Source organism: Terrapene carolina, unplaced genomic scaffold (assembly GCF_002925995.2).
Source record: "Terrapene carolina triunguis isolate 2854851 unplaced genomic scaffold, T_m_triunguis-2.0 Scaffold67, whole genome shotgun sequence".
Lineage (NCBI taxonomy): Eukaryota > Metazoa > Chordata > Testudines > Emydidae > Terrapene > Terrapene triunguis.
The window spans coordinates 13,028,951-13,100,730 of NW_020664418.1; the positions used below are offsets into that span (position 1 = coordinate 13,028,951).

Here is a 71,780-nt window from a genome sequence, read left to right on the forward strand (position 1 = left end):
TTGGGAAGAGCAGCAGGGGACAAAAGTATTGCTGAGTGATCATTATGGTCCCTGTGCTACACCAGTGACTCCTGAGAGGCGGTACCCTAGGCAGCCACTTGCAGTTCTGACACCTGAAAATTCCCCCAGTCCTGCTGGTGTCCTGCAGGTGAATTCCATTGAATTACACTGAGATCCTACTAAAAAAAACCCACCACTTCTGCAGGGCAAGTGGAAATTTAAAGGCCTGGACTATACTTCCCCTCTGCTCTTTGCTCAGGGGCTTTGTTTGGTAAAATCAGAGTTATAGGAATGCTAGTGAAACCACCATCTCAGTTTGGATGACTAGATGGATGGATATGTATGGGGATGAACAGATCAGCTGATGGATCAATCAATCTTAAGCACATTTTTCCCATTATAGTTCTCAGGGGAAGGACATATTTCTTATTTTAAAAGGAAATTAACCAAAAACAGTCACTCCAGAGTATGAATTATGCTGCAATATTCCACAGCTGATGCAATTTAAACTCATGTGATTGAAACAATTTACTGCACACAAACTAGCTCTGCCCAGTAATTCACAATCCCAGATGTGTGATGTAAGAACATAGCAATTGCCTGCCTGAAACCCACCAATGATTAATCTAATCCAATCCTCTGCATGCTGGATGCTTTCAAGGAAGGAGAAAACCTCTTCAGGCACCTAGTTATGCAGAGCTATATCCAACAGGGAAATTTCTTCCTGACTGCAAGTGGTGATCAATTTCTGGCCTGAAGCATGAGGATGAACAGCCCTTGTTTTGTCTTACCTAGTGTGACTGCGGATGCTATTTGTCTGACTGTGAGTGTCTGATCCATTTTTAAATGTATTAAACAAGTTGATCCAGTAACACACAGCAGCAGGGAGTTCCAGTTGTAACGTATTGCTTAAGAAAAGGATCTGACCTGCTATGTAAGTATTTCTTTCTGTCCTTCCATCCATCCAACTAAACTGTACTTATATATGAAAGATTCCTTGCAAATCTTCCCAACAAGCAAGTTTTCCGCACCCCTCAACCACAGATGATTCCACTCGATTCCCACAGGATCCCTCCCATCCCAAGCTCTTTTAAAACTGAACTTACATCCCACTATCTATGGAGTGGATCCCTCGCAAGGGGCTCATGGACCTGGCTCTTTCGATGTGCTTGGGCCTAAAAAAGCGCCTGCTGGACTCTCTCCATGCGCTGTTTGAGTGGCCGGGCTCCCAGGGTCCTGGCGTCCCGTTCAGAGGGTTCTGAATGAGGTGAGGAAGAGAAGACTGATGCAGAGGACAGGGATGTGCCACTTCCATCTTGATCCCCCCTTGATACACACGCTCACACTCTCTCCTTTTCACTCTACCCGTCCCACACTGGAATCACTCCCCATCAATGTCAGGCATGTTGCCTGAACAAAGGCAGTGAAACATGGGAGCAGTCACTAACAACCCCTGCTACCTGGCCACCCCATGAACGGTCATGGCAGTGCAGTTCAGCTTGTGAGGGAGAGGGGCTCTGGGGTGTGGCAGAGGTAATGCCAGAGGTGAGATCACGGGGGATTGCTGCCATATTGCCCTCTGAGCAGTTTGAGTGTGTCAAGGAACCCAGTCCCAGACCCATCACCGGCAGGACATCAGCCTGCTTTATCTTAGGAGCCACATGGTATGATAAGCAGAAGCCCAGGGGTGGAACATGACCCCTTTGCAGGGATCCTGTGAAGCCCCAGAGAGATGCCTGGTCCCCCAGCATGAAGGTCAGGCTGGTCCCATTACCTCTCCTTGCAAGGGGACCCCTGACAAGGGGTAGCTGTTTGTGTAGCTCCTCTCCAGCTCCGACACGGAACAGGGTCGAGATGCCCGTGGGCTTCTTTTATAGCTCTCAGGATCCTGGCCAGCCCAGCCTGAGGCCCCCATGTCAGTGCCATGCTGGAAGCATCCATCACCGCTGTACCGGGACGGCAGGCCAGGAAAGCTGCTCTGCTTCTGGTGGGACATTTATGGCCCGGTGGTATGAGGGGGGGGGGTGCCCTCCTTTGAAGGGTCATCAGTGCAGCTTAGTCTCAGGTACTGATGTTTGCTTCACATACTGCACTTTCCAAGGGGAATCTCACAGATCCAGATCTATGGCACACGGAGGAGGTGCAATCCAGCTGTGGCGTGGAGTGCCAGAGGCCTGTCACCAAGGGCAGCAAAAGGAAGAATCAGTGGATACTCAAGGAATCCAAGGATGGAATTCGTATGGGATACCTCACCCTGCAATGTCACTCACTACTGCGCCACCTCCAAGCACATCCCAGAATCCTCCGTTCCATTTCCCAGGGTGCCGTGCGAATCGGCACACTGTGCTATGGGGAAGATCCTCTGGCTGCAATCGGCAGGGCAGATCTGTATGGTCAGGACACTGGAGAGAGGGAACGGGAGGAGGCTTGCAACCCCATCCTCTCCCCTGGACTGTGCTGGTAGCCCCACTGGAGGTGAAGGCCAATAAGAACCCTTAGTGTTTTCTCTCAGATGTCACAGCACTGAGCACAGCATAAACCCACAGACAGATGACTGCGTCTCCTCTCGCGGAGGTGACTCCCCGAACGAGCTCAAAACCAGGAACGCCCATATCCCACCTCACTCGCAAGGCTGAAGGCCACTCTCCCCTACCAGTCACAGAGCTCACCTGGTCAACCCCACAGCAAACATCCCTGTAGACATGTGTGACACAGGCGACGATGCTGCAGAGGGAGGTGGGAGGCTCTGACCATGGACTTGGAGGTAGAACAGGAGTGGGCAGATAAGGATCGGTGGTGCCTTGGCAACGTCAGCTCCCAGCATGGGGAGAGTCCGAAGGAGGAACCTTTGCCCCCAGGTGGCCCTAGAACTCCAAACTGGACCCCATCTCTATTCACAACGCCCTGCATTTGCCAACACAGGGTGTGATATAGGAAAAGACCAAGCCCTGGTGAACATGAAGTGGCTGCACCCTCTGCTGCAAGCTCTGGCCAGGAGAAACGCAGGCGCTGGTGAGAGGGCAAGCAGAGCGCTGGTAAGTGACTTACCCATCCACGAGTCTCCCCACAGGCCCTCGGGGACCCCGACCGATTGAATCTCCTGGGCGTCTCTTCGTTCAGCTCAGCTGCTGTACTCACCACCACTCCCCATGTCAGGAAACACAGGACTGCTGCTGCCACGGCAACCGAGATGGCAACAAGCTTCAAAGTGCCTGTTCCCCCTCTCCTGATAAACTGGCTCCGATTGTGAAGCGTAGGCGGCTGTCAGCTGGGGGAGCGGCAGGGGCGCCTGGCAGAGTTACTCACCAGCCGCAGCGGGCCCACGCTTCCCCACACATCCTGGGCCCCTCTCCTGCCACTGTCCCTCTCACTCTATGCTCAGCACTTCCCTGGGAATGAAAGTAGAACTGCCCCAATCCTGCCTCCCCCACTTCCATCCTGGGCCTCAGGGATAGTGGAATTGTGGTGGCGCAGCTGAGCTCTGAACGTGAGGGAGCTGGGCTATTCAGGGTCTCCATCCATGGTAGTAGTGGGCGGTCAGGGTCGCCACAGCCAGTGAATTTGCAACTAACCAGATCCCCCAGCCAAAATCCTCCTCCACAGCTAAACTCTGCTTTCAGAACAAAATGCAAACCTCATTTCTCTGGCTCAGCCTTCCTGCAGTAATTGTCTTATTAAAACAAAGAAATCTGATCTACCCTTGAACATATGAGCGGAAAAGTGCTCAGATGTAAAAAAAAAAAAAAAAGATACTGCCCCAAAGAACTTCCAATCTAACTAGAGGGAAAACAGGCACAGAGACATAAAGTGACTTGCCCAAGGCCACACGACAGGACAGTGGCGAAGCAGGGAAAGATGGCAACTTCCTATTTGGTTTTTAATTATTTTAAAGATTCGATTTAAGTAGCTTAAAATCTACATTGAGTAATTTACTCTTCTTGATAACGAAATGCAACAGGTAGAAAATTGTGTCTGTTATGTGGCAATTTTCTTTCAATCCCCTCTTAGTTCATTTGCAGCTATAGGTGCGCTGCCTTTCCACCTGCCGCTCATTCTATACATCCCTTTACAGACACCATTTACCTAGCACTCCACATTCCCCACCGCCTGCACAAGCCTTCCGACAACAATTACCTCCCAAAACGCCCATCAAGTCTCTTTTACATACCGTACGTGACTCACCGGCTATTAATAGCAGCAACCACTGATCCCTTTATTAGCTTTTCATTGACACTCATGTTTGCACTCAAAGGGGAAAAAGGGGCTGGGAATCCAACCCCTCTCTGAATGCTGGCAAACCAGCCATGCCAGGGATTGCCGGATCCAGGGATAAAAGCTGCCAACCCTCTATGTTCAAAACTCATGAGTCGGACCGCAAAAATATGAGATTTTTTTAAAAATACATGTTGGGTTCTTTTCATTTTTCTTCGAGACTTTTCACGCTTTTCTCTGCAACCATGAGGGCGAGAAGCTTTTTATAAAAACGAAAGCTGAGTGTCTCACATACTCACATGACTCCAGGAGCTGGGGCTTTAAGGAAAACACCAAATATTGTGAGACTCATGATCAGATCACAAGGGTTGGCAACACTGAGTAACCAGAGGTAAGTGAGCACAGAGGCTGTAAGCCCCTGCCCAAGGCATACTCATGGCACAGGAGGCCCTCTGACGGAGCTGCAGAGCTGGCTCTCCCGCCCCTTCTTCTCCCCCACGCTGCAGGAAGCTCCAGCGCAGGAGGCATTTTGAGGGCAGTGGGGGCTGGGGCATTTTAGAGCAGGTGAGGGAGGCAGTTCACCTACATGCACCGCAGAGGGCCCCAGTGAAGGGAGCATTTTAGGATGTGGGGGAGTGTACTGGAGCATTTCATAGCAGGTGGGGGGGGGGCAGTGCTGCCCCAACAATTTTGCAACCGTGCAGCAGGCAAGTTCGAGCAGAGCTACCCTAGCCTGCACCAAGAGCCAAACCTGCCCTCAGCAGGTCCTGAATACGGGAGACACTAGGCCCTTCTCTGTCCCTGGACCAGGGATGAATCTGGCTCAATGACCACACATGCACATACACACACACGCTCCCCATAACAGCCCGATCACAGGAAAAAGCAAACTGTGACTGTTTTTAGACAATTCAGCAGAACAACTCCCAGGGAATGACAACATGTCTTCACTGAACAGCTCTTCATTGCAGACTTGCTAGGACAGAGAACACAGCCCAGCTAACACTGGCAGTATCCCTGGGGGTACGCTGAGATCTTCCGGGGATACATCAAATCATCTAGAGATTTGCCTAGTTTTACAATAGGCTATATAAAAAGCACTAGCAAAGTCTGCACAAACTAAAATTTCATACAACCAATGACTTGTTTATACTGCTGTATTCACTGAAATGTGAGTATAATATTTATATTCCAATTGATGTATTTTATAATTATATGGCAAAAATGAGAAAGGAAGCAATTTTTCAATAATAGTGTGCTGCGACACTTTTAGACTCATAGACTCATAGACTCTAAGGTCAGAAGGGACCATTATGATCATCTAGTCTGACCTCCTGCACAACGCAGGCCACAGAATCTGACCCACCCACTCCTGTAACAAACCCCTAACCTATGCCTGAGTTATTGAAGTCCTCAAATCGTGGTTTAAAGACCTCAAGGTGCAGAGAATCCTCCAGCAAGTGACCCGTGCCCCACGCTGCAGAGGAAGGCGAAAAACCTCCAGGGCCTCTGCCAATCTGCCCTGGAGGAAAATTCCTTCCCGACCCCAAATATGGCGATCGGTTAAACCCTGAGCATGTGGGCAAGACTCACCAGCCAGCACCCAGGAAAGAATTCTCTGTAGTAACTCAGATCTCACCCCATCTAACATCCCATCACAGACCATTGGGCATATTTACCTGCTAATAATCAAAGATCAGTTAATTGCCAAAATTAGGCTATCCCATCATACCATCCCCTCCATAAACTTATCAAGCTTAGTACTTTTGTATTTTTATGTCTAATTTTGTAAGCAAGTAGTTTTTAAGTAAGGTGAAACTTGGGGGTACACAAGCCAAATCAGACTCCCGAAAGGGGTACAGTAGTCTGGAAAGGTTGAGAGCCATTGATTTAACTGACTTATACAGAATTACACCAAGGATTAATTTGGCCAATGATCCCTATGTTTCCGATTCGGACACTTAGGTTAACCAACTTGCCCAAGGTCACACAATGAGTTAAGGGCAGAACTGGAATCCAAATTTATTTAAGAGTTCTTGTCTCTCTTCTATCTCCGCACTTAGCCAAATTCTGGCTCTGTTTCTCCCTAAGAGCCTTTGAATAGGATCTAGATGAATTAACAGAATCTGGAAGTCATAAACATGCTTCTGAAGCCATTTTAAATGGTTAACATGAATGAATTGTTAAGAATATATGCAGAAGTGTGCAAATAGAAGTGCACATGACTAAAAGGAACACTACTCTTGGACTGCATAATCAGCTAGTACCAAATAGTGTGTGGTTAAAACCCCAAAGCAGGACACCCCCAAACCTGCTACAAGTGCTGTAGTCCTCTCCATCGACTTCCAACATGCACACAACCCTCACTAATTGCAGCACTCCACCAAACACACACACGCTGACTGGCACTGACCTATGTGGTTCTCAATGTTGTTGCAGAGACAGATTCTCCGCCCTTATACTCCTAGGATACTGACCTCCCATGCTTTCCAATGCCCTGCAGCAAGCAAAGAAGGAACACTCCTCTTTCAATACTGAGCAATAACCAACCTAGAGGCCAGGAAGAGACAATTCCAACTCAAATTTAGTTATTTTTCCATAGAGGGGTCTTGTCAGGTCACAAATTACCCCAAATTTAGTTCTTTGTAAACACAAGCTTTTACAAAACAAAAGGTCAATAGCAACATTTCCATGATCTTATCAATTCCCTTGGAAAAGCAAACAAAGCAATCACTCTCCAGCACTGTTTGTGACCCAAACATTGCCACCCTGGGCTAGCAGGGTGGATAAAAATCAATATTTTTTTTTAAAAAATCGGATTTTTTTTATTTAAATCAGATTTTTTTTGATAAAATGCTTTTTGAGGGAAAAACCTATCTAAAGATAGTTTTAATTAAGATACATTACACGTCAAAGATATCTCATCATGGAAAAGGGATTATAAATTCCAGTTCGATAGTATGAGACAATATATTCATGTAATGTTTAAGAAAAGTTTTGTAAATGAGTTCCAATAGTTCATGGATTAGGGACTCAATCTTATAGGGTTCCAGGGGCTTCTGTATAGATTATTTAGGTTAATCTTTCTATCTACCCAATGGGACTCAGCAGAGGCGTAGCGAGCGCCCTCCGTACCCTCCGACCAGAGGGGGCCCCACAAGGAAGGGGGCCCCTAAAAGTGGCAAAATAAATACCGCATTCCAGTTTCTGCATTGTAAGGGACATATGTTCGGAGGGGGCCACGTTCTTTGTTGCTACGGCCCTGGGACTCAGTGCTCAGTCTAGAAGATACCATCAGAGATGCTTAGTTTTGCAGTTCTCAAGCTGTGGATTTGTGACTGTGGAGGTAACATGCTTGTTAACAGCAAAAATGTTTTTAAATAAATAAATAATATATAGAGGTGAGAAATAACAGACCTCAACCCTATTGTTCCTCTGCAAATTTGTGTACACACAGTCAATCCCTTACCTCTCTCTAAAAGTGCAAAGTTTCTAAAAGTTCAATTAATAGAAGATTGTTGGGGGCGGAATAGATCTGGACGGGGAGAAGAAGTCTGGAGATAAATGTGAGAAGCGAGAGACATGCTTGTTTTGTTAAAATATTATACGTTTGCTGTTGAAGAAAAAAATCCAGAATACTTAACGTTGTTGTTTTAGCTAAATAAAACAATTTAAATGTCTGTCTGGTGATGGTCTCCTCCTAATACAGCATGGCAAGCAAATCCTCCAAATATTAATGATTAACCTGATGAATTGGAGATAGTTCATCTCCCAATGACTTCATAAATATCTGCTTCAATTACCTTTGGTAAATGAAATAACCAACCATTCATTTTCTGATATAGCTGTAAAACTAATCTGAAGTTTTCAAAATAAATCAGTTAAAAAATGTATAGTGTGTATCTTTTAAAAATGAAACCTACATCTATCTCTGAGTTGTGAAGAATATGTATTAAGGTTATAACAACCAACAAGAATGCACTTTTATGTAGAAAACCATGATTAAATCAAGTCTTTCTGACTTAAATCAAATCCGCACTGTGGCCTAGCATATAACATTCCTTCACTGATTTCAATTTATAGAAAAGAAGTTCCTGTCTCAAGCATTAGATACTGTAATATACACGCTTAGGGTTCTTTACTGATCCCACTCACGGATCAGGGGAGTTCTGGGTGAACAACTGCTAGGAGAAGGTCTTGGCAAAAGCAGAGGTTGTGGGACATAGAAGTTGTCAAGAGTGACTGACACCCAGTAGCCTGCAGATGCTTTGAATCCTGGGGACCCACCATCCTTGCCTGTATATAGGGGAAGGGGGACCCTGACCCACTTGACAGGACAAGGAGAGGGAATCCTGCTTCTTGAATCCCTTGAGAGGAGAAGATCTAGGTCAAAAATTGGCAGGGGTACTCAGGGCCAAGTGTAGCAACTGAAATTTCTTGTTTTGTTTTTTCAATAGGCTAGATGGGGTTAATAGATTCCCTTTAGTATAGATGAGATCCTTTGCATGGAATTTTAAACCACCCTACAGCGTTTAAGAGAGAATTCCATCCCTGATACACAATTCTAGAGGGTCTCTTAAAAATTCCACAGAGAGATGATCCACCTCCTCAAGGTGAAACCCTTAAGGGCCGAAGTGCTACATATCTTTTCCCTAAGAGGTGCCACTCCTGGGCGGTGCAGTTAAAACCCGCAGCAGGGTTGTGGCTAAAGGCAAGTGGAGCGCTCCCGAAGGCGGGGTGCGACTGTAGGGGAGCGTGGCAGAGGCTGGGCTTGTGCCAAGCGACCCCCTGGCAACAAATACAATTCATTAATGGCTGTTATCCGAGGAAACCAAATGCGCGGGCGGGCACGCTACAGACGTGCCCTGTTGTACGCCAAGCCCCTGCCTGCCCCCTCCCGGCCGCCACGTGCCCCGGAAAGAGGGGGGTTTTCGCAACGGAGTCCTCCAAGAGCATAGAGCGGGTGGCTAGAGGAGCCAGGAGCGTAGGTAGGGCTCTGAGGAGCCGCTCTTGCCGGCGTAACGGGTTATCAGCAGGAAGGCGCTGCGCGCGCAGCTCGTGTCGTGCTTGGAGGAGGTGGCTGCGGGGTGCCCGCTCGCGCCGCAGGTCTAGCCGGAAGCGGAAGCAGCGGCGGGGGCGCAGGGCCTGAGCGGACCCGCCGAGCGCAGCTCTGAGGGGGTGCGGGACGGTGAGTGCGAGGCGCTCGGCCGCGACAGCCCCCGGAGCCGGGGAGCGCGAGCGGGGCCACAACATCCGGGAACTCGGAGTGGGGGAGGGGGAGAGACCCGGATGGGGCACGGGACGGGCCTGAGGGCCGAGACGCGCGTCCCCAGCGCCAGGTCTGAGCGCCTCCCTCCGCGGGCTTCCCCGCCTCTGCTCCCCGGTCCCGGGGCGCCCCCCTCCCTGCCCCCCGCCTCTGGGGCTGATCCCCCATAAACTGAGGGTCCCCGGGCGCCCCCCTTCCCTGTCCCCCGCCTCTCGGGCTGTCCCCCTCACCCCCCGAGGGTCCCCGGGCGCCCCCCCTTCCCTGTCCCCCGCCACTCGGGCTAACCCCTTCTCCCTCCGACGGTCCGGGGGCGCCCTCCTTTCCCTGCCCCCCGCCTCTGGGCCTGCTTTGTTTATGCGGTAGGGTGTGCGTCTGGAGCCAATTCCTCTGCTAGTTCCTTTGAGATGGGAGGGGGTTTGACATTTACAAGGGTTTTCACAGCTGAGCCCCGGTTTTGGAAAGTCTGCTGATGAAGATGTTGTAGAAATAATATAATTGGATTGGGTGAGATAGGAGGCTTTTAATTTTGGATTGTCAGCTATGTCCATTTAAAAGTCTTCATTACTATGATCAAATGAAGGATGCAAAGAGACCAAAGTCCTTTTTTGCAACTCTCAGATAATGACCAAATAATATTTATACTGCATTGAAGAACACTGTGCTTCCAGCTGGGTTCTGTTAAAGCAGAAACCACAGAGTGGTTTGGGAGATGTTTTGTTTCTGTGTCTAGCTGGACTGGCAGAATGAGAAGTGGATACACAGATTGGGGAGTCAAGTGGATGAAGGGAGGGGAAATGTTCCCCTGTGGTCTTAGAGGCTGAACACTGTGGGCTCTACTTTAGTCCCTCAATCACGAGGCCGACACTCACCTTGAGGGAAGTAGTGTTTTGCATTGTTCCCTAGTCACCATTTTCACTGTCTGAAGAAACAGCTGATGAGTCCAGAAGTTTTATCTAGATCTCTTCAGGTAGATGTGAGATCACCATGATGGGATGGTAGAATATGGTAGGAGGAACCACTGACACCCCTGGTTAAGGCTCTGCACCTCAAAAGAATGGCACTTAGAGTGTCTCAGACAGAAGGTGGAGATAAAGTAGAAATAAGGCAGCAGAAGAGATCTAGAAAATCCATACAAGATGAGGGAGAAACCAAGAATGACTGCTTTGTGTGGTTTTTTTAACTTGATTTTTTTTTAACCAGACTTGAGGGCTTTCAAAATCTGACAGGTTTTCCACATTTATACTGTCTACATTTTGCATTTCTCTACCAAAGAAAATAGACTTAATTTTATTTTCTAGCTCTCATGAATTCGTCCAGTTTTGTGGGGTTTGAGTTGTGAATATTGCAAGGGATACTGAGAGGATAAAAATAAATTATTTTTAATTTTTAAAAAAATTTATTTAAATCAGATTTGATTTAAAATACATTTTCTTTTAAAAATATGTTTAAAATTACATTAGAAATTATGACACATGGTAATGCTTAAAATTATTATAATCTATTAAAATAATGTAAATAAACCCAAAATGTGGCATCAATGAGCCCTCCTCAAATTTTAATGCATTAAATGGTGATTTTTTAAAAATTATATACAGAATCAGGAGGAAAGTGTAGAAATTAAGAATCTGAATAAATGTATGCTAAACTATATAATTGCTTTAATAAATGTGAAAAGGTATGGCATATCTCCCTGGATAGCAAAAAATAGTATTGCCTTTACACTAAATTTTATATTTGGTTGCAAATCAGCTTATTTTCATGGTTTTACCAATTGATCTGAATGAACCTTTCTTTAGGAAAATAAATTAAAACGATGACTTAAATCACCCTGATTAAATCAGTCTACCCATAGGGTTTAAATCCAAATAAGCTGTATCACTGGAATTTTTCTTTAAAAAAAACAACAACAAAAAACCATGGAAATGGTTGATCTTGTTTTTTTTTAAAAAACAGTAAAATGTTATAACTTACACTTTGGCCCTAAATTGATCTGATGGCCTTTTAAGAGGCTTATAGTTTGTTCCAGCTCCCAGTGTAACATTGATAGTTAATTTCTTAAAAGAAGATCTGGACCATGTTCTCTAAACTGGCCAAGCTGTCCTCAGATGCTCCCTGATCCTGGCGCTGGCACCCAGGCTGATCCAAGCTAGAGTAGCCTTCAGGCTACTGTCTTACATGAAGTACCAACAAGGATTTTTGAGGAGCTGGGCGTCATTGTGCAGGTTGTCTGGGCCTCTTTCTGAGACACGTAGGAACTGCTATGACTGCTTTATGCCACTAGAGGCTTTCCTTATGCCAGGGAATCCTCCTGAGGCCATTTAAACCAGGATTTATGGCTGCTTTGCACTGGAGCAGGGCAAAGCAGTGACGGAGGATGCTGGATAATCAATCTCTACTCTGGCCACTGCATTCTTAAATCTTGCTTGTCTTTCGAATATGTGTGTGTGGAAGATTCCCTAACAGATACAGTTGAAATCTATTTTTTTCTGCAAATAAGGACTCCAGTCCACAAGAACACCATTTTGCATGTCAGTGAAAAGCTGTTAGGAAGTACTGATTTTTTTCACACCATATTAATATAGACTGGATTCTAACTACGATCAAGAAGTGAAGTATCTACTTACAGATACTCTGAGCCATCCACATCCCTTTTGTGTCTGATTATTTAGGTGTCATTTATCTTTTTTAACAGAGCAGCAGTGCTCTTTTGTATTAAAGGGACACTTTATTTAATTTAGTCAGTTTTTAAAAAGTTAAAATAGTGTCAAGTCCTACATCTGCTCCTGAGTCTCCCTGCCAATTTCTGTAGTTTTACAATCACTTTTTCTGTTTAACAATGTGTTCTCATCCCTATTGCTTTTGTGAAACAGGGTAAACTAACTGGTATACAGAGGAAACAGATTACAGTTTATTGTAAAGCAAATAAACTTGAAAAAAAATACAGGGAAAAGTTTTTCCTAGCCGCTTTCAGTTACAGTAATTTTAGGTGTTTGTAACAAAAGAGGGTATAAAACTTTTTAGAAAAAAGGTGATTTTTATGTTGATGATGTCCCTGTAATGTTTTTTGGGTTTGGGTACATGCATTGCTTGCTTTGTGAAGCCTTTTTAAAATTATAACTTATTATTATTAATATTGCTGGTGATGGCTTTTATGGGACTTTCCTCCAACTCTTCAGGCATGGTTTCTATTTTCATGCTTTTCGCTTACTATGCAGTGAGCTGTAAGAGGCTATCAAAAAGTTGGTAAAATGTAAACAGTTAGTTCCAGAGAATGTTGGATCTCCTGAACTCTGTGTAGAAGTTGGTGGGGACCTGGGTGTAGGAAACTAGAAATGTTTGCCCATAGAGGAAATGACGACAGTTTTTACTTGAAGTGCCTTTCTTATGTCCCTAGATGCATCACTGCAAGAGATATCAATCCCCTGAGCAGGAGACCTACATGAGTCACAAATGGAAGAGGAGGAGGTCTCACAGCAGAGAATATGAAGGAAGATTGCGATACCAGCCTCAAAGGGATCTTCCAAGGAGATCACGGTCTAGAAGGTGAGAGCTGGTTTAATCGGAGGCTGGGATTCTCCTCTAAGCACCTATTCTGGAATGGGAGGGTATATATGGCTGGGTGACATATTCTCTAATGTACTTGTCTTAGGGTATGTCTACACCCAGCCGCTAGTTCGGCGGCTGGGAATCGAAGTTCTGGGTTCGACTTATCGCGTCTTGTCTGGACGCGATAAGTCGAACCAGGAAGTGATCGCCGTCGACTGCGGTACTCCAGCTATACGAGAGGAGTACCGCGGCGTCGATGGGGGAGCCTGCCTGCCGCGTGTGGGCCGAGGTAAGTTCGAACTAAGGTACTTCGAACTTCAGCTATGTTATTCACGTAGCTGAAGTTGCGTACCTTAGTTCGAATTGGGGGGTAAGTGTAGACCAGGCCTTAGATTCTAATCAGATTTCAGGGATAGAATTGGGAGATGACAACATGCATTTCCTGATCGTGGCTAATAGCTTCAAAATTATAAGTCCTTGATATGGAAGTAAATGGGTTTATTTGCTTCCGAGCCTCTTGTTAAATCTTTGATTCCATATCTAACTAAACTAAACCCTTTCTAAAATACTGAGATACCTTAAGTATTGATGAAAGAGAACTCTCTGCCCTGGAGTCAGTGTTTCTCAGTACAGATACCAAGGAGTGAATTAATGTCAAACCAGGTTGTCTTCTGAAATTGCTGCCCATATTTAGTTACTTGGGGTAGAGTGAAAGTGTTACCCTAAAGTTTAAAAAAAATTGAGCTGTTTTAGTAAAGCTATATGTGTTCTTTCCTAATTTGGCCCTGCTTCAATTCCAGCCTTGTTCAGAGTGTCCATTGGAACAAACCAAAAATAATGCATAGGTGCAAATAGATACAGCATAGGCACTAAGCATCTGCTGCAGGGAACTGTGCTGGGAACTGTGGGGATGGGAACTGTAATGTTTGCAAGTAGTGCTGCATGCCGATGTGGTACACTGTGTGCATCTGAAACAGGATAGCTAGTCAGCATAGCAGCTTGCACAGGTGTAGTCTGCCTGGTTCAACTTGCAACTGCAGTTTGCTAGTGCAAAGGCAATGAAAAGTGTATCCAGCTGACCCTTAAATCCTTTAAGCTTTCCATTGTTGATTTTATATTTTGTTGTTCTTGAAGTCTTTATATCAAGATTTGAAGACTTGAGTAATTCAGCCAGAGGTAATGGGCCTACTGGCCTGCAATGTGCAGGAGGTCAGACTAGATCAAGGGTCTCAAACACGCGGCCCACGGAGTTATTTCCTGCAGCCCGCCATAGCTTCCCTCATCCCCCGCCTCCACCCCCGCGCCCCCCCCCCCAGCGCGCCGTGTTCCTGCTCCTCCGCCTACCTCCCAGCGCTTCCCGCTGCCAAACAGCTGTTTGGCGGTGCTTAGGACTTTCCAGGAGGGAGGAATGGGGACGCGGTGCGCTCGGGAGGAGGCAGAGAAGAGGCGGGGCAGGGATTTGGGGAAGGGGTTGGAATGGGGCAGGGGTGGGGCCTCATGGAAGGGGTGGAGTGGGGGCAGGGCCGGGGACAGAGGTGGGGGGCTTTTGTATCTTTGTATGAAAAGGTGTCAGTGATGCGGCCCTCGGGCCAATGTACTGTCCTCATGTGGCCCTCATGGTGATTTGGGTTTGAGATCCCTGGACTAGATGAACGTGATGGTCTCTTCTGGCCTTAAAGTCTAGGAGTCTGAGATCTATATTTCAGTTTCAACCAAGGTCAGTAGTGACCTAAAATTGGTGCCATCTGTTTGGCAGCCTGTGTTAAATTAGTTGGTCTTGGTCCAGTATCTAATGAATCAAGTGAAATCACTATCCTACTTGGCAACAATTGGCCCCTTGGTTGGCAAAGAGGGAGAAAAATGAAGAAAATGAGTAGCCCCCAAAATTATGATTAAAGATATGATTGGTTGCTCTTATGTAAATATTGAATGGCATCAAGTTGTGGTTAACTGCACATCAAGAATACATGTATAAAGTAAACTTCAGACAATCTTAAAATATAGGACATGCTCACTTTGAATGTGAAAGGGCAATAAACTGATCTTTGTCTTTATGAACTACAAGCTTTCCTACATAAACACTGACTTCTCATTCAGTATCATACACCACTATGACCATATGGGGAATCTGTACGTACAACTTATGAATTCTGGTTGATATGAAATTATCATGGAATGCCTCTGTGTGGATATGGAAGCAAACATTTGCTGACACTACTATAGCATGTCTTTCCTAGACCTAATAAATGGAGTTGTTAACCTTCACGACTGTGCTCTAACCTGACAATGGGTGTGCTAAGGAGGTTGCCTGAGCAGGAAAACCAGTTTGACTAAATTTCTCTTCAGGGGGCTGATGAAATGGAGTGTGCAAAATCACCAGCAGAACAAAGAATCCAGGTGTTGGTAGAGGACATAACTCAGGACTCAGACACAAGGGCCAGAAAGGGGAAGAGATGGGCTTGCTTTTGTTGTGGGAGTAGCGGGTAGCAGGCATTTAGATCATGGCATTGCCTCTGCCAAGAGGGATATCAGACATGAGGTCTCCATCCTAGAGCCTGGGACAGGGCCTAAACTCTGCCCAGCCCCAGCAAGCTAAGGGAATGTGGGTGTGACTGGGGTCCCAGGGGAGGCACACTGAGATTGCTCAGTTAGGGCAAACTGTAAAGAATGGGGCAGAGAATCCCCAAAACTGGTGGTTATTCTGATATTTAGATTTACCAAGCCAGCAACAAAACAGCTTCTATAATGCTGTACTGGTTACCCAGGCGCCAAAAACACAGTTCCCTTAAACTTTAAGGCTTAAAGCAACCCAGCCTTAGGCTCCCACCCAGACAACCAAGTCAAATATGATGGGGCTTACTGAAAATCTTGTTCATCATATAAAAAGTTCTACCAGTCCCAACAGATGGGACACATTACCTACCAGGTTAATGAATATTTCAGATGTTACCCAAATACATGCGTACAGCCAATTCTTATCAACTAAACTAAAATTTATTTAAAAAGAAAACAGAGATAGTATTGGTTAAAAGATCATTATACATACAGCTATAAATAGAGTTTTTAGGTCAGTTGTATAGTAGAGATGGTGAGCTTCAGAGTTCCAAAGAGTCCTTTCCAAAATCAGTTCGTCAGGTTATAGTTCAGTGTCCAAATATTCAATATCTGGGCAGTCCAGATGAGACTGGAGAGCTCCGTCTTACGCCTCAAACTTCCCTGAATCAAGCTTAAGTAGATCTGAGATGAAAGACTCTTGATCTAATCGTGTATAGAGATTTTTTTTGCAGCATCTTGACAGCACCCGTCCTTGGGTGAACAACAGGCTTTTGAAGTAACCTATTTTCTCACTGGTAATTAGCTACATGAATTATCATAAGGCAATTGCCTATCTCCCACCATTTGCAGGTGATTTGCTACATACTTCAAAGAGAAATTGAGACAGTGATATCGCTATATTTACAGTTCATTTAAATGTTAATATCTTTTTCTTCAAGTGATTGCTCATGTCAATTCCAAGCAGGTGTGTGCACGCCGCATCCACAGTCATCAAAAGGTTTTTCCCCTAGCAGTACCCATCAGGTTGGCTGTGTAGCCCCCTGGCGTGGCGCCTTTATGGCGGTGTATATAGGTCCCTGCCAACCTGTCGCCTCTTCAGTTCCTTCTTACTGCCAGTGACGGTTGTTGGAGCTTCTCTTTCTCTCTTGCCTCGGGCAAACGATTCCCTAGCATTCCCTTTCTTTGTTTTGTAAATAGTTTTTATTAGCATAGTATTGTTAGTTTTTAGTTTAGTTAGTAGTAAAGTCTTTGTAGGGGGCTTCTGCCCCCCCCACTCTCACCTTTGGGAACCGTGGCATGCCTTGGTCTCAAGGCTTCAGACCCCATGGGTTTTGTCAAAAGCCTATGTCCAGGGGAGATCCTCACGACTCCTGCTTAAAGTGCTTGGGAGAAGCCCATCAGAGTGTAGAATCTGCAGGAGCTTCCACCCAAGAACAAAAAAGGAGAGGGACTTAAACTTCTTCTTATGGCGTCGGCCCTTCGCCCGCAGCTGGCACAGCCTGTGTCGGCGCTAAAATCCAGCATTTCAAGCGGAGCACACCGGCCTCAGTAAGGGATGCCGTGGTGCTGGCAAAGGACCCGGCACCCAGAGACTCGCAGAACCAACATTCTCCGGCACTGAAGACCACTTCAGTGGCCTCTCAGCACCGGTCACACTTGCCGGTGCCGCAGAAGAAGCAAAGAGCTGAGAGGGGGCGTTTGCCAACAGTTAGAGCAGTGGAGCACGATGGAGCTCGCGGAGTGTGTCCTGTGCTGGGACACTCAGCTCCTGCTCAAGCGAAACTGGCACCGTTGACGCTGGTCGAACAGGCGGAACGGTTGAGTCTGGTCCCATTGGACTCCCCGGTTCGGGAGAGCCAGATGCGGGAGTTGGACATGCCATGTACCCTGGACGCATTTGAGGCCACAAGGGACCTTATAGAGATGATGGCCCAGCAGTTTCCGGAACTGGCACTGCACAAGGGGCCAGTTCTCTCCAAGGGCAAACCGGCCATGCTTCGGCAGCAGTCCCTCTCACCGGGGCACCGCTCTCCGGCACCCTCGTGGTCCCTAAGGTCAGACTCAACCTTGTAGCCGGAGTCATATATCTCCAGGCGGAGCCGGCACCATTCTTATTGTTCCTGGCAGGAGGAGGCACACCAAGTCCCTATGATGCCCTGGCCTCCTCAATGGCAATCTCCAATGCAATGGCCGTTCTGGACCCCCTGGGCATACCATCAAGCCCAGGGGCTGAGCTCCAGGTCCCTGTCCATTGCCTCAGACAGGTGGAGCCCCCCATCTGCCTCAATGGTAAGGGAACCTCCAAAAGGATCGGAGCCCGACACCCAACCCGGCACCATGCCAGCCACCGCGCAGACAGCATCACTGGGGGAGGAACCTCATGAACTGGCGGGTCAGGAGGAACCTGTGCCCATGGGGACTTCTTCATCTTCCTCTCCAGACAAGGCAATAGCGTCTGCCTCTTTGCCGGCCATGGACAATAGGGCCCATCAAGAGCTGCTTAGAAGAGTAGCTCAAAACCTAGGTCTTCAGGCAGCAGAAGTGTCAGAAGACATCCCATGGATATTCTGATGCCAGAAGGGTTGTCAAGAGTGGCCTTTCCCTTGATCAAGACCATTCATAATACCACGAAGATCCTCTGGCAAACTCCTGCCTCCATTCTTCCCATGGCAAAGGGGGTGGAAAGGAAATACTTTGTACCCTCCAAGCGATACAAATACCTCTTCACCTGCCCTCAACTGGGCATGTTGGTAGTGGATGTGGCCAACGCCAAGGAAGGGCAAGGGCAGTAATGCCCTATGCCAAAATCCAAAGAAGTTGGACTTCTTCGGCCATAAGGTCTATTCCACCGGGGGGCTCCAGCTTCGAATTGCTAACCTGCAAGCGGTGCTCAGCTTCTCCCTCTGTCCAAGTTTAAGGAGCTCCTTCCAACAGACTCCCTTTCTGACTTTGGAGTTGTTATTGAGGAGGATAAGGCGATTGCAAGGACTTCCTTCAAGGGTGTGTTGGACACGGCGGACTTGGCCACCCGCACAATATCCAGTGTCATTGTTATGCTCTGAAGTTGGTGGCTGCAGGTCTTGGGCCTCCCACCAGAGGTACAGCAGACCATTCAAGACTTGCCCTTTGATGGCTCGGTTCTGTTCGCAGAACAGATGGACTCTAGGCTTCATAGCCTAAAAGTCTCTAGGAAAACCTTAAAGTCACTGGGCTTCCACATGCCAGCCCCACAGAGGAAGCATTTTAAGCCTCAGCCCATGTCTCGCTTCTACCCCTCTGAGCAGAGACAGGACTATAGCAGGAAACGGGGTAGGAGTAATAGGCAAAGGCCTCCGCAGTCCTTCTCAAATCAGGGACAGGGCTCAAAGACGCAGTCTCCAGCTTCTAAGAAGGCTTTTTAAAAGGCACGCCTGAGGGGCGGCGCACCAGTCCACATCCCGGATCCTTTCCCACCTTTTGTGAACCGTCTATCCCATTTCTACCGTGCTTGGGCCCAAATAACCTCAGACCGGTAGGTCCTGAGCGCGATAGAATTGGGATATTCTTTTCCCTCCCACCTTCCCTCCCTGTCCCTCTTTAGGGACCCTTCTCACGAGCAACTTCTGGTGCAAGAGGTGCAAACGTTCCTACTTCTCGGGGCGGTAGAGGAGGTCCCTCTGAAGTTTAGGGGTAAGGGTATCAACTCATGATATTTCCTAATTCCCAAGGCCAAGGGTGGGCTCAGGCCTATTTTAGACCTGGAAAACTTCAACAGATTCATTAAGAAGTTGAAGTTCTGCATGGTCTCCCTGGCTTCCATCATCCCCTCTCTGGATCTGGGGGACTGGTATGCCGCCCTCGACTTGAAGGACGTGTCCTTCAAGTCTCCATAATTCTGTCCCACATAAGATTTCAATTTGTGGTAAACAACATCCACCATCAGTTCAGTTTTCCCCTTCAGCCTCTTGGTGGCCCCTCAGGTGTTCACCAAGTGCATGGCAGTCGTGGCGGCCTTCCTATGGAAGCAGCAGGTGCAGGTGTTTCCCTGCCTGGACGACTGGCTAATCAAGGGACAATCTCGGGCCCAAATGGAGAACCATATGAGCCTGGTGCGCATGACTTTCCTCAAGCTTGGCCTCATTCTGAACGTAGCAAAGTCAACTATAACCCCACTCAGAGGATAGTTTATCGGCGCCCTAAACTCCATCCAGGCCAGGGCTTTTCTTCTGGAAGCTTGGTTCCTTGCCATGAGTGCCATCGTAAACGATCTCAGCAGATTCCCAACCATGACGGTGCGGAATTGCCTAAAATGACTTGGACCTATGGCTGCTTGTGCGTAAGTGGTACAGCATGCCAGACTGCGGCTTCGTCCCCTGCAGGCTTGGCTGGCCCTGGTCTACAGGCCGAACCGAGACCACCTGGACAGACTGGTCATTCTTACCCTTCAGGTTCTCGAGTCCCTCCAGTGGTGGCTCGACCCACAAACAGTATGTGCGGGAATACCCTTCTCCAAACCTCAAATGATGCTGTCACTGGTGTCAGATACATTGGTGATGGGATGGAGAGCACACTTAGGCGACCTCAGGACTCAAGGTCTATGGTCCTAGGCAGAACTTTTGCTGCACATCAACATCAAGGAGCTGTGTGCAGTGCGCCTTGCTTGCCAGATATTTCAAACCCATCTTCAGGGCAGATGTGTGTCAGTATCGACAGACAACACCACAGCCATGTTTTATATAAACAAACAGGGTGGTGCTTGCTCCTCTCCCACAGGTCAGAAAGCCCTCAACCTGTGGGAATTTTGCATTGCTCACTCAATACAATTGGAGGCCTCGTACCTTACAGGTTCACAGAAAGAACTGGCCAACCACCTGTGCAGGTCCTTTCACAGCCACGAGTGGTCTCTTTGCCCGGATTTCCACATCAGTATTTTCCAAAGATGGGGCTCTCCCCAGGTAGACTTGTTTGCGACACAACAGGAAATGTCAGCAGTTCTGCTCCTTCCTGAATTACTGCCAGGGCTCGCTTGCAGACGCCTTCCTCCTTTCCCTGAAAGGGTGCCTGCTGTATGCATTCCCACCATTCCCTCTCATCCATAAAGCCCTTCTCAAGGGCCGACAGGACAAAGCGTAGTTAATCTTGATAGCTCCAGTGTGGTCACGTCAACACTAGTTCACCACGCTGCTGGATCTGTCCGTGGACACACCTCTAACGCTGCCCCTGGTTCCGGACTTGATCACCCAGGACCATAGCCGCCTCTGTTGGAGCTTGCATGCTCAGACTTGGTTAGGGAGGTTCTCCTTGGCAGCAGAAAGCCTTCCACTCTTGCTACTTACCTGGCTAAGTGGAAGAGGTTTACAATTTGGTCACTTCAGAAGGGCACTCCTCCATTGCAGACCTCGATTCCCTTCATCCTGGACTGTTTACGCCATCACTTGCCAAAGATTCCGGCTTCACCGTTGACGATGCGCTCCACAAGAGCGCAAGCTTCCTCTGCAGCGTTTCTGGCTCAGGTCCCCATTCAGGACATCTGCAGGGTGGTGACGTGGTCATTGGTTCACACCTTTGTTGCACTATGCCATCACTCAGCAGGCTAGAGACGATGCTGCATTTGGTAGAGCAGTTTTTCAGTCTGCAACTCCGTGAACTCCGACTCCGACCCCTCCTCTGGGGACTGCTTGGGAGTCACCTACTTGGAATTGACATGAGCAGTCACTCGAAGAAAAATCTTTTGTCACTGTTGTTCTTCGAGATGTGCTTTCATGTCCATTGCAAGAGCCACCCGGGAGTATCCAGCCAGAAGGAACTGAAGAGGCAGTGGGTGGGCAGGGACCTATATACACCACCATAAAGGCGCCACTCCAGGGGGCTCCACAGCTGACCCAACGGGTACCGCTAGGGGAAAAACCTTCCGATGACTGTGCGTGCGGCGCGCACACACCTACTTGGAGTGGACATGAGCAACACATCTCAAAGAACAACAGTTATGAAAGGTAGGTAACCGTTTTTTATTTCTGAATTAAGAGAATCCAGTGATAGACAGAAACTGTTTGATTACATTCTAACAGCAAATATGTAAACACTACGGCTGTCAAGCGATTAAAAAATTTAATCGCGATTAATTGCGCTGTTAATAATAAAATACCATTTATTTAAATATTTTTGCATGTTTTCTACATTTTCACATATATTAATTTCAATTACAAAACAGAATACAAAGTGTACAGAGCTCACTTTATATTTTTGATTAAAAATATTTGCACTGTAAAAAACAAAAAAAAGTACATTTCAATTCATCTAATGCAAGTACTGTAGTGCAATCTCTTTATAATGAAAGTTGAACGTACAAATGTAGAATTTTGTACAAAAAAGAACCGAATTCAAAAATAAACAATGTAAAACTTTAGAACCTACAAGTCCACTCAGTCCTACTTCAGCCAATCGCTCAGACAAACAACTTTGGTTACAATTTGCAGGAGATAATGCTGCCTGCTTCTTGTTTACAATGTCACCTGAAAGTGGGAACAAGTGTTTGCATGGCACTGTTGTAGCCAGCATCGCAAGATATTTACATGCCAGAGGCGTTAAAGATTCATTTGTCCCTTCATGCTTCAACCACCATTTCAGAAGATATGCGTCCATGGTGATGATGGGTTCTGCTCGATAATGGTCCAAAGCAGACCGGACCGACGCATGTTCATTTTCATCATCTGAGTCAGATGACACCAGCAGAAGGTTGATTTTCTTTTTTGGTGGTTTGGGTTCTGTAGTTTCCGTATCAGAGTGTTGCTCTTTTAAGACATCTGAAAGCATGCTCCACACCTCATCCTTCTCAGATTTTGGAAGGCACTTCAGATTCTTAAAACTTGGGTCGAGTGCTGTAGCTATCCTTGGAAATCTCACATTCATACCTTCTTTGCGTTTTGTCAAATCTGCTGTGAAAGTGTTTTTAAAACAAACTTGTGCTGGGTCATCATCCGAGACTGCTATAACATTAAATATATTGCAGAATGCGGGTAAAATGGACAGAAGACGTACAGTTCTCCCCCAAGGAGTTCAGTAACAGATTTAATTAACGCATTTATTTTTTTAACGAGCATCATCAGCATGGAAGCATGAAGGGGCATGTGAACGTTTAGCATATCTGGCACGTAAATACCTTGCAACGCCAGCTACAAAAGTGCCATGCGAATGCCTGTTCTCACTTTCAGGTGACATTGTAAATAAGGAGGAGTCAGCAGTATCTCCTGTAAATGTAAACAAACTTATTTGTCTTAGCAATTGGCTGAACAAGAAGTAGGACTGAGTGGACTTGTAGGCTCTAAAGTAAATATTTGTAATATAAAGTGAGCACTCTACACTTTGTATTCTGCGTTGTAATAGAAATCAATATATTTGAAAATGTAGAAAAACATCCAAAAATAATTAATACATTTCAGTTGGTATTCTATTATTTCAGTGTGATTAACGATTAATTTTGTTGTTGTTAATTGTGAGAGTTAACTGCGATTAATCGACAGCCCTAGTAAACACACACACAAACACAAATATTATCTATCAGTATGTTTCTAAAGGTTGAATCTGGGTCAATTAGCCTGCAAGTTCCTTACTGGCCTCGGGTCACAGTGGGATTCACTGTTTGGATCACAGCAGTCTGGTCTGTCAGGAGAAGCTCGACCAGATTTGTGGACCCCCCACCCCCTTTTTTTTTTTTTTTTTTTTTAAGTAGTAATATCATTATATTATTGTGCTATTTAAAAACGGAAGCACTTGGTACTGAGGTTGAGGCTTCAGTTTATAAATAATTGTGGAAGAGAAGTTTGTAGCTGATAAAGGTAGAAGGTCTAGCATCCTTTGGCACTTAGTATAAAAATCTGCTTGTGTTACTATCTTGGTCTAAAATTTACTCTAAACATTGTATAACTTGATGCAATGTTATAGCTGGTCAGTCCCAGACTAGAGAGACAAGGTAGGTGAGATAATCTCTCTTGTTGGACCAACTTCTGTTGGTAAGAGAGAAAAGCTTTCGAGCCACACACAGCTCTTCTTTAGGTATAACTTTTGTGTTATTGACCAGTCATAGAATCATAGAATATTAGGGTTGGAAGGGCCATCAGGAGGTCATCTAGTCCAACCCCCTGCTCAAAGCAGGACCAACCCCAACTAAATCATCCCAGCCAGGGCTTTGTCAAGCCTGACCTTAAAAACCTCTAAGGAAGGCGATTCCACCACTTCCCTAGGTAACTCATTCCAGTGCTTCACCACCCTCCTAGTGAAAAAGTTTTTCCTAATATCCAACCTAAACCTCCCCCACTGCAACTTGAGACCATTGCTCCTTGTTCTGTCATCTGGTACCACTGAGAACAGTCTAGATCCATCCTCTTTGGAACCCCCTTTCAGGTAGTTGAAAGCAGCTATCAAATCCTCCCTCATTCTTCTCTTCTGCAGACTAAACAATCCCAGTTCCCTCAGCCTCTCCTCATAAGTCATGTGCTCCAGCCCCCTAATCATTTTTGTTGCCCTCTGCTGGACTCTTTCCAATTTTTCCACATCCTTCTTGTAGTGTGGGGCCCAAAACTGGACACAGTACTCCAGATGAGGCCTCACCAATGTTGAATAGAGGGGAATGATCACGTCCCTCAATCTGCTGGCAATGCCCCTACTTATACAGCCCAAAATGCCATTAGCCTTCTTGGCAACAAAGGCACACTGTTGACTTATATCCAGCTTCTCGTCCACTGTAACCCCTAGGTTCTTTTCTGCAGAACTGCTACCTAGCCATTCGGTCCCTAGTCTGTAGCAGTGCATGGGATTCTTCCGTCCTAAGTGCAGGACTCTGCACTTGTCCTTGTTGAACCTCATCTGATTTCTTTTGGCCCAATCCTCTAATTTGTCTAGGTCCCTCTGTTATCCTATTCCTACCCTCCAGCATATCTACCACTCCTCCCAGTTTAGTGTCATCTGCAAACTTGCTGAGCCATCCTCCACATCATTAATGAAGATATTGAACAAAACCGGCCCCAGGACCAACCCTTGGGGCACTCCACTTGATACCGGCTGCCAAGTAGACATGGAGCCATTGATCACTACTCATTGAGCCCAACGATCTAGCCAGCTTTCTATCCACCTTATAGTCCATTCATCCAGCCCATACTTCTTTAACTTGCAGGCAAGAATACTGTGGGAGACTGTATCAAAAGCTTTGTTAAAGTCAAGGAATAACACATCCACTGCTTTCCCCTCATCCACAGAGCCAGTTATCACGTCATCAGAGACCAGGGTGGATTTGATTTAAATCAAATTGATTTAAATCATTATTTAAATCACTAGCCAGGAAGACTCGATTTAATCATGGATTTCTACATAAAAGTGCATTCTTGTTGGTTGTTATAACCTTAATACATATTCCTCACAACTCAGAGATAGATGTAGGAAGGTACGCACTATATATTTTTTTAAGTGATTTATTTTGAAAACTTTTCAGATTAGTTTTACAGCTATATCGGAAAATGAATGATTGTTTGGTTATTTCATTTACCAAAGGTAATTGAAGCAGATATTTATGAAGTCATTGGGAGGAGAACTATCTCCAATTCAACAGGTTAATCATTAATATTTGGAGGATTTGCTTGCCATGCTGTATTAGGAGGAGAACATCACCAGACAGACATTTAAATTGTTTTATTTAACTAAAACAACAACGTTGTGTATTCTGGATTTTTTTTCTTTAACAGCAAACATAATATTTTAACAAAACAAGCATATGAATTTTTGAATTTAGTTAAATATTCAAGTTTTTTAAAATCAGATTTGGTTTTGTTAGAATTGTTTTTAACTAAAATAGTTAAATGAAATATTTAAAAAAAAATTAAATCGACTGGGTCAACATGAGAAACTTAAAATATTGGCTTTTGCAGCTAACTCAGTCGTCTTCACCTTCATTTTCCTGTTTGTTCATAATCTGGAAAAGAAAAACAAGCTTTCCTGCTTTTTTAGGTCCCAAATGATTTCTCAGTTTGGAATGAATTAGTCCAAAGGAAGAAAATATTCTTCTTACACCGGCAGAAGAAGCTACTGCTGTTAAAAGTGAGATTATCACTTCAACAGTCTATGAATCCAAGTTGCTTAAGTGACTTCCACCAGTTCACTGGTGTGACTTTCTTTAAAACATCATCAGCAAACATATATTTCTTGAATGGTTCTTATTCCCAAACTGGGTCTCTCTTACGGCCTGCTGCCATTATAGGTTCTCCCTTCTAGTGAGAGAATGGTATGGTAGATCTCAAATCAGTGAAGGCTACACTCAGAAGGACCTCAAGACTTCTTGAATATGCTGCTCAAACAGTTTCACTTTTGTTTCTACTGCCTGTCCCTCCCTTCTCACATTTATCTCCAGACTACTTCTTGTCCAGAACTATTCCGCCACCCAACAATCTTCTATTCATTGAACTTTTTGAAACTTTGCACCTTTAGAGAGAGGTAAGGGATTGACTCTGTGTACACAAATTTTCAGAGGAACAGTAGGGTTGAGGTCTGTTATTTCTGACCTCTATATATTATTTATTTATTTAAAAACATTTTTGCTGTTAACAAGCATGTTATCTCTGGAGAGACAAATCCACAGTTTGAGAACAGCAAAAGTAAACATCTGATTGTATCTTCTAGACCAGAGGTGGGCAAACTATGGCCCGCGGGACACTCCTGCCCGGCCCCTGAGCTCCTGGCCCGGGAGGGTAGCCCCTGGCCCCTCCCCCACTGTTCCCCCTTCCCCGCAGCCTCAGCTCGCCCCGCCGCCGGTGCAGTGCTTTGGGTGCTGGGGCTGCAAGCTCCTGGGGCAGTGCAGCTGCAGAGCCCTGCCTGACCCGGTGCTCCAGGCAGCACGGTAAGGGGGGGTTGGATAGAGGGCAGGAGAGTTTGGGGGGGGGGGGGGGGGGGGGGGGGGGGGTGGGTAGGAGTTGGGGCGGTCAGAGGGTGGGGAACAGGGGGGTTGAATGGGGGCAGGGGCCCCAGGGGACAGTCAGGAAGGAGGGGAGGGTTGGATGGGGGAGCGGGGGGCAGTCGGGGCAGGGGTTCCGGGGGCGATGGGGATAGGGAGAAGGGGTGGCAGGGCTCCCGGGGGACAGTCAGGAAGGAGAGGAGGGGTTAGATGGAGGGGCGGGGGTTTTGGGGGCTGTCAGGGGACAGGGGGGGGTGGGGGGGGGGGGGGGGGGGGGCGGGGGGGGGGGGCTGGGGGGGGGAGAGGGGGGGGGGGTCGGATAGGGGCCAGAGGAGGCACAGCCTCCCCTAACCGGCCTCCATACAATTTCCAAAACCCGATGTGGCCCTCAGGCCAAAAAGTTTGCCCACCCCTGTTCTAGACTGAGCACTGAGTCCCATTGGGTAGATAGAAAGATTAACCTAAATAATCTGTACAGAAGCCCCTGGAACCCATAAGATTGGGTCCCTAATCCATGAACTATTGGAACTCATTTACAAAATTTTTCTTAAACATTACATGAATATATTGTCTCATACTATAGAATTAGAATTTATTATCCTTATTCCATGATGAGATACATTATAACTCAAAGATATCTTAATTAAAACTATCTGTAGATAGGTTTTTCCTCAAAAAGGATTTTATAAAAAAATCCAATTTAAATAAAAAAAATCAATTTGTTATTTTTATTTTTTAAATAAAAATCATTTTTTTTATCCACCCTGTCAGAGACCAGGGACTGACTATAGAGACTGAATGGTCCTTTTGGCCCACAGAGGTAATCCTTTCTGGTCAAGATGTGCAGTAACATGGGAGATGCTTGTGTTGAGCATTCAGCACCTGCTCTGTAATTAAATAAAGGACTCTAGTCTTTAGGGTTGTCAATGAGAGGAAGGATGGTGTGGTGGTTAAGGCAATGGTGGGGTTAAGTTCCCATTGTGCTACCCTGGGATTCTCTGTCTGCCTGAGCAAATCACTGTCTCTGGGCCTTAATTCCCCATCTGTTTAAAAACACAAAACAAAAAAACTTCCCTGCTGCATAGGGGAAGGGAGGGGTTGTGAGGAAAGTACTCTCAGGGCTGGTCTATACTTAGCCGCTAGTTCGGCGGCTGGAAATCGAACTTCCTGGTTCGATTTATCGCGTCTGGTCTGGACGCGATAAATCGAACCAGGAAGTGCTCGCCGTCGACTGCGGAACTCCAGCTCAACGAGAGGAGTACCGCGGAGTCGACGGGGAGCCTGCCTGCCGCGTGTGGACCGCGTCTGAACCGCGGTAAGTTCGAAGTAAGGTATGTCGAATTCAGCTACGTTATTCACGTAGCTGAATTTGCGTACCTTACTTCGACTTGGGGGGTAAGTGTAGACCAAGCCTAAGACTGTGTTGATCAGGGCCGCCTCCAGGTTTTTTGCCACCCCAAGCAAAAAAACAAACAAACAAACAAAAAAAAGCGGAGTGCCGCCGCCGAAACAAAACAAAAAAAGGGCCGGAGTGCTGCCCCAAAGGGCAGGAGTGCCTCCCCTTGAAAAGTGCTGCCCCACGCACATGCTTGGGACGCTGGTGCCTAGAGCCGGCCCTGGTGGTGATAAGGCACATAGATGTAGATCTGGGAAGGACTAGATTCTATGTGCACATTAAGCCGTTTTTCCCCACAAAGGAGAGAATACCACATGGTTTCTGACATCCCTTCCATTTGAAATACTTGGCCAAAAGTCCTGTGATATGGTGCAAACTCCCAGATCAGGCTTCAGTTCAGAACTAGATCTGCTACCGTTGTTCCTCACTACCCTGCGGAGGGCACAAGAGCATGCATAGTCAGGCTGCCTCTGTGTGCAGCAGCGCTCTGTTGTTTGTGCAGTGTGCTCTGCCTTCCCAGGTTTATAAGTGGGTTCTTATTTGTAATGCAGCCACGAGAGGATGCCTTACCAAAGGAGGTATAGAGACAGACGGGAGAGCGATAACTACAGGTTTGAAGACCGAAGCCCTTCTTTCGGAGAGGATTATTACTCTACCCGCTCACACCACTGCCGGAGATCACGGGACAGAGAGCACCACCGAACGAGGAAGCACCAGCATCGCTGCCGGAAACGCAAGACCAGGTCTTGTAGCAGTGCCTCATCGGTGAGTAGCATCCAGATGAGTTCAGGATTGTTCAGGTTTTAACTTTTTACCTTTTGTAGCTCTGAATACACTGGGTGAGTACCTCTAATCCCTCTTCTGTTTTGTTCTTGATTATGTTTCACTTCACTGTGTCTTTAAACTGGAAGCATTAATAGTTGTTAATTTTGACAGACCATTCCTAGCACCTGGAAATAAAGCCTAGCTTCCCAAGGCACGGGGTGGGCAGGGGAGTGCAGTGAAGCCAGATGGATCACTTGTCTGCACACGTACAAGGGGAGCGCCTGGATGCAGGCCTGCACTGTTGCAGCATCCACTATGGTTGTGTGTCGTCCTCTTTTATTCGCTTGAAGGTTCCACTTCTGCTGCATATTGAAACTTCTGCCTGACTTGATATTGCTACATTGTGACAGCATAAGACACTCCAGTGTAGATATGTTTGTTGTGGCAGAATCTTGTATCCCTTAGGACAAGTCAGCTGTGTCAAACCCATTCTTCAGAACTGTTAGCACTCTGGTTATCAACCACTTCCCCACAATACTCGGGAGAGGTGCCCTGTTGTCACTAGTTTCCTTGGACTGAAGTTTTGTTTGAGAATGTCACAGTTCTCTCTCTGACTGGAATGAACTACAACCTCCCTCTCCTAGTTAGTGAGGAGAGGAGAGGTTATCCCAGGACAATGGAGTGACTTGGAAGTGTTGTGAGATGCTCATCCAAATGTCTTAACTTTACCGCCTCTGTCATACCCTAGTAAGGACCCGTTACTACTATTCACAGTTCTCAAGTTTGTTGCTTTTATATAGTTTAAACAAAGTGATTGATTCCTAACCCCTGTGGTTATACTGGATACTTGCATGGTTTGGAACGCTTAATGGCCCATCACTTTCCTTTTTTCCAAACGATTTTATTTGAGTTTTAATGCCAAGGTTAAACGATTGAAATGCTCCAATAACAACTGTGCATGTGTGGTGATACTGTGCAGGTTTCGGTTGTTGTGATCTCTACTCTTTGTGTTGTGAAGTCACAGCAGCTATGTCAAATACTCTCTGAAACTTTTCTCCATTTCAGACGATCTCTTAAACTTTGTCTGTAGTTCATTCTTCTTGACTTGTTGGGGGAAGGAATATGGCGGAGCACGTATTAGGAAGTTCAGACATGGAAGTGTAGAGCCCTGTTACCATATCTCTCACTAGATAGAATGTAACTAATTTTACACTTTTTTTTTTTTTTTTTTTTTGAGGGACTAAATAGAAAAGTTCAGTCATTGGACAGAAGAGTTGTTGGCTTTGGTGGGGGTGTTTCTGCTGGTGGGAAGGAACCTCCAGGAATGTTTGGCTGGTTTTCCAGTAGAAGCTAGTAGCGATGGGGTTGATTGTGAGCTCTTACCTTTAGCAGACCAGGATCTATGAGGTATAAGGCTCTCCAGGGACTTAACTCTCCTGCTCCTAGAATTCTTTCAAGCTTTAAATCTGTTCAAAGGAAGGACGACAACACTGGCCCTATATGGGTCCAATCAGGCTTGCAGATGCAGGATCAATTCTGTTTTTGGTTCCATCAGGATGGGAAGGGCTGAGTAGTATTGGGTCAAGGGTGGGACAAGTCCCTGGGATAGCTGGAGATGTTTATTAATAAACATACAAAGGAAAGCGGGACAGACTCCACAAAGGGGGAACTGCTAATCGGCTTCTACTGGACAGCCTGACCAACCTGACTTGTGTACTCTACCCATCGGCACACTTGCCACTGGAGAAAGTGACGTGACTGGCAAAGCATTCGCTCTTCTTGCGCCGCTGGCAGTGTCCTCTATTCACATAGAGGAATCTGCTCCTCTGTGGCAAAACCTGGGGGGAATGCTTGTACGAACCCAGTGACTGGAGCATCCCAGCTGCTGCTCCCTTCCAGAGAAGAGGGTGGCACTTTCCGCTAAGAGGCAGCTGCATCAGACACTGTAGCTAATGAGACAGTTCTTTACATACCTGTAGCTGTTTTTTACTTTTCTGTTTTGAAGTTAGTTTGTGTCTTGACGTGTCCCTTGCAATATCCCTATCGTTATATATGCTGTGTGCCTTATGAAATGCGGGGATGTGGAAAATCCAACCACCGATGCATCGTCGTCTCCACCTTTGAATGACAACTCAATCTGCCAATCGGAACTGCCCGCTGTGTGCGATTGGTCGGATGGCGTTTCGGGGGGCGGTGTGTGCAGAGAAGCCAACAGAGCAGTAAACGCAGCAGGAGCGTGGAAGATGACAAGGAAGGTCACCTGGTGTGCAGAATCGGCGATTGGCTCCAAGAGCGATGTACAGCCACCTTTCGTAAAACTTTACCTCTCTACTTTCTATCCCCATGTTAGACAAGATCTCTCTTATTGTACTAGAGGGGTCTCTAGTGTTTATTGCTTATAAATGGGCTGACCAGTAATTGCCTGAAGCAGACAATAGACACTTCTGTTTTAAAGAGTGTAGCAGGGAGATACCTTTTTGAGATGTGAATGCTGTGAAATTGCAGGACCTCATGCCCTTCTGGTTCTCCAAGCTCACATTGGCTCTTGTTTTCTCTCCTAGATGAGATTGTCGGCAGCCTAGGTGAAGGCACTTTTGGCAAAGTTGTGGAGTGTGTGGACCATGCCAGGTATGCTATCCTTGGTCTCCAAGTGACTTACCTATCATGTACCAGTCAGTTCAGACATTGATGAAGTGGGGTGGATTTGTCCTGTCTTCTTCAGATGGTCTTCAGTTTTCTCTTAGATGCTGATACACAATCCCCAGCTCTTCCACACTCAGCATCTGGCGCTGAGCCCATGGCCTGTTTAGTCTAGGTGCCACTGTGCTCTTCCTGTCCTTTCAACAAAAAAAAAGTCACTAGCAAAGTGGGAGGGGAGAGACGAGAGATGCTTAAGTGACTGTATTGATTACAACAGGAGGCCATCGTATTCTGTGGCTTTCTGCAGTTCTGTTAGAAGCGGTTATTCAACATTAGTTTGCCTCAGCTGGGATTCCACTCAACATCTTCTTTTGCTAATAGACAAGAATGGGCAGATCATCAAATTCCCCACAAGCTGTTATTTTGCTGGCCTTGCTCTCCACTCCGTGTTATGCCCATCCCAGGTTTGCCAAAGGGATATCATCCCTTTTCTGTCACTGTTTTTGCTATTAATATGACTGCCATGTGTTTACTTAGAAACATCTCTGAACTACATATGTTGTAGGGCTTGGCTTGACCAATGGAAACAAGATGTGTTTATATGCCTGCATGGGAGGCTTGTTACAGCCTAGTAACTACTGCAGAATTACAATCACTTGATGTATACTTTCTGATGACCATTTAGTGAAATGGGGAATGCTTGATTTCCCCCTTCCCCCAAAGTATGAACTTTGGCTTTTGTGTCTACTGGGGCAGAGTTAAGCCAGTGGTGGTGATTTGTGTGAGACTGTGACGTATTGCAAAATGTGCAAGCTTAACTCTCATTTTCCTGGGTCTCTAATGTTCTTGAAGGGTAGTATAGACTCAGGGCACTATATGCCTGTGACCTGAACAGCACCTTAATTTTTTGGGAGGTAGGGGAAAATGTTGTTAGTTTGTATTGTCTTTGCCCAGGACCCCATTGAGCTAGGGGCTATACAAACCCAACAGAAAAGACCGTCCTTGCCCCAGAGAGCTTAGTCATAAATGGGGCTGAAGAGAGCACAGGACTTTGGGAGGAAAGCATTCTTCCCCTTCGTGAAGTTTGCAGGGGTGGAGTCCCTCTCTTGTGCACTGTAAAATATGGAGTAGGGAAATCCCAGTCCTTAAATCCTTCGGAGGTGCACCAGAGATAATCCCTCAGAGACCAGTGAGGAGGATGAGGAAAGCAAAGGGGTGTGGCCAGCAGTACATCGGGGATCATTTCCACCTCTCCCATCCTGGGGATATATGAGGGGCTCCCCACTCCTGTAGTACTTGCAGAGTAAGGTGTCACTTGGATAAGTGCATTAGCCCCCAGCAAGACTTGGGAGGGTGACTGGGGACCATTCCCACAAAGTGGTTTTAGTTGCCTCTGGTGGAAGAATATGCAGATGAAGCGGGGGTGATGGATTCTCCTTGATCCTGGCTTTTCCCAAGCTGCATTTCCCAGTTTCATGCTGCAGTCAATTACAGGGCATAACTTACTAGTACAGTGATGAGCGGCTGTGGTTTGCTCCCACTGAATGGCCCTGAGAACTGATTTGAGGAGGGGATGAAAAATGACCGGTGTCTCCTACCACACCCCAGGATTTATTGTAGAGACACTTTCTCATTCCCCATCCAAAAAGGAATTGGGAAAGAATCTCAGAAACTGGGAATTGTTTTTTGTCTAGGGACGACAATTTGTTGAGGTGGTCTGGGCCACTCCATGTCTGACCCATTCGTTTGTCATCTTCCCCTCTGCAGAGGTAAATCCCAGGTGGCACTGAAAATTATTAGAAATGTGGGAAAGTACCGAGAAGCAGCCAGACTGGAAATTAATGTCCTAAAGAAAATTAGAGAGAGAGACAAGGACAACAAATAGTAAGTTTGATCTCTTGCATAGAAGTTGCTGCTGCTTAGTGCTATCAATGTATCTACTCAGAGAGGAGAGTGATTGGTGCAAGGTAGCATGGGGGAGAACCGGAGATAAAAGCATGGAAACTTAATACCTGTCTTTTCCGTCTACCTAGAAAATGGTGTCGTCTTCTCCCTCGTCCACCCTCTGGGATTGGGAACATAGAAGGGCTTTTTTAGTCTGAATTGTGACTTTTATTCCTAGGTCCCTGAATATGTAATTATTGACCAATTAAATATCTGGGAATTGGGTTAATTTATCCTTCCATATTAACTAAACACAGTTCTTTATAGTGAAACATTTGCCCTCCCCCATCCATTCAGTGTAAGACTTTTGCTGCTTACACTAGGATATCTATGTCCTTGGCATCTCTGGATGATTGAGCAGGTGAATCCCAGGTTGCTTAGAGAGAAGCATGGCTGTGCTGTGTCTGCAAACTGAGTGTTTGTGTGCTAGTCACTTGGAGAGGGAGGGATGGGAATACTACTTCCTTAGAAGAGTGTTGTGTGGCCAATAACATCCTTATTATCCATTCTGTCCAGTTTGTGTGTCCTGATGTCCGATTGGTTCAACTTCCATGGCCACATGTGCATCGCCTTTGAGCTTCTGGGCAAGAACACTTTTGAATTCCTGAAGGAGAATAACTTTCAGCCATATCCCCTCCCCCAGATCCGGCACATGGCATACCAGCTCTGCCATGCCTTGAGATGTAAGTTACCCAGATTCCTTTGCCACGGTTGTCTGCAGCAATGAGGTGAGTTCTACTCGCCAGCTAGTGTTTTCTTTGAGAAATGTCAGTTTGTTTTTACATGCATGTTAATAGTGTCTGAACGTTTTGGCTAGTCTCACTTTTCACAGTCTGAAGAGTTTAAAATCAGGTGAGCGATTCCGATGTTTTTGGAGAACAGTGAAGGGAGGTGGATTGAGGACATGGCTTCTAGATTCACCTCAGTTCCCTCCTGAAAGAGAGGGGAAACTAAACCTTGTAAGCTTCACAGAGATGAGACTTACTGCCTGTATGTGGCGGACGCGATGGGATGGCTGAAATGTATATTTAACAGTTAAAATGTGATGACATATAGTGAGGAACTTGGCTTCAAATAAGAGAATTCTATGTAGCTTAATGAAACTGTTTGATACACAGTTGACATGGGCCATGGTGCAGCACATTGCACTCTGGTTCAAAGTATGGTCCCTTGGGGCAAGGGAGCATGTGTTCACAGGGGGCCTATGTAACAGACATAGCTGTACAGAGGGTCCAGTGCTTGATTCTTAAACTTTTCTCTCCTCTCCCCACCCCTCTCCGCAGTTTTACATGACAACCAGCTGACTCACACTGACCTCAAACCTGAAAACATCCTCTTTGTGAATTCCGATTTCGACACCATGTACAATGAGACCAAGGTAGGTTGTGTCTCTGAGCGAGAGGGTGAAACGATTGAATGCCTTGCTTCTTTCTGTAAGAAAAAGATTTTCCTTTTTCCCATTCTCTGGTTGAGCATGAGGCCATCATCTCCAGTGGCTTGGACACGGGAGACGAAGTCAGGAGGCCTGCATTCTATTCCTGACCTTTCCAATCTGTAAAACGAAGAGTACTTGGCTACCTAGGTTAAAGAGCTTTGAGATCTCTGATGGAAGGCGCTATACAAGTGCGATGTTTCTGTATTTTGTGCTTTTTACTGCTGATGTGTATATCCAGGTTCCTTATAGATATTTCTTGTGTTGCAGAGCTGTGAGGAGAAATCTATTAGGAACACAAACATCCGTGTGGCTGACTTTGGAAGTGCCACCTTTGACCATGAGCATCACACTACTATTGTTGCTACTCGGCATTACCGCCCGCCAGAGGTGATTCTGGGTGAGTGGAGTTACGCTTCTGTCTTTACTGATGGGTTTCTGGGGAGTGGGCCACGGGGTACATTAGGGTAAGAATTGGGCTTTGCAAGAGAGAACTGACTGGAAAATCTCTGATTCTGGAGTGGAGAAGGGGACAATCTACACTGGCATATTTAGACAAAAAGTTAAACCTGCTGCTGTGATAGGTCTCTTGGGAGCGAAGGTTTGGGTGGTGCTGCAGATGGGGCATTGGGACTGCTGAGGCAGCACACCCAGTCTGCATCACGTCCAAAGCGCGGAACAAAGACGACGCTTTTGTATAAGCAAAATATTGTCCATAAATATGCGCCCAGAACTTTGGGCGAGTGCTCAGCGCAGAGATCTGGGATGGCAGAGATCTGAGATGCTCATGTGAGGTATCGCAATTGAGTTAATCAGAGAATAACCACTTCAGTGCACATCTCTCTGTTCCGGGACTCTGACTCCCAGAGGACTAAGCAGTCATCTCGCCACAGAAATCCACTGGGCGTGTAGCTGAGTTTTAGGTCTCTCCAATTTTAAGCTCCACATTTGTCACTGGAAGCTCAGTCATTTTCTCTCCTCTTCATTGCAGAGCTGGGCTGGGCACAGCCGTGTGATGTCTGGAGTATTGGCTGCATTCTATTTGAGTATTACCGTGGCTTCACACTCTTTCAGGTACACTTTTGCAAGGCCTTTATGCCCTTGACTGAACTGTGTAAGCTTTAGTTCCCAAATCGACAATAGTATTTATGCTCCTAATTTCCATTGAACTCAGTGGAAGTTAGGAGCCCAAATACCTTTGTAGATTTGGGCCTACATTTTTCTGGGTACCATGAGACTGTCCTACTAGCCCGTCCTTGGAAGGGTGGGTTTAGACCTTCCTGTCTTTATGTGACTGTTTCAAGGCTAAGAAAATAACCCAGTCGCTCTTCCTCCGCAGACTCATGAGAATCGTGAGCACCTTGTAATGATGGAAAAAATCCTTGGGCCAATCCCATCTCCAATGATCCACAAAACTCGGTGAGAACCAGCTTCTGAACTCTGAGCAGCTGACTTGGCTGTTGCATTGTTCTTCTGGTGATGGTGGAGTAGGCAGGATAGCTTCTCTGATGCAGAGAAGCCACACATCAGAATCCTAACACTAGGGTTGTAGCTCTGGGTGGAGATCATAGGGTCAAGAAAAGACTTGAACTTGAAATAAAGGTGATGTTGCGTACAGGGGCTGGGAAAAATGGCCGAGCAGCCTAGAAATAGTGGAACCCTGTTGCTCTATACCACTAAGAGGGCCTTGCCTAGGATTTCTTCCGTACTTTTGCTGAGACAGGGCCACCGTTCCTGGCTGAGAAGACAGTGAACTTTCATGCAAACAGTATCAAAATCTGAAACTTCTATTGTTTTCTGGCAGCATGGTCCAGTGGCTAAGGCACTACAGTGGGAGTCAGGCGACCTGGGTTCTGTTCCCTGCTCTGCTGTTGACCCTAATGTTTGACCTTGGGCAAGTCACTTCCCCTCTCTGCCTGTTTTTCCCATCTGTGAAATGGGAATGATACTTTACTATTTTTGTAAAGTGCTTTGAAATCCATGGATGAAAAGTGCTATATACGAGATTTATATTAAAACCCGAAGTATTGGCTGCTAGAAATCATCTAGCTTGGCTTTAATGAGGCTCAACTTTTAAGACCACCTTGATTGCTGGCTAGGCTGGTAGAATACCCAGCATATAGTTTTCTGAAGTGCTTTGGAAAGGGGGTACAGCATCCTCTGTGTAATATAGTTTGTCTTAGTACTGATGTTTGCCTTGCAGTGAAGCTATGCATACCCCATACGTGTGCACCCCCAGATTTCTCTTGCAGATAGGACTCTTGAATAGTTCCTTTTATTGTACAGGAAACAGAAGTACTTCCACAAGGGGGGCCTGGTATGGGATGAGAACACATCAGATGGAAGATACGTCCAAGAGAACTGCAAACCACTGCGGGTATGAGACACTGCTCTGATTTCTATAGAAAGCTCAGGTAGCTCTGCTATGGATGCTGAGATTCCTAGCTTGCACCGTGTCACCTGGCACATTCTTGGAGTGAGATGACACTGGATGGAAATGGGGGTGCTGCTGTCAGTATCTAAATGACATGGGAGACAGATTGGTAGCTTCATTCCATATATGCAAGGAGCACCTTGGCACAAAAACAAAACCTTGCCGAGACTAGAGTGACTGGTCTGTCCCAATAGAATTGTTTTAAGCTGTATTAGCTTTTACAGAGCCTATTACCCAATGCTTTATAATCACTCCTGATCCTGTTTCCAAATCAGCTGTAGTCGCAGTTAGTAAAGACTTCACTTGTGTCAGTGCGGTGTGGTAAGAATCAGAAATTAGGGATGGAATTGTTAGGCCATGTAGCTCCTCCTCCAGCCAGTTCAGGACTGCTCCCTACACTGTGTTCTAGAGATGGGCAAGCCCTTAGAATTCCATGGCGGCACCACAGTCCCGTAGATGGGATTAGGAGTGGGAGCCTGATCTCTAACGGTGCTGAGCACTCCAGCTTCAGTGGATGCTCTGCACTTTTGAAACTCGGGGCCTTGGTTCTGTACAGGATCTGTGACTGGATTGCTGTGGCCTGGCTCAAGTCTCTTCGGGTGCCTCCAATTCCCCAGCTGTGAAATAGGAACCGTGATGGTGAAGATCGCTATAGAAAGATGTGCTGGTTACTCCTACTCTGCCTTTATTCTTAAAGGAAGCTGAGGACATGTCTCTGTCTCATGTCTGGCTAGTTTTATTCTTTCTGAGGCAGGACAGGGAACCCTCTCCTGTGGCTGCTGCTCACTGAAAGGACTTGGGGAGAACCCCCAGCTTACAGGGAATCTGATCTTCCAAACTGTTCCAGGCAGGAAGGCTGAGGGGATCCGTGCAGGACTGCATCTGGGCATGGCAGCCTTGGCTTTGTCTGTTGGAAGGTTGGGGTCCAGCTTGTGCCCCCATCACAGGGCAGAGGAGCCCTGTGCTGGAGAGGAAGATTGGTTCTGTAGTCAGGGAGCTAGACTGGGACTCAGGACACCTGGATTCCATTCCCTACTCAGCTGCCGACTTCCTATGTGACCTTGGGCAAGTCACTTAGCGTCACTGTGCCCCAGTTCCTCCTCTGCCCAATGGGAGCGATAGCTCTGCCCTACCTTCCAAGGGGTGTGATGATGAATACAGTACAGATTGTGAGATGCTCAGATACTATGGTGATGGGAGTGGAGGCTCTATGCAAGGGTACATATATGATAGCTCCCAAGGGATTTCACCCTACAAGGGAGTAGTAGTATGTAGGTGGGACTTCTCACCAGTGGAGACCATCAGAAATTTGCCTGGTGTTCTACTGGATAAAAATTAATCTAATAGACATGGATGCAGCAGGAATGTGGGAGAGATGGAAGGGGCTTCAAGATGGGCCACATCAGGCTAGAGGTGGCTGTCACCTCAACAGAAGTTGCACTGAGGCCAAAAATGTGGAACTGTTGATAGGGGAGCAGTGACACTTCCCTCAACATTTGCTTTGAGCTGCTGCTGTAGCCGGTGGAGGAAGACACTCGCCACTGCCAGAGGGTTCTACCACCCCTAGCTTTGTCTGCTTGTGGAGGAAGTAAAGGGACAACCTTTGAAACTTCCTTTGAATGCCCAAAATCTCTTGTAACTTCCCTTGGCTTTCTCAGGAATAAAGGTATGATGGTGTAGCACCCTACCATAGCTGTAGCGGTGTTGCCAACTCTCAAGCTATCTAGTGTGGAGGGTCATGTCTAGTTTTTTGCCAGATGTTTGCCTGCATTTTTCCACAGCTGAATCAGTACTATTCTGTTTCAGAGCTACTTGCTGTATGATTCACCGGACCATGTGCAGCTGTTTGACTTGATGAGAAGGATGTTAGAGTTTGATCCTTCCAAGAGGATCACATTCTCTGATGCTCTGCTGCACCCGTTCTTTAGTGGCCTGTCTCCAGAGGAAAGGATGCTGTGTAGTCGAGTCTCAAACCGTGACCTGAGCAGATGACAGATGGGTGGGTGGTGATGCCTGCTGGATATGAACATACTCCTGGATCAGTCTGACCTCTGCTGTAGAGGCTCCAATCAGCCCTCCTGTAGCACAGAGTTCAGAGGTACTGGTGCAATGTGATATGGACCCTGGGCATGGGAGGGGGGAGGAGAAAGCTACATGGAAAGCACAGATGTCTCATATTTATATGTTGTAAAGTTAAAATAAAGTGTTTCTTATTGTTTGATAATTTACTTGTAGGAATGTGTCCAGCTATTTTTTTGCTCCCACCCTGCCATATTTTTTCAGTTAAATAAAGAGTGGTTTTATATTTCTCCACAAAACGGCATCATTATGAATGTGAGATGTTACTGCTTTACTGGCTCTAGGCAGTCCTTCGTTTCCAAGCATGGTCTGGCCTAACCTTGCTTTGTCCTCTCCATTAGCTAGTGTGTAAAAGGTTGTAGGAGAGAGGTACTGCACTGTTAATCTCAAGGCTGGCTGTGGTATTGGAGGGGAGGATTGGGGTTACTTTTTGGTGATTTGCTAGTCCCCTTCAATAACTGCCAGGGAAATATAAATCCCTTTTCAAAACACTTGTAACTGCTTGTATTGTGCTTGGCTAAAGTCCTGAAGCACTTTACGTGTTTTATTCAGGAAAGTAACTAGTAGAATGTCTTGGCTTAATGGTGCAAAAGGGCTCTTTCTTGCAGGTGGGGCAAACTTTTCCCTTATACATAAGTCACTGAACACACATGAATAGTTGCACTTTATTTCAAGGCTGGTATTACCCCAGCTGCTGCATGAATTATGGAACAACAGTGTTTGTAATGATGATATGACTGAAGCATTTATTTGATTACACAGAGTTGTGATGCAATAGTCTTTACACTGGGTGCCTGAAGCCAGGGTTTTTTCCACTGCTGCTGAAAAGAGGGTGCATGTTTTCTTATGACAAGCTGTGAGGGAATGATACAGAACTTAAATCTACTGTTGGTTACTATGGAGCAGTGAAAGTTGCATTTCTGCTTTCTAGAAAAGCAAAGTCCATTCCAGTACTTATTTATAGGCAGCTGCTTCTCCTGGGCCCTGGGAAAGTCCGCTCCTGAGTATTTACTACACCAAGTCCTTGCACACTGGTGGAAATGTTCACATCCCTTGAAGCCTACATCTTAAAGAGCTCTAACAAATGGGCAGGCTGTATCCCTTCCTGCTGTTGTCTATTGCATCCAGCATAAAGCATGTGTGTCTGTAGTAGCTGTGTGACAATAAAAGGGCCAAGAATCCCAAAGCCTTGATCACATGGATGTGCAACAAGATGGATCTGGTCTAGGACAAGGCCAATGATTTCATTCCTCTGGCAAGAATACAACTCTGCTTGTCAGAAGAAAAGCAAGCACCCTTATCCTTGTGCTACTTAGAAGGGAGAATGCATTAAGTTTAGTATAGTAACACACACAACTTGTCCCAAAGCCTCTTAGTTGTGCTTGAGATGAGTCTGTCAGTGCCCACACACTTTCACTTGCCCAGAGGCATCAAGTGTCTGTAGCAGCAATGACACTGGCTACTTTAATTCTTTATTTAAAAAATAACCTTTTAAGCAATTCTTACTACCTCTTCTAATATGGCTGGTAGGACCTCAGCCACTGATGCACACTTCAAAGAAAAAATTCAAAGTGCTTCTTAACCCTTCCAAACTTGCACCCTGCTCACAAAGGACAGAGTTGAATAACCAACCTTCAACCTGGACAAGTTTAAGATGATTGTAAAATAGAGGAGAGGAGACAAGTAGCAGGCTGTTTTCTTACAGGTGATAGCTCTGCTTTTATAAAGGAAGGTGAAAACAAGGCAATGACAGTTACCAGTACAGGGATTAATCAGTTTTTCACCTTGTGTAGGCAGTTGCTACATCCTCAGTACCTTAAACTAAAGCTGGCTGCAAGGATAACCCCTCACCGTGCTGTCAATAACCAGCCCTTAGCATTAAATGCTATTGCATTAAGCTGAAACTAGTGTTTTACCTGAGGCATAGGTGCTCTAAGCCTTGCAGAGAACCACACACACAGCTACAGCCAGATACACCCAATGATGTTAGTGAAGAGTTTACAGTCGTTGATAATCTGTTAGCACTAAGGCCATTAAGCGTAAACCAGTGGACAGAGTTTAGTAGTCTAACCCTCCGCATGAGAAATGTGCTGAACCTTTATCCTCATGAGGTAGATGAGTTCTGTGCTGTTTGGCATGGGAAGTCCTTTAACAAGACCAGATGCAGCAGAGTCCTGACTGTGCTGCCTGGATACCAATGTACCGTGGAATAAGAGCAGGGCGATTCTCCAATGCCCCTGCCCAACATTCCCACACCATGTGGTATGAAATACCTGCTTGCCATCTCCCCTGGGGTACATTCAATGGTGCTCTACAGATTAGGGTGTGGTGTATTTTCCCATTCTTCAGTGACAATCTTATTTCCTTTTGATACTGGAAGTCTCTTCCCAGCCACCCTCTTTTTTACTTTGCTTGGTGCACTCAGCTTTGTTTCTAACAGCTCTTCTATGATGAGTAGTGACAGGACTTTAAAAAAAAAAAAAAAAACATACAAGTGCCTGACTTGTATCCCCACATAACCCAGCTGGTTGAACAGGGTGCTCTGCATGCAGCTTCTTCATGAGTTCAGTTGCTGAATACCCACACAGAACAGCTGTTCTACACTTTAGCAAGAGGAGATCTAGCTCCCCTGGGAAAGGCACCAACAGAAGCTTTGAAGTCAGTCAGTGCCAGCACAGACCTACCAGGCCAGTAGAGTCCCATGCTGAAGGCAGAACTTTAAGCATAGCCTATGCTCCCAGCAAAGTTCAAACTGCAGCAGAGGAACGTAGGTCTGTTTTGCTAGAACAGGAAATTTGGAAAGCTCAGAAACTCTCAGGCAGAGCACTGTTTTGGTCCAAGTTTAATATTTCTCATCACTAGCCAGTGATAGTTTGGCACTTTTAGAGACAATAAAAGGGTCCAGCATGATAGATTTACAGAGCCAGCCAAAGGTTCAGGAACTCACTCACTCTAGGCAGTGCAATGAATACAAATACTTTCCTTGCAGCACATAGGGAAAAAAATCTGCAGCCCCAAACCAGCTAGCAGAGTGTAAAGGGTGAGACTACCTACAGTAATTCAGGTCAGACCTTCCCCTCAAGTGTGATGTAGCTGGAAAGATCAAAGCTTTCTGAAAGCCACATGATACAACAGTGGTCACTACCAGTGGTGATGCCTGAGGCATAAGGGACCAGATTTCAGTGCATACAGGAGCAATACTGCAGATGCTTCTGAAGGCAGCCTAACAACTCAGCTTGCCAAGCACAATAGCATTTGCTGTAGCACTACCAACATCATCTGTGCCCAGGAGGCCATACAGCTAGTAGTGCTACAGTGAGCTGACAAGCAGGCCTGGAGAAAGATTCCTCCACTAAAGAGTTAACATAAGCCTTCCATAACACCCCCTTAACACACTGTGCACGCGCTCCTGTCTCACAGGCTGTCTGCATATTAAGACAAACTGCATTTGACTCATCTTTAGAGTTTGCATAACCAGGAGAGGCAAGTGCCCTATGATTTCCACTGACTCCATTGAGATCCATGTGGAACAGTGCATTAGAACAAAGCACATATGCTTTTTAGGAGGGAAGATCCTCCCCCGACATGGCTGTTGCTCCCAAAGGGAATGGAACATTGCCATGCTTCACAAGACGTATTCAGGTGCAGGGTGTGCTGCGGGGGGGCCACTGAGGCTCTACAATAATATATCCAAACACTACCTGAACACAAGGTATTAAAGAAAAGAGGGTAACATCTGCCTGTTCCCCTCACATCTTCTCCGAATCACTGAGGTTACTCAGCTCACTGGAGAAATAAAAACCCACCTTAGGAAAATGCCTTGCCCAAAGCACTGTCTGGTGGAAGGACACCATGGTAAACACCTCACTCCCCTACAGTTTCCAGACCCGGGCTGCATTCACTCAGCAAGCGGTCAAGGAACAAAAGCTTTACACCCGCTTTCTAAACAGGGAGCCCCATCCACAGGGGCTTGGCAGCTCCAGGAAGAGACTTAACTATAACTGCTCTCATGAACATAAAAGAAAATAAAGAACAAAATCAAAACAGTAAAACTGTAGCAAAGACATTTCTACATTATCATTGAGGGGTTCTGCTCCTGAAAGGGGCCCCCCGCTGGGCCAAATTTCCCCCCCAGAAGTACTAGAAAAACAGAGCATCATCTTGTAAACCTCCAAGCTGTCTGACAGTCAGCTGCATCTGTAAACAAACCCTCTCACCCACTTCAACCATCCTCTGGCTGGTGACCAGACGCTGCCTTTCCCAGTGTTAGATACCAGCTTCTTCCACATTCCTTCATCCAATGGCACAAGAGAGAGAAAGCATCTTGCAGTAACATTTGCTCCCTTAATTTTTATGTTTTTAATACACATATTTCTTCTGGAAGAAACAAACTCCAGAACTTTTAAGGCGTCAAGAGTTTACTTGTCAGGATCCTTTATACAGCTTGCTAGGCAGGACTCTGCCCCATCTCCCCCTCTAGGGCTGATACACTGCAGGGTCTGCTCTATGTTGAATGCAATGGGATGACAAATTTGCAGCCAAAGGGTGAGTGGTAGTTTATTCCCACTTCCTGAAAGACTTTCTGCGGAATGCCGATGTCGCACAGATATACTCGCCCTGCCCTCTCACCCAGCGGCAGGGGCAGGCCCAAGGCCAGTGACCACTTGGCATCAATGCCCTGCTCCATTTCACTCATAGGAGGGTCTATGCTGAGGACAGGGGCTCGGTTCTGGTTGGCCCAGTCCACAGCTGCTTTGTACCAAGGCTGATCTCTCAGGAAAGCATTTTCATGACAATCCAGGCAGTTTATCACCAGGTCAACCGGGGTATCTGGGAGATCTGAAAGAAACATGCATGTTTTAATGTGCATCCAGTACCAGCGTAGGAGAGAACTTCCCCTCCACAGAAACTGCAGCTGCCTACAAAGAACTGTACTCCTAACCTCCCTCCCTGCATCTCCAGGAGAATTCTTCCAACCTCCCTACAGAGCAAGAGGCCTAAAGGAGGCCCATTTTAGCACTCAGAAGCAGCAAAGTAACAACAGACTTTGCCAGCTAGATATAGACTCTCCCACAGCCGTCTGCCAATGGAACTCAAAGGCTTGAGTTGCAGGTTGGCAATTTCTGCTCATCATGCTGAAGTGTGGCACTTTTGGGATGGACGTGGTTGAAATGGATCGGTTTTGAACCCAGGCCTCCGGAGGGACATCACTTCAATGAACCAACTGGCCCCCTGAAGAGACCACCTGCCAGAACAGCTCTGTCAGGTTATGTGGTAGCACCTGCAATGTAACACCAGGTTCTAATGCGGAGTGTCTTGTTGTGTATAGCCTGGCCACTATTCCTCTCCTCCTACCCACTAGGGCCCTACACAATGAGTTTTATGCCTAACATTTGTCAAGCTTTAAACATGCTTTAATCTGGTGGGGAAAGTCCCCTGGATTCTAATTGAATCTACTGCCAGGAAATCTTATAAAACAGCCAACGCTTTTGTAAACCCTACCCAAAAAATATGATTTGCTCAGCTGAGCCACCACAGCTCTGCAGGGATCAGTGTTATGCCATTGTCACTAACGATATCCAAAGAGATCCATTAAAAAAATGTGTGTGTGGGGGGGGGAAGTTTACCAGCCAGAGAAGAAGAAAACTGGAAAGGGGATGGGCATTTTGGAGAATGTGCCATTGGTTAGGCAGCTGGTGTGCTGCAACTGCTGCTTGTCATGCTGATCAGTACTGTCTCGTCATTTTCTTGTATTCCCCCCACATCATCTGTCTATTGTATTCACCTGTTGTCTCATCTTAAAAAAAATAATTGCACAATTAATCGCACTGTTAAACAATAATAGAATATCATTTATTTAAATATTTTTGGATGTTTTCTACATTTTCAAATATATTGATTTCAATTTCAACACAGATTATAATGTGTACAGTGCTCACTTTCTATTTATTTTTTAATACAAATATTTGCACTCTAAAAAACAAAATATATAGTATATTTCAATTCACCTAATACAAGTACTGTAGTGCAATCTCTTTATCATGAAAGTAGAACTTACAAATGTCAAATTATATACAAAAAATAACTGCATTCAAAAATAAAACAATGTAAAACTTTAGAGCCTACAAGTCCACTCAGTCCTACTTCAGCCAATCGCTCAGACAAACAAGTCTGGTTAAATTTGCAGGCGATAATTTTGCCCGCTTCTTGTTTACAATGTCACCTGAAAGTGAGAACAGGCGTTTGCACGGCACTGTTGTAACCAGTGTCGCAAGTTATTTACATGCCAGATGCATATGTCCCTTCATGCTTCAACCACCATTCCAGAGGACATGCATCCATGCTGATGATGGGTTCGGCTCGATAACAATCAAAAGCAGAGTGGACCGATGCACGTTCATTTTCATCATCTGAGTCAGATGCCACCGAGAAGGGTTGTTTTTTTTTTTTTTTTGGTGTGTCGAGTGCTGTAGCTATTTTTAGAAATCTCACATTGGTACCTCCTTTGCGTTTTGTCAAATCTGCAGTGACAGTGTTCGTAAATCAAACAACATGTGCTGGGTCATCATCCGAGACTGCTATAACATGAAATATATGGCAGAATGCAGGTAAAACAGAGCAGGGACATACAATTCTCCCCCAAGGAGTTCAGTCACAAATGTAATTAACGCATTTTTTTTTTAAAATGATCATCATCAGCATGGAAGCATGTCCTCCAGAAAGGTGGCTGAAGCATGAAGGGGCATACGAATGTCTAGCATACCTGGCATGTAAATACCTTGCAACGCCGACTACAAAAGTGCCATGCAAACACCTGTTCTCACTTTCAGGTGACATTGTAAATAAGAAGCAGGCAGCAGTATCTCCCTTGTTAACAAACTTGTTAGTCTTAGCGATTGACTGAACAAGAAGTAGGACTGAGAGGATTTGTAGGCTCTAAAGTTTTACATTGTTTGTTTTTGAGTGCAGTTATGTAACAACAACAAAATCTACATTTGTAAGTTACACTTTCATGATACAGATTGCACTACAGTACTTGTATGAGGTGAATTGAAAAATACTATCATTTTTACAGTGCAAATATTTGTAATAAAAAATAATATAAAGTGAGCAGTGTACACTTTGTATTCTGTGTTGTAATTGAAATTAATATAGTTAATGTAGAAAAACATTCAAAAATATTTAATAAATTTCAATTGGTATTCTATTATTTAACAGTGTGATTAATCGCGATTAATTTTTTTGAATTAATCGCGTGAGTTAAGTGTGATTAATCGACAGCCCTACAAATAATCCATAGGTATGTAAAAGGAGGGAATGCCACTGGTGACCACTAAGTGGTGCCACTGGACTAAGAATACATGACAGTGTTAGAATAAACACGCTCAATTAGACAGACAAGTTCCCTTCCAAGAAAAATGGGTTACTTTCCTGTACAGTAACCATTGTTCTTCGAGATGTGTTGTGCACATATACTTTCCATTGAGACTCGAGTGCATTGGGTGCACACAAACCTACAGCGGAACATTTCTGTGCACAATCACTCGAAGGAAAACTGTTGATGCTACGACAGTGCAGGCCTTCAGTGCTGCACTCATAAGTAGGACCTGTTTCAGCACGAGCTTCTTCAAGTTGCTCAGTGTCCCAACTTTCACCAAAGCCTTACATTGCTTACCTTTGACACTGGACACCTGCTGGCCTTGGGTTTTGCTGAAGAGGTTCAACTCATTAGTGATGGATTCCAGCATCTTGACAAAGTTGGGTAGGAAGAGAATGACATGAACGTCATGGTTGGAAAGATGCCGTCCACAACTGATTCCCTGGGCCCCCTTCACATGGGGGCCACACAGCAGAGCCACTGTGGGTCGCTGGTGAACATTTTTAGGATTCAACCTGAAACACGGAGATGGGGAAACCATTAAAACCCAAGTGTCTATTCTATTGTCTTTCCATGGGAGAGTGATGACAATAGAATCTAGAGCGTGGAGGTCCCAGAAATCTCCCTAAGTTGTTTAACGATCTGAAGATGAGGAACCCAGAGTTCTCCTGCTCTAGAAAGACACATATATATGCTGTGACAGCATCTCATTCTGTCCAGCGCACACGCACTGGGAAATTACTGATGACCTACCTGTTCCACTTCAGTGTTTCCTCAGAAGGTAAAACAGACAGCAAAACTCTGGAACCTTGCAGCAATATTCTATTCATCTCATCAGTACCCTGTCCACAAGGGCTCTGTTTCAAAACAAGGGGGCACTTCCACTGGATGCTTAGAAGGTGTTGCAGTTCAAGCAGGTTTGAGTTCCATGGTTTCACCTTTTCCTTTGTTTGGCTTTCTTTTTATGGGGTTTTGCTGTGAGACCATTGTTCTATAGTAGCATACAGTGCAACACAGTGAGAATAAAAGAGCCATTTTGCCCCTCTTCAATGGGCTTGTTTTGAACCCAAGAAAGGAATGAATGGCTAAGAGCTTTTTAAAGCATAGTAATGCCACCATGAACTTAGGGTTCACCTCAGACCGATCAGATACATTAAAAGGTAGAAAACAATTCATACTACCATATTTTTAAAGCACTCCTATTACCTCCCTGCACCACCAGTTTCAGGTGCAATAACAGATTAAGTGGATGTGTCTACTTTCTATCCACCAAGGCAGGCTCATGAATGTTCTCAGGGCATAAGCAAGCATCACTTGTTAGGGAAAGCGCTGCTGCTGTGTAGACAATGTTTTGTGAGACATTGGACTGAGGTGCAGCACTATCTATACAACAGAAGCGGGAGTTAAGGCTCTCTCTCCAGTGGGATGAAAATACCTTAAAACATTAGGGTCACGTAAATCAGGCTTAAAAGTATATTGCAATTATGTGTCTACTTGACTGGTTAGTGACTGCACACTGAAGGCAGGTATTTGCTCACACAAGGGGTGTGCGCGCACACACATGCAGACAGGACCAACTGCATATCTGACCTCTTGTCAAATTAGGCCCCAGGAAAAGATTAAGACTCCCAAACTGGATTCAAGTTTAAAAAAAAACCTAAGTGATATTGTAACTAGATGGTGCATTCCTCTTAGTTCTTGAGTTTTGTTTTTATTGGCATCTGCCTTTAAAAATATGACATTTAAAATAAATACCAAAAGAAGGGTTTCGTTATTCATGCAAAGGATCAGCTAATCCGAAATTATAAGTGTTTTCATCTTTCTTGAGTTACGTCTTCCCTGAGTTAGCTTCTCTGAAAAAGTTTCCACCAGGAATTGAGTTATTCTTTATTCCCTCCTCTGTTGATTTTGTATTTGACCAAGGGACATTACTCATTCTGGGATATAGAAACCCAGGCGAAGCCATGAGTAAATCAATACATCCAGAGTACTGGAATAAGGATGGTCTCTCCAAGAGGGTTTCCTGGTGCTCTATATACATACAATGTAGGGGGAGGGACAATAAGGAAGTGAGACTATAGGCAAAGCTCTCCCCTCGGTTGACATTTAGGTCATCTGGATTACTGTCTCATTTTCATGGTCATTTGAGGACTGACGCATGAATACAGTGTGGGTTTGCATAACAGGCTAGAATAGTGCTGCTGTGTCCAGACAAGGAGGGAGAGCATCTAGACAAAGCCACATCTGGCCATCTGGATTAGCATGGCCCTGTATGTACGATGTAGTAGTTACTGTGATAGATCGACAATACCCTGCAATATCCTGAATGAACTTTCTGAATTAAATGAAACTTTATAAAATTAAATTTAACATTATTGGGGTCCATTATATTCAACATGCAACTGTCTATGTTTTATTGTGGAACTGTATGAGCTTGTCTACACTGGCACTTTACAGCGCTGCAACTTTCTCACTCGGGTGTGAAAAAACATTGGCTGGGAGCCAGGTGCCCTTGCTGGACAGGTGTAGTGTCCTGAACTGTGACAGTTACAAAGATTTTCACTGGAGACTACTTTATACAACTTCATTTGGCCACATCTTTGATGAACAAGCTGGTTTCCGTAAACTCCATTCACAAGGCAAATGGGGAGATTCACAGCAGGGATTTTTTGGTTGTTTACCTGTTGGGTCCTCCGAGCAGACTCAATGCCATCTGGCTGGCGCACACCCCAGTCATCTCCAGTCTGCGCTCCAGAGTCAGCCCATGTTTCTCAGCTACTGAAAGCACCTTTTTGTGCAGTTCATAAGAGACGCTTGGGACGACTAGCCCAGAGTCTGCAATTCAAAGAGAAGGGGAAGGAAGGACAGAATAACCAGACACATCCAGAGGGTTAAGATCTGTTCTGAACTAAAGGCTGGTCTACATTGGGGTAGGGGGGTGGGGAGGAGGGATCGATCTAAGATACGCAACTTTAACTACAAGAATAGCGTAGCTGAAGTCGACGTATCTTAGATCGATTTACCTCGGGTCCTCATGGCGCGGGATCGACGGCCACGGCTCCCCCGTCGACTCCACTTCCGCCCCTCGCTCTGGTGGAGTTCTGGAGTCGACGGGGAGCACGTTCGGGGATTGATTTATCCATTTAGACGAGACGCGATAAATCGATCCCCGATAGATCGATTACTGCCCGCCGATCCAGCGGGTAGTGAAGACGTACCCTACATGACAGACCACTCCTAAATGAATATAACAAAGAGGCTACTTGTCTCTAAAGGAGGTCCCCTTATCTCTGAAGGGTGGATCAGCAGCTGTGCTCCCAGCAGGCTCCAGCTCCCTTCAAGAGGCAGCCATTTGAATCTCAACTAGCTAGCTGTTGCACTTATTCGGCACACTGTCACAGGAACTATTTCTTCAAGGGGTGTGAGAATGGCTGCTGCACTACAGCCTGCATTCTCCTCTAGGCTCCTAAGAAACAAATTTGGAGGACAAACCACAATTACTTATTGGGAAAGGGGCCGCCTGGCTCAAGTTATTACTGCAAGCATGCCCAGAACTTGAAAAAAAAGGTTTCTTTGGAAGTAACTTAATCCTGGAAGCTCAACAGCAAAAGTGACCTTGTCTTAGTAGACCCCTGTCCTCGCCAACTAGCAGCCTCCGCTCAAGAACAGGACAGCAAGGGGAGCGTGGCAATTCTGGATTGAGGAGTCTTTGGGAAGGACGTTTCCCCAAACTCCTGCTTACTCCATGTCTTACCCAGTGCTATCTGATTACCGCTACCACAAGCACTAGCATTTCCCTCCTTAATGAGAGAGTGATTACATTGTTTCTAAACCCAGACTCTCCAGGATAAACTGCCCCAGAGCCTGGAGACTGCCCTGGGATCCCAGGATGGAATCTCCCCCTCAGCGAGTGGAATACATGGATAAACTGAAAAAGCTAGACGGATTTGTGAGGGCAAACTGTATAAAAGCCAGCCAGTTTCCTACTTCACAAGTCTCAAAACAAAAAAATTTTCTTCCTCCATCAACCTAACTTCTTATTCATATAGCTGGCGAGGGCACCATGTTACTCACACCACCTATAATCCCCTAAATCTTAGCAGCTTCACATCACCACCAGAAGAAATGAAAGGGTGTCCCCCACAATCCCACTATACTGTGTCACCCTGTCTCAGACTTTACGCAACCTCCAAAAAACCCCAAATGTCTTCTCTGGCTGAACTGATCTCAACTCAGCAGGCGGTGCTGGCTTCCTGGCCAGGAATCCATACCTCTAAACTCAGAAATTTAGCAACTAAAGCCCTGTAACTATATAGGGTGGGATTCTCAAGAGTTTTTGCAATGGTATTTGGGGACCTACCTCTTGCCAGCCCCTTTGAATAATCCAGCCATAGACTTTATCAGGCAGCAAACAGCTCAAAGGCTTCTGATTGGTGACTGTGATAGTTTTACCATGGCACATCTCAATCTAAGAACCAGCCCTATGCAGAGTGTGGCTGAGAAATTAAAATGGTTCAATTGCATTCTGCAGTTATTTTAGTTCTGTTTATTAACAGCTCTCATCTTCTGCAAGCCCATGAGAGCCATCCTTCAAGTACTTATACAGCATCGTGACAGCCCACAGAGCAGCTGGGCTTAGAATAATATGGCAGACATCCATCCAAAGGGCAGCCCATGGATAACTCCTTTAGAGGGAGAAGATCTTGTAGCCTGCAAACTCCACTCTTATACTTTAAATTACTTGGGTTCTCTACTAGGGGCTTCCATGACACACTGAACACAAGAAACCACCTCCTAACTCATTACAAGGGATGTGCACATGGCTGTTACAGACTTTAGTGGCACTGGAAGCCAGGGAACAGAAGCTGTGACCTAGAAGCACCCCAAGGAGAGGAAAGTATTATACCTTCACTTGACAATAATGACCAGCCAAATTAAAGGATCCTGAAGCTCCAAAGGATGAGACCACCAACCTCTACACATTTTGCTCAATCCAGCCTCATTATCTGTTCAAGTTCATTATCCCTAACACAAGTAACGTAAAACAAATATCTTTGAGCTAATGGAGGATAGCTGTCAAGGTCACCTCAGCTGTACCCTGTCGGGGAAATCTGTAGAGCCCTGCAAATCTGCAGATATCCGTGGATGAGGATATATGGGAACCATTTTTGCAGATCAGATGCGGATTTACAAATTTTGCATCCATGCAGGGCTCTAGAAATCTGGTCACAGAACACCAAGTCCCAACAAGAACTATATCATTCCAGAATCTGCTCTGGTTCTCCACACAGCAAAATCCCAGAGGGACAGAACTTCTGCCAGGATCACATGGGCACAAGAATAATGAAGAGGTCACTATATATTTCTCAGTGTTTCTCAGACACTTGTGTGTTGTTTGGCAACACCATTCTCTAACACACCAGGACTTGCCCCAACTCTGGAGTGGAAAAAAAGACTGGATCAGCAGGACTGAAGTGCTGAAAATAACATATCCTGCTGCGATGGATGGCAGAGTAGAGATGTTTTCTCACTTCTACAGTGAGATCCCAAGAAGTCAACAGGTAAAACAAGCTGGATTTTAAGTATCTGGAGCTATGACTACCCAATTCTCTACAACCCTCCAACTCTAAGCAAGAATGAACTTGCACTAATGGGGCACCTTTCATGCAATGAACCCCTAGAATTGTACAGACTTTACTAATTTTGGAAAACCCACTTCCCTGCCACAGAAAGGCAAACCCCTCTGAGTTGGAACACAGCAGCTGTAAACCGGCACACGACAGCAATACATAACCGCTTAGGACAGGAAGTTTAGAATACTGTATCCAATTCAAAATGCAGGGGGAAAATCAGGTAGAAAGAATGTGCTTGCAAAATATCATTGGATCTTTGACCACACAGGTCAAGCCCTTTAATATCTCAACGAAAAGTTCTCAAATAATGCAGCACCTTCTAGCGCTGTGCTAGAATAATGGCACAGTAAAAACTCTAGGGATATATGATACTCGTCCCTCAATATTCCACCCTGCAGTACCTGGATTTCCCTACATACCAGCACAGCTCAATTCTGCTTAGCTTGTGATATTTGATAATCACAGCTTGAGGGGGAATGACTGCAGGCAGGCAAGCAAGTTCTTGGCTCACTTCTGTTTGGCTAATTCAGATACACTGCTCTGAACTGAATAAGCAGTGCCTAGAGGCATTCAGGAACAATCAGCAGCCTCCAAATGAGTGAAGGCTTTGGGATTTATTGTTGAACATTCTGTCTGTTGTCACTTTGTGGGACTGGCAGGTGAGAGGCACAGGAAGCATGTGGGAGATACATTACAGATAAAAAAATGTACATCACTCACAAGAAGATGAAGCTCTCTTTTACAGCTTAGGCATGGCATGAAGTGCCAGGCAGAGGGCCTAACTGAAGTGCCAAAAAAATCTGGTACTTTCATTAACGTTGCCCTACTTCTGCAATAGTCACAAACCTCAATCCTGATTCATTTTCACACATGTATCAGTCACAGACGCAGTCTACGTATGAACCCAGGAACAGCGTCAATTCAGCTAATGGTGTAGCTGCACTGGTGCCAACTCCCAAGCACCAACAAGGGCAAGCCAGAGTTTGCACCAAGAGAGCTAGCTCAGGTTCCCCTTAGCTCAATCAATGTAAACCCCCTGCTTGCCCTTGTCTACCCTTATGGTGTTGCAGATCACAAAGACTGGTGGAGTGGTAAATAATGACGATAGGGCAATCATACAGAGTCATCTGGATTGCTGAGTGGGCTGGGCTGATGCAAATAAAATGGTTTTAATATAGCCACAACTGCAAGGACCAAGGAATGCAGGCCACACCTACAGAATGGGGAACTGTCTCCTAGCAGTGACTCTGAAAAGGATTTAGGAGTCACAATGGCCAAGCAACTCAACATGAACTCCCAGTGCGATGCTATGGCAAAACTGACAAATACAATTTGTGGATATACAAACAGGGAAGTAGGGAAGCACTGGTGAGACCAGGACTGGAATATTGTGTGCAGTTCTGATGTCCAAATTATAAACAGGATGTTGAAAAGTTGAAAAACAGGGTGCAAAGAGAGCCACAAAAAACTATTTGAGGGCTGAAGAAGATGCCTTACAGTGAGAGACTTAAGCTAAACAGATCGAGCTCAAAATGAAGCTCAAGAGGTGACTCGATCACAGTGTATAAGTACCTTCATAAAGGGAGAAAACACCAGCTACTAAAAGGCTCTAATCTAGTGGAGAAGCAAAACAGGAACCAATGGCATGATGTTAAAGCCAAATTCAAATTAGAAACAAGGCACAATTTTTTAACAGTGCAGGTGATCATTTGTATTCCTGTAGCACCTAGGAGCCCTAGTCATGGACCACTGGAACAAACGATCGGAAGTGGTGGATTTTCCATCTCTCAAGATCTTCAAGCCCAGATGCCTTTCAGGAAGTTATGCTTTAGTCAAACAAATTATTGGGCTCAATGCTGGAGTAACTTAGTGAAATTCAATGGCCTGTGTTGTCAGGCTAGATCTAATGGTCCTTTCCGGCCTTAACATCTAGGAATGTGTTGAAACAAACTAGACACATTACTGCTACAGAGACGTGGAACAGTTCTGAACACTTGACCTTGCATGTTAACAGCTAATTAAAAGACTTTTCTGTAATCAAGCTTTTATTACATGCAGCACATATGCCAGCATGTGTATTATCAGAAGTAATTTAAAACAGTTGATAGCAGCAACTTCAAAAAGCTGAACGTTCAGAGTCCTAAGCCACTAACGATCCTAAACCTGTCAAACTAGTCACGCACCTGTCAGTGTTCACACACCCTCTCTCCCTCCAGAGTCACGCAAGGTTCAGCCATAGCTCATTCCCATTCATCTCTTTGCTCATTCATCAGATCTTGTTTCTCTAGCCTGAGGTAGGATTGAGTGACCCAGGTTCAGGGTCTCTCCAAACTTGTTATTTCACATACACTCCCCTCTTTGACCTGGGGCTTGTGACTCCCAAATTGCTTTTAAACAATGCAGATCTTCTTAAACTGGAGGCCAGGGTCCTGGGATTCCCTGTTTACACATTACACAGCATTCTCATTAACCAGAGGGCTGGGACTCCGGGTCCGCACTTCACACCAACCTTGTTTGGCATATTACCAGGGCCGACGGGGGGGGGTGTTGGAGCCGGTACAAATTACCGGGGCCTGGTGGTCCGGAAGGGGCCCGGGGCCTGACTATGTTGCATATGTTTTTGTCTTTCTCGGTAGAAAGAATTGAAAAAAGAGAAAATGATGAAGTGAATAAAAATAGCTCTAATAATGAAAGTGGTTCTAGTAATATAGCAACTTGTTATTCGAGCACTATACTATCTTCGGAACCACAATACACTTCTGCAGATAAAACTGATGTTACCATCACCGAGGCTTGTTCCGCATCTTGCCTGACAAAAATAATATTGCCAACTTCTGAAATTGCACTAAATAACAACGAGAAGCTATTAAATTTTGATACTGGCCTTCTAGAATCAAATTTCACAGTCAATGAAATAGAAGATGCCATTCGACGAGGGTCAGAACCATATCCTAAAATTTTACCACCTGATAAAGATGGCAACCAATTTCCTGTTTATGTATTGAATTTTCGCTTAAAGAATAATGAAGTAGTTCCTCGAGATTGGTTGGTGTGGAGTAAAACTAAACAAGCCTTGTTCTGTTTTCCCTGTCGTTTATTCTGTAAACATCCAGAAGCTCATCGTTCAATTTTCACAACTGAAATTGGCTGGAGACCTTCTAAAGGTTATAAAAAACTTTACAACAGAATACCTGAACACGAAAATAGTAATAATCACCAAGCCTGTTATGTAGAGTGGCGAAATTTACAAAATAATCTTAATAAGAATACTACAATTAATTGTTTATTATTACAAAAAATACAAAGTGAAACACAAGTATGGAAAGACTTATTACGACGATTTCTGGATGTAGTTTTATTTCTTGCAGAACGTGGATTGGCTTTTAGGGGAAGTAGCCACTTAATTGGAGAGTCAAGAAATGGCAATTTCTTAGGAATGTTAGAAATCATAAGCCATTACGACCCTTTACTAGCAGAGCATTTTAAAAGAGTAAAACAGTCGCAATTTGAGAAAAGAAGATTGCCAGTCCATTATTTGTCAGCCGAAATCCAAAATGAATTTATTTCATGCTGTGCCGAATATGTATTTAGCTGCATTTTAAAGGACAGAGAAATTGCAAAGTATTTTCCCATCATTGTAGATGCGAAACCAGACTCGGCACATATGGAGCAAACTACATTCATTTTGCGTTATGATCTTGTAAACAAACAAACGAATATGAAGTTTTAGAAAGATTTATAGAATTTGTAAACTGTAATAAAAAAACAGGGGAAGCCATCGCAGATTTAATTCTACAGATGCTTCAAAAACGCAATATTCCAGTAAGTGAGTGTCATGGACAGGGCAACGACAATGGCTCTAATATGAGTGGATCGTACAAGGGTGCTCAAGCTCGAATTTTACAAATCAATCCGCTAGCTATTTTTTCTCCTTGTGCCTGTCACAGTTTGAATCTATGTGGTGTTCATGCGGCAGAATGTTGTCCTGAGGTAATACAATTTTTTGGAGTCATACAAAAGCTCTATAATATATTTAGTGGCAGTCCTCAGAGGTGGGAAATTTTGAAAGAAAACATTGGTAGTTCGCTCCACTCCATGTCAAACACACGCTGGTCTGCTAGAGTTGAGAGCGTTAAAGCCTTTGCAAAAAATCTTCCTGCGATTAAGAAGGCAATTGAGTCAGTGTTGGAATTAATACAAATCCCGTGTAAAGATTTTTAGCCGGTCCGCCCTTGCTGGGGGCCCGAAATAATTTTTTCACCGATGCCCGAACTCGCTCTCGGCGGCCCTGCATATTACAACCAAAGGTTTTTCCTTTACAGAAGAGGTGGTAAATCAGCAGCACCCTCTCCGGATGCTGAAAGTTACAGTGTGTGCCTGCTCCATCAGTCTGATAGCTCGGGCAACCATGAACACTTAGGGTACATCTACACTGCAATACATGACCTATGACACAGCTGCAGCTGGCCCAGGTCAGCTGACTCAGGCTAGTGGGGCTTGGGCTCACAGGGTTAAAAATCGCAGTGAAGACATTAAGGCTTGGGCTGGAACGCGGGCTCTGAGATCCTCCAAGGGGGAAGGTTCTCAGAGCCTGGGCTCCAGCCCGGCATCTACACTGCAATTTTTATCTCTCCAGCCTGAGCTCCATGAGCCTGAGTCAACTGAAGTGGGCTCTGAGCCTCAGTGATGTGGGGTTTTTATTGCTGTGTAGACATACCCTTAATGGGTTAATGCAAGGGACATTACTTGGAGTTGACAGAAAGGTACGGTAAGATTACACAGTATCATAGCATGCAAACAGCAAGACCTGAGCCAGTATCACACTTTGTCCTAATTGCTCTTTCACAGGAGCATGCAAGCACCAAGAAAATTTCCCTTCTTAGCACTCACGCAAGGTCCAACCAGTCAGGCTGGTTTATCTAAAACAAGCTGACGAGGTAAACAAACTCCAAGGAAAGCAATCAAGGAGGTAGCGTGTAAACCCGCAAACAATAACACTACTGCAACCAGAACTGAACTCCAGCCAAGCTTAATTATGTTTGGGTTGGAAGGTGGATCTTTACTGTTCAGTAATGAAGGTAATAAAATAGGTCAGCTTAGGCCTTAATATTAATATATATTTTACAGCTGCCCATGAAAAAAGGCAGATATAATTAACTATTCCATGACACGCACAGCAGCACTAAATCCTCATTAACCCAAGGAATGTAGAAATAATTTCTAAAGTACACTCCATACTTGGCACAGACCTATGAACAAGTTACCCATTCAAATCAATTACTATACCACACAGCATACGCAGAGGATACACAGGGCTGCAAAAAACCTGACATCCACTACCAAAAGGACTAAGCTCACTAATCAGAAGTACATACAAGAAATGATGGTGGCTTTAAAAAGCAAGGTCCAGGAGCAATGTCCAGATGAGAAGAAGTCCTACTACCCATCCCCCACTACTCAACCGCTGAGAAGGGTGATGGGATTGCTACCAGAGTGCTGTTCCTGGGCGCTACCTAGTAGAGGTCTGACATATGAAGTTTCACACACACCCTCTAGAGTATAGCTCTTGGAAAGCAAAAGAGGAGTGGTCTCTTCCCCACCCCCAAAATCCACAGCCTTTTGGCTGCAGTAAGGGGCACACAGGGAAATTCTCTGTCCCTTTCTAGAGCCTCCTGACAACTGCAATGGAGAGAGCGTTTTGTCTTGTTCTATTCCTTCTCCAGAGTTTCTATTTTTAGTTCCTCTGCCACCATGAATAGCTCCAGTTTCCACCTCTGCTGCTGCTCAGCTTTCCTAGGCAGGAGCAGCTTTACGAAATCTGCATAATTCTTGTCAGTTTCATGTAGGACACAAGGATTGTGAGTAGCAAACGTGAAACTGACCAGCGTCTGTATTTCATTCTGATGCTGGTAAAGCTATGAACATGGACAAAGGCTCTTAAGACATCTGTCTGTAGACTCAGGAAGACAGTACTACATTGGTTTACACTTGATTCAGAACCTTAAGGGCTAAAGAAAACCTTAATTCTTCTACAAATTAAAGCTTAAATTCTGCAGAAAAATTAACAGCAAAACTCTTTTTAACTACATCAGAAGCAGGACGCCTGACAAACAAATCAGTGGGACCACTAGACAATTGAGGTGCTAAAGGAGCACTCGGGAAGACAAAGCCATTGTGGAGAAGCTAAAGGAAATCTTTGCATCCATCTCAGATGGATGTGAGGGAGATTCCCACACCTGAGCCATTCTTTTTAGGTGACAAATCTGAGGAACTTTGCCAGACTGAGGTGTTGATAGAAGAGGTTTTGGAGCAAATTGATAAATTAAACACTAATAAGTCACCAGGACCAGATGGTATTCACCCACGAGTTCTTAAGGAACTCAGATATTAAATTGCAGAGCTAACTGTGGTATATAACCTATAATTCAAATCAGCCTCTTTATCAGGTGACTGGAAAATAGCTAATGTGATGCTGTTGCAAAAAAAGCAAATGCGATTTTGGGTTGCATTAACAGAGGTGATAGTACCACTCTATTCAGCACTGGTTAGGCCTCAGCTGGAGTACTGTGTCCAATTTTTGGCCACCGCTGTATACAAAGGATATAGAGAAACTGGAAAGGATCCAGAAGTGAGCAACAAAGATGATCAAAGGGATGGAATTCAAGCCATATGAGCAAAGGCTGAAGGAACTGGGTATGTTTAATTTGGAAAAGAGGAGATTAAGGGGGGACATGACAGCGGTCTTCAAATTCGTGGTCCACTTCAGTTCTCCAGATGGGCAGCAGCGGCAGAAAGCAGGCAAATTGCTTCCCTCTTGCTCTCATAAATAGGACATCTAGGCTTTCTTGGTAGTCAGATTTTTTTTTTTTGTCAACACTTAACTTTTCTTTTTAAGTATTGTGTAATGGGGAACACAAGGGGTATTTGGGGGGTAATTCACATGCAGAGCCCCAGGGATGGATTCAAATAAGTGATGACCGAAGAACTGATAAGCACTATACTGGCTTCGGTGTTCGTTTTTCTCTGGAACAGATCCCAGTTTTGCAGTCTGCCTTCCCAACTCTAATGCTCCTGCTACGTTTCTGAAGAGCTTACAAGAAAATATACTACCCCTTCACCACTATCATTCTTGGTCCCCCCCACAGAAATCCTATTGCCTCTATAAAAGCACAAGTTATAATAAAACACAGCACAGACGCCTCTAAAAGATACCCCAAGAGTCAGTCTTTTTCTTATACTTTGACAATATTTGTATAGCTTGTCATGCCAAAAAAGTCCCCTTGAATTGAACTAATCAGATTTTCATGCTAACAATCACAAAATGACACCCATGTCCATGCTTGGTGTTCTTTCTGCAAGACTGACCATCTTTGTTTTGGGAGCGGAGGTGGAAGAACCCAGGAAGTCCATCATCATCTCCTCTGACCTCAGATGCCAATCTGACTGCCTTTAGGTCTCACTTCAACAGTTTACGAGATACAAGAGGCAAACAGCTGCCAGGATATTTTGCATTTCAAAACAATCACTTTAACCAAAATCTACAGAGATGGTCACTTACGAGACAAAGAAGAAAACCCAATCTGTTCATTTTACCTGCTGTCTAATCAAAGAGGGCAGAAATGAAGAAGAAACGCAGCAGAACATGAATGGTCAGGGAACAACCAGTGAATAAAATATTGCAAGTCCCTAAGAGAACAGCATTTGGAGAGCTGGGCCCTAACAATCTCAAAAGCTCCTCTCTGTTGGGTGAAGGTTGCTCGATTCAGAGCATCCCCTTTCCTTTAGTGAGACAGGTTAATAGAATTAACCTTTTAAAAAAGATAGGTGAGCATAACTGTGGAAGAGAGACCAGGACTGACAATGGAACATCAGCCACTTTCATCTAGCCTTCGGGGTATTGGATTTTGAATCAAAGGCAATAAAAGATCTAGGAGTCATGGGTCTACTTAAGACTATTTATCTGAAACACACAGTTGACTATAATAACGGTTGGGCTACCAAACATTACTTCCATTTGTAGCAAAGCAACCCAGTGGACTACTAGGATTTGTCCAGCCTTGTGTTCATTACAGAATCATAGGACTGGAAGGGACCTCGAGAGGTCATCTAATCCAGTCCCCTGCCTCATGGCAGGACTAAGTATTATCAGACCATTTCTGACAGGTATTTGTCTAACCTGCTCTTAAAAATCTCCAATGATGGAGATTCCACAACTTCCCTAGGCAATTTATTCCAGTGCTTAACCACCCCCATTATATAGATCAGGGGTCGGCAACCTTTCAGAAGTGGTGTGCCGAGTCTTCATTTATTCACTCTGATTTAAGGTTTCGCGTGCCAGTAATACATTTTAATGTTTTAGAAGGTCTCTTTCTATAAGTCTATAATATATAACTAAACTATTGTATGTAAAGTAAATAAGGTTTTTAAAATGTTTAAGAAGCTTCATTAAAATGCAGAGCCCCCCAGACGGTGGCCAGGACCCGGGCAGTGTGAGTGCCACTGAAAATCAGCTTGCGTGCCGCCTTTGGCACACATGTCATAGGTTGCCTACCCCTGATATAGATAAACTTATTTAATGGGCAATAAAATGCACTGACAGACCAACAGTTTCTTTTGAAGAATTAGTGGCATCACACAGCTGTCCAGTCCCCTGATCTTTGCAGTGATGATACCACTTCAAAAGACTCCCAAGTTATTCCCTGAGCCATGTGTTGGAGTAAGATGCAGGAGCATGCAGGGATTCCCACCCAAATGGCTGAGCTTTCCCCCTTCAGGCATGGCAAGAGATGGACATTAACTGCTTGTCAATCAACACAGCAACTGTGACTGTGTTCTTATTACATTCATCAGACAGACCAATCACTGTGTCAGTCAATGCTGAGCTCTCACAAAGCAATCAGTATCCAAGACAGACAGGACTAGATTAAAGAAATGACTAAAAAGTAGCTGTTTCCTGTATAACTAGAAAGTTTGCTTTCCCAACTAGAGATTCACTGATGAGTTTAGATAGAGCCTTTTTGAGAGAAAACGATGATGACTCGGGTTCCTCTTTGTTACAGATATCCAGAAATAATAGATTTCAGTACCATTGACACTAATGAGGGGCCTGTCACTCTGAACCTTCCCTCCCTTCCTGTTACTCCAGCAGCTGCTACCCTTTAATCGTTAGAAGGAAGTTACCAAGTTAAACAAAAGGAAATCACGACCGTTTAAATAGATAATCAGTTATTACCCACAAAGACTCTGTATCTGTGCCGAGAGAGAGGGGAAGAGGCCAAAGATACTGAATCCACCATTCTTGCAGCAAGATCAAGAGGGTTGACCTGCTAACTCCAGAATCAAGTTTATGCCAATGCTCCCCAGAGTTAGCAATAGCCAAACACACAAGTGTTTATAAGAGCTTTCACCATGCAGCTATTAGCATTTCCCTAATGGAAGGAAACTTCCCCACCTAACACAAAGGAAGTTACTTTATGAAGGAAGATGGGAAGACCTGGTACATAAGAGGGGACTGTAGATGTGCCCTAGTAAGCACAAACAGGGAACTCAATGGCTGACTGCTTTCCTACTGTATAGTGACAGCTTTTTTTGCAAACAAATGTAGAATTCCATATGGGAGACTCATCAGAAAGTTAGCTGACCCTGCAGAATGATCCATCCCTTAGATTTATAGAGTCCTTTCCATCCTAGACTTTAAGACGTTATGGAAACTATACAGACAGGAATCACTTAGCCTCTCCCCTGCCCCACACACTGCAACAAAAAGAGCAGTGTTTACTAATTTACTGCTCTGATCCCTTTTCAGTTATTACTTAGTTTAATATACTAACCACTTGACAAGGTAGGAGAGTGCCAAGTTGAGAAGATGATTTCATTTCCATACTCTGGCTTTGCTCTCTTTTACCCCTCCCCCCCTTCTCCCTCGAGTATTAGGTTATGAAGATATAGCCTTCTAAGAGATGCAATTCTTAGAGAAGATAAGGGAAATTTACCTCATTAGTTGAACTAAAAGATGTCACCAGAACAAATATAAATACTAGTCTTGTTTGTACACATCTTAGTAGAAATAAGGAAGGAAATAAAGGGCACAACAAGAAACAATGACCTCCTGTACTAGGCGCTCTGTATGTTAGAATAACTGTTTATCCAATCTTTGTCAATTTCAAATTCAGGCCGTTAGATTATATGTCTCTTATACACACTCGCTGCTTAACTTTCACATTAGATTACAGCTCCAAAATAAACTCTGATCCAATTTCTTGGCTAAGGTCCAGCACATTCATTTCAGGCTTTTTTTTTTTTACATAAGTTTGTTGATTGAAACTGAGTTCTGTGATTAACTGGTTTCATGCTAGAGGTGAGGGCTAGCTGATGTGTCAGCAGTTTGATCAGGCAATGAGAAAATTCCCTCCATCCTCCACTTGTTTATATTAGGCAAAGATTTGGCAGACTCATTCCCAGCAGCAAGAAGTGATTTAGGCCAGGGCACCTCTCACCTAACACTGCTATTGCATGTAATCTCTTCATCCCCAACAACTGACCCTACATGCAATCAGAAAGTACTACAAACAAATACTCAGACTCAGGGGGACAGAGTTTATCTGGAGGGGAACACGGTAGCAAAACAAAGATAGGCCAATGAAATTTTGGGCCACACCTCCAAAGGCATGGCAAACAACAGGAAAGTAATAGTCTAGGTGGCTCTGAATATTGTGTTCAGTTCTGGTAATCACATTACCCGAAAAATACCAATGTACTAGAGGAAGAACTACAAGAATGATTAGGAGGTTGGAGGTAATAAGATTAAGACATTATAACTATGTATCATTTAGCTAAGCATCAATTAAGGGTATAGAAGACTCTGTTCGCACATTTTTGAAGTGTGTACACTCTAAAAGGGAAAGAAACTATTTAATACACCTCTCCCCCGATATAACGCGGTCCTTGGTTATAGGTGAGACCGCGTTATATCGAACTTGCTTTGGCCTCTCCGTTCCTTGTTCCCTGACCGCCCCCTCCAGAGACCCCGTCCCTAATCATCCCCAGGACCCCACCCCCTACCCAACCCCCTGTTAAGTTTGCCCACCCCTGGTCTAACACAAACATTTTCTATATTTAGATTTCATGACTACTGCAATCAAATATAACTCAATGACCCATACATCACTAACCCCTCAGTCTGACAGATTGCTATCTGCTAGGAAGGTATTGGTACTGGAATTGCAGGGGTGCATTCACACAGTTGGGGAAAACTTGCACAATGACTGCTTATACTATGCTTTGCATTAAACTGTGCTATTAACCTCTGCACAGGACTGGAAAGTGTAGGAGTGCTGCAGGTAGTATTGAGATGCACTGTTTGGGCCACTTAAGGAATTAATACGTTTGTCAACAGGATTTTATATGATGAAAACTTCAAGTTAAAGGAACATCACCACTTAAAAATCAAGTTTTACATTCTTGTAACAGCCAAGATTACTTTAAATGGAATGGGGGGCGGGGAGAGGCAGCGGGATGTATCTCCCTAGTTATCAGAATGTGTTTTGTGCATCTAACAGCACTACATGCAGTTTCCTGTTTGTCTGGACCTTTCACACAGCAACAGGCGAAAGTAGTTAAAAAAAAGAGAATAACTGTAAAACTACAACATTTGGACATGGACATTCAGGAATACATATAGTACCTGAAACTACTTTCAACTCATCATTTGAAATTGACTAGATTTCAAATTTTTAACAATAAAGCATGTTAGCAGCTTTACTGGCAGATGCTATTCAAATCCAGGCAGGACATCAGAAGCTCATGAACTGTACTGCCTCATATCACAAGCAAGATACCAAAAGTGCCAAGATGGTCACATGTACTGAATCCTGAGACAAACCCTCTCGGGAGCCAGGGATCAATCCACACAGGCTCTCCATGCTACTGACAGCTAAGCCTTGGTTCCAATTATCACAAGTCATGTGAACCTAGTCTGATAGTTCACAACACAACTCTGTTCCACTGTAACTCCTTTTCTCCAAATCCTGGCCTTGTTCCCTATTGTAAGCTTATCCCCTTTTACCTTATTGCTTTTAATGTCTGAAACATGGCAGATAAAGAGGGTTATACTGTAAATACTGTGGTAAAGTGCATGGATCCAAGCCTCTGTAAACGAATAACCGTGCTTATTGCACTAAGGTGACAGATGCCCCCTGTGGGAACACTTCCCAGTTATCTCCTGGAGGAGCCATGGAATAAGCATCCTCAGAAGTAAACAGACCAGCATACCGGTGCAGAATTCCTTGTTAGTATTTTGGGGTACGACGATCCGTCTGTAGACGACGGGCTCTGATTCCAGGATGTTCTCGTCATGCCGGTAGCGCGCTGGCCTCTCGTTGGGGGTACCCCTGGAGCGAGTGCCACTCCTCCTCTCGTAAGTGTCAATCTCTTCAAACACTGCTGCCTTATCAAAAAGCGCCAGGTTCCCTTCAAAATCAAAATCTGTGTCTGGGATTTCCTCAATGTCATCTCCAAAACACTCATCGTCTTTACTCTTCATCTGCCCGTTCTTCAGGCCACTCTTCTTTGGCGTCACCTGGTTTGGGTGGCGGCTACTGGATGACCCTAAACAAAAAATAAAACAGGTTGAAACCCAGTCACAAGTGTCACAAACATTCATTCAGATGCCTCCTTTTGTACAATTATCCAAGTAGGGTGTTCAAGATATTGAATGATAGCAATAGTGCATGCTGCCAGGTGGTGGTAGACAGGCATTGTGCCAGCTTTCCCACACAGCACTTTTAGTGCACCTCCAAATCCTGCTGACCTGCTACTCCCTCTTACAAACAGACTGCCAACAATGGCAAGTTGTGCAGTAGGCAAAAATCCACGGGAGACTAGGCAGAAGCTCCCATTCACACAGTTCTAAGGAAAAATCAAGCTATGATGCAGTAGTGTGCGTACATTTATTATATGGCCCCTTAAAAATCATTTAAGCCTCATCTGGGTTGCCTCCCCATTATCCCTTATGTTTGTGGGTAGAAATTATTTCCCACAGAGCAACACCAAGACTTCCCATCACAAAAGTACCTCAGAATTCCTTGTGCTGGTGACTACATGCCTCCTTGAAAGCAATGCAGCCACCAATATGGGGAATTTGGGTGTTCATCTCTGATCTGATCAAAGGCTTCTGGCTCCACATGGCTCAACTGGAAAGTTGGCCTGGACAGAGTGAAAAAGTTAAGGGTCAAGAAGTATTACTGAGCTGCTGATGCGCAGCAAGAGTCACATAAAGAGCATTTAAAGTGGGGCTTTCCATATGTTGTATGTAAGATATTCAAAATGGCAGACAAAATGTTATCCTCTGTATTTACATTTTAAAGCTTCAAACAGTACTTCAGATTGCTATTTCATTTCCCCCTTTATCTCCTGCTGCCCCACACACAAACAGACATCCCTTCATTTTTATCACTGTTTCCAGCAAGAGAAAGTACAGTGACCCCCAACTCAAAAGTTTCAACTGCACCCCTGCACTGTGACCAGACTGATTTGAAGCTAGAGTTCCAGACCTGAAAAAAGATTTGCATTAAGCCCCTATCATCAATGGCCTGACACTTATTCATTGAACAAACTACTTCATTGCAAACTCTATGAGACAGGAACATCTTATGTTTGGACAATTCTAAGCACGCTACTGGTACTCAACACAATCATATTAGCCACAGCTACTGCCCCTTTGAGCCACTCTCTGTGCCCTTATAGAAGCAGAAAATAATCAATTGATAGGGACAAGGGATTCCCAAGTTGTCAAAAAGACATGCTGACATCACCAGTGCTGATGAGTTACAGAGATCAACTAATCTGTAAAACAGTGCTTTCTTTGCAGGGAAGTGGCAAACTCAGATCATACCTGGCTTGCTCACAGGGGAGTTACTTATTCATTTGAATAAGCTAGTGGTAGCTCATTCCAGTACAATGTTCCCTTCTAGACTGTCTGACCTCCTTTGGGAATCTCTTCCCATTTGTAAGTAGCACTGAAACCACCTCCAAGCTGACAAGATTGAATGAGACCATGTGCTCTTGTACGAAGAAAAATTCACCTCATGTGACACTTGGAAATGATAATTCACAGAACTATTGCAACCCATTGGAACAAGCACCCCAAAGTGCCATAATTACTGGTGATAGGACTTGTATGTGCTGGTCTTTGTGGGTGAAGTCCAGCCCCCAGAACGTACACTTGTACCAATCAGACTCCATGGAACACTCTCCAAACTGCCATATTCTCACAATTATTTTCTTCCATCAGGTCATGAAATTTATGGTTCCACTGTTTCTGAATTTAAAATCCCTTCATTTACAGATTAGTCTAAACATGCTCCAGCCGCAACATTAAAAACTTAACAGAACGTGAGTGCAGGGGAGCTTTCAGATAAGACTTACAAAAAAAAAACCAAAACAAAACAGGAATTCCAGTCTGGTCTGTGTGGACACAAAGGATCCCAAGGCATTTTAAGAGAAGAGGGCTTTGTCCTGCTTTTCTGAGTCAACCCATTTTCATCCTTGCATACTGTTGTGTAGTACACTAGTTGCTGAGGTGGTTGTTGCTTTCCACAACAAATGTGTCAACATCTTGTAAGCTGTTGTTGTAACCTTTGGGGCGAGAAGTGCTTTGAAAATATACAATATATTAACCCTTGAATACCCTATTATAAAGTTGGCTATTATTCTATTGTACCCCAATTCCCATCTGCAACTAGTGGGAAATACAAGACAAGCTACGAATAACTATGATTCTATTACAGAGGTAACAGGATTTACAGAACTGGCAGAATTTTAGAGAGCGGTTGCAAAGCTACTTGTCTAGGCAAGTTCTTTCTGTCTGGATAGACAAATTATTCACCTGGGATCAGAGACTTTGTCAAGCTCTACCAGACAAGGTCAATCTGCAGAAAGTTTGAACTTTCTTAAAGTCTCTGTGCGTGCTGTGTGTTGGATCCTCTACTCCAGGGGTCTCAAACTCAAATGACCACGAGGGCCACATGAGGACTAGTACATTGGCCGAGGGCCGCATTACTGACACCTCCCCCACCACTCTTGACCCCGCCCCCACTCTACCCCTTCCTTGAGGCCCTGCCCCCATTCCAACCCCTTCCCTGAAATCCCCACCCCAACTCTGCCCCCTTCCTGCCCCCAGGGAGGGCAGGAGGGGTGTGGGGCTCAAGGCAGGGAGTTGGGGTGTGGGGTGCAGGAGGGGGTTGGGCTGCAGGAGGGGTGCGGGGTACAGCAGGGGCTCGGGCTGCAGGAGGGGCTCGGGGGGCGGGCTCCGGCCTGACACGCACCGGGGGCGAGGCAGGCCACCTGCCTGCCTGTCCCCGCACCGCTCCGGGAAGTGGCCGGAACCTGGGGGAGGAGGGGCACAGGGGTCTGTGTCTTGCTGTTGCTTCAGGCACCACCCCCAGCAGCTCCCATTGGCCGGGAACGGGGAACTGCTGGCGGCGCTGCCTGAAGCAAGAGCAACCCACAGAGCCCTGTGCCCCCCCTTCCCCACGTTCCGGCCGCTTCCCGGAGCGGCAGGGGGCAGGGCAGGCAGGGAGCCTGCCCTTCCCCCGGTGCGCGTCGGACTGGAGCCGCTCTAGGTAAATGCTGGGGGGGGCTGCGAGGAGCTCGCGGGCTGCAGAAAACAACCCCACGGGCCGCGTGTTTGAGACCCCTGCTCTACTCCCTTCACAGAAATCCCACTCCCCTACCATAGCACTAAAGACTTCCATTAAAAAGTACAGGTTCCTGTTTAGCATAGGAAGAACATCAAATTTTAGGTTGATTCAACATGTGCATTAATTCACTACAACTGTCAACTGCTATATTTACTCAGAAGCAGTTAAGAACATCGAGCCATTTTTAGCCAAGCTAGCAATGAACAGAATCCACAAACTCAGTAGGCCAAGTTAACATCTATGGAGAGATCTGTGTAAGTGCCTCAACCTGTTTACAGTTTAAGCTCCAGTGGCTAACCCCAGAATAACCTCCACTTCTTACCAGTAATATAGATGTCCATAAAGCAAACTATCCTCTTTCCCTCCCTGGCAACAGGTTCACTGGATAGAGAAAGTTCTACCGAGACACATGCCAGACAGCTGCATCTGTGGCTTTGTAATCTTAAGCAATTTTCTCTGGAAAACAAACAGAACTCACTGAATAACAAGACTGACTTATTGGGGGGTGCTAGTGGTGGTAGGCGTCATTTGGTTTTGCCCTTTGTTTATGTAAAAAGGCACATACCCCGAGACAGGTTCTCGCTTACTTTTTATTTTAGAAATCTGTGTGTTCCTTGTTTTTGCTGAAGTACTCTAGATGACTGAGAGTGCTTTCCCAGCCCTCCACTGAAAAGGATGTTGACTCTTTCACAAAACTTTCCTCTTAAGTATGTCAGATGTTTGAGTTAAACAAAATAGTTTTAAGCATTCTGACTAAGAGGCTCTTCTCGACAATTGTTCAGCTTCCAGTATCCCATGAACACAATACTTCTCCAGCAAACACAGGAAAGTCAAGGCCTGGTATTTCTAAAATTAAAAAAACAAGCAGAAACCCTTGAATTTTCTTCATTAGTCAAACAAGGAAAAAGGGCACTGATTTTTTTCCATTATAGGTTGCCTTTAAAAAATCCAAAGGTGGCGATGATGTAAGAGAATTTTACTGTCAGAGAAGAATCTGTTTTGTTTTTAAACGAAGTGTATTTATTTCTTTGTATTATAAAAGCTATTCTGAACAAGTGACTGTGGAAACAGCATGATTGTTAAAAGGTTTCTATAAAATCAGAGCACTTAAGTCACGTTTGCCCCACCCACAAGACTTCTTCTAGCCTGACACTGCCATACAGCTGTGAAAACTTGCCACGAAAGTTTACCAGCTAAAGCACAAAATCTATTTGCCTGTCCAGATGGAGACTAATGGAAGTTTATTAACTTGTCAAAAAAGTTCTCTTCACCTTGGGTAAGTAACATTTTTTATGTCACACTAGAGGGAAAGGATTAATTACATAATACTATTACTTATATGGCAGCTCCTGCAAAATCTAAGGTCAGACGTATACGCAATTCTTGTACAGTTATAGACATTTTGGTTAGGGATATGATTTTTTTAATGAAATTATACCAACACAGCACATAGCATGGATGCATAATGGTATACAGATGCTCACTAGGGACAATGAAATTGATTATACACAGTGTTACCTGTACAAAAAAAAAAAAAAAAAAAAGAGATTGTTCTCATCAATTTCTTTCCAGTATAGCTATCCAAGGTTATCTGTAACTAGAGTAGGTAGTTCATTTTCAGACACAAGTGTGACTTTCAAGTTGATAGTGTCCTTTAAAGCTGTCATCTTACTACAATCAGAAGATGAAAATGAGATGAACCAGGAGATTTTTCTACATTAAAGAAGCCACACAGAGAGGAAGGATATATTTTTCACACTGATAAAGGATTCAAAAAAATTGGCAGATGACATGCAAATGCAAAAGATTAGGAAACAGGAATAAATAAGGAATTCAAGCAAGAAGAACTGTAGCACCTGGAACTGCAACATACAGAATGTGCATGCCAACCCCTTTAGCAGTCATTTATCTGTATAGTTTTGTGGGAGAGGGAAAGGTTTCAGTTACATCTCACTTCCAATCTCTTTGCTTAGATCAATACAGTAACATTGCAGAGAGCTTCCAGGAAAGCATTCAAAGACCCAAAACTAGGCAAATGATTCCCTGCAGAACTCCTGAAGAGTCTAGCTCAATAAGCCACAGAGCCTACGCTGAACAGTGTCAAGAGAAGTCTGCCTTTCGCGTCAATGTCAGCTATTACTCCAATCCAGTCTGCTCCTGTTACCAAATAAGTGTTTTTAGACTCATTGCCAGACTCTTCTGAAAACAACAGCATTGTACTCTTCAGTTGCCCTGAAAAACAAAACATGGACATAGAAGCATCCCCATGTGGTGGTTCCAGGGGATAGAGCGCACTGAAGTGAATGGAGTGTAAATGCTGACAGAATAGAAAACTGCATTAGAGAAGTAGACAGAACAATGATGGGAAAGCTCCCCCAAGCTCCCCTGCAGACATATTGAATGGGAGCCAAGATCATGCCCCTTCAAAATTAAACACACACAATTGTGGAGGGCAGCCCTTTAATCCACACTGATGGTCGCCAGCTCTGAAATACTGCTGACCACCAGAGTTAGCTCTTGTGTAATGAGTCCGTTACCACCACCACAACAAAACTTGCATAATTCATGGTCGCCAAAGCATATCAGAGTTGTGTCCTTACAGGACCTCCAGTCACAGAGCCTTTTCTGTGGATAGTTTGTGACCTAGATAAGGCAAAAGGTAATAAACCACACAGACTAGGGGAAAAGAAAGAAAACAAGGAGAGAGCATAGGGGGAAAAAAGTAAAGCTGAGGGGAGGGAAATAGTTAACTCAGAAGACTAATAGGATGCAGAGCTGTTCACCTCTAGGGCACTGGCTTGAATCTAATGCAGATCAGTCGTGCCTGAGATTCCTAACTGATGGCTGTTCATATATTGCTGTTGCCTTTGCTATACCTGTTTTGTGGATAAACAGAAGACAGTGTGTCCGGGGTTTTCAATCCAGCTCATTCATGAGCATGCAATTCTCTCACTCTCATCACAGGCATGCACACACAAAAACGACTTCTCCCCTCCTAGCCCATTCATTCTCCCAATACACCAGAAAAGCCAGCCTCCTGTGTCTGTGTGTTCAGCTTATTAAAGTGAAAGATGTATGGCTTGGCATCAACTTGGCAGTTTGCCATGGCACAAAAAAAAAAGCACTTCCTTCGGAAAAGGTAAACAATACTTCCTGAACTTCTTTACCTTCAATTATAAACAGTCAAGCAAGTATAAAGTCTCCAGTGGGTTGGCTGCCTTCCTGTAAGATCCCTCGGGGAGCTTTTACTACCAGCCCTAGCATGAATGAGCACAGTGCCAGCATTGCACGTAACCCATTGTTGTGTAACCCACACTGCCATTAGTTGTTTATTGATTTCTGTCACACAAGCACTGTAAAGGGAGAACTATATCCCTGACTTAGCACGCTAAAGTCATCGAAAGGTCAGTTGCAGCTGTTTTAACCCCAGCCACTATACCTTCTGAGAGAAAGCTCCAGAGAACGTCTCAGCGCATTCCTCCAATGGACTTCTTAATCCCCCCTCCTGCAGCTAGCATCTCTTGCATCCCATTGCTGACAGATTCACACATTTAATCTGCTCCCCCAAACCTATACATTTCAGAGAGGTTAGGAGTTTGATCTGTTTACAATCCAAGTTGTCATGCACTGGACTCTCAAACATTTAATACAGAGGGTCCAAGACTCTCCACCAAAACTGTGGGGGACTGAGAAGACGACTGAATAAAGTTGTAGATCTAACACCTGTAGATGTCTCAAACTCAAGCCTGCCTTATGTTTTCATTGGTTTCCAAAGATTTTCAGACAGTTTTAAGTCAAATCAGTAAGAGAGGATGTGACATTTTGTTTTTTTCAGAGTAACTGTTTTCTCTCTCTTGTGTTTAAAGACGAATTGGAGGGGTTTAAA

At 45.0% G+C, this 71,780-nt stretch overlaps 2 protein-coding genes across 4 annotated transcripts in view; one reads left to right on the forward strand and one right to left on the reverse strand.

The window, feature by feature from the left end:
• The first annotated feature begins 9,347 nt into the window (after positions 1 to 9,347).
• Positions 9,348 to 39,340, forward strand: CLK3 (CDC like kinase 3). Of its 3 annotated transcripts, none has more exons than XM_024210302.2 (13): positions 9,348 to 9,400; positions 12,873 to 13,021; positions 28,443 to 28,656; positions 30,860 to 30,953; positions 31,218 to 31,284; positions 33,064 to 33,180; positions 33,757 to 33,923; positions 34,524 to 34,618; positions 34,943 to 35,072; positions 35,664 to 35,746; positions 36,012 to 36,091; positions 36,959 to 37,049; positions 38,913 to 39,340. In XM_024210302.2, the coding sequence occupies exons 2-13, from the start codon at positions 12,873 to 12,875 to the stop codon at positions 39,096 to 39,098; spliced, it is 1,473 nt and encodes a 490-aa protein (XP_024066070.1). In that variant the 5' UTR covers positions 9,348 to 9,400; the 3' UTR covers positions 39,099 to 39,340. The 3 variants fall into 3 exon arrangements, with proteins under 3 accessions (XP_024066070.1, XP_029766597.1, XP_024066071.1); XM_029910737.1 differs by having other exon boundaries at positions 9,371 to 9,390; XM_024210303.1 differs by lacking the exon at positions 9,348 to 9,400 and adding an exon at positions 9,493 to 9,551.
• Positions 39,341 to 42,892: 3,552 nt separating this feature from the next.
• Positions 42,893 to 71,780, reverse strand: part of EDC3 (enhancer of mRNA decapping 3) — a 46,058-nt gene continuing 17,170 nt past the window's right edge. The window contains exons 3-6 of the mRNA XM_024210315.3: positions 64,467 to 64,802; positions 49,245 to 49,398; positions 46,861 to 47,078; positions 42,893 to 44,024 (exon numbers count right to left, since the gene is read on the reverse strand). Coding sequence (XP_024066083.1) covers positions 43,690 to 44,024; positions 46,861 to 47,078; positions 49,245 to 49,398; positions 64,467 to 64,802 — 1,043 coding nt within the window. The 3' untranslated portion in view covers positions 42,893 to 43,689. The remainder of the gene's footprint in view (positions 44,025 to 46,860; positions 47,079 to 49,244; positions 49,399 to 64,466; positions 64,803 to 71,780) is intronic.

Excerpts from the sequence above, each read along its gene's own strand:
- CLK3 (XM_024210302.2), top strand. The coding sequence starts at position 12,873 with ATGCATCACTGCAAGAGATATCAATCCCCTGAGCAGGAGACCTACATG. Across the intron at positions 35,073-35,663 it reads CCCGCCAGAGGTGATTCTGG|AGCTGGGCTGGGCACAGCCG; the intron begins GTGAGTGGAGTT and ends TCTTCATTGCAG. Across the intron at positions 36,092-36,958 it reads CCAATGATCCACAAAACTCG|GAAACAGAAGTACTTCCACA; the intron begins GTGAGAACCAGC and ends TTTATTGTACAG.